We start from the raw sequence: 66,982 nt of genomic DNA, 5'->3' as shown, positions 1-66,982 counted from the left end.
CTATGCAGCGACGCGTATTTTCCAATTGATCAACTTTTCTCAGTTTATGTCACCTTCTGAATTGGTGCATCGTGGATTGTGTGTGAGATGCAACGTGTGTCTCCATCTGCTGGCGACATACGTTGCTTTGCTGAATAATAAATAATAGTAATAATAATCGAAATAGGTGTAGCAGTCAAGATTTTTGAGCTGCATACTTTTAAAGTTAATAAAGCTGAATAAAAATTTGATCATTCAACATATTCAAAGTCCATTGTTTCAAATGAAAAACAGAAATCAAGAGTCTACAGGAGCTGAGCTAACACTTGATGCTACAGTTAGCTGGTATGCTAATGATTAGCTGCTTAATACTTGGCGGGTAGTTTGACATCGTCAGCATTGTGTTATCACCACATCAGACCGAAGCACCATCAACACACCGTTAAAAAACATTTACATCACTTTGCTTTAATCCATAATCCATAACCCTTCGTTTAGGGCGCCGACATTAAAAACGAAACATTAAGTACAGGTGATTTTGACGAGGATGGTTAACTTCATCCAGAGGGGGAACATACACATACATTACTTTATAGACATAATCTTTCTTTTCCCGACGGAAGCAACATTTTTTACCTGAAAAATAGTGACCAACACACGAAAACCTGCGCACGTTTAAAAAGAGTTATTATTTCGTCTTTTAAACCAAATTCCCCAAATATGCTTATTTTATAGTTTTTGTTTTGATGACTGCTATGTGAGAGCCATTGGTCACGTGTGTGTGTGTGTGTGGATCGATTATAACACGTCAATGATGTCACACACGCCGCCATTACACGACCACCCGGATGATTTCCACGGCCTGCGGGTGCTTGCTTCGCCGCGGGCGGGTCCGGCCTGCCGCGCCCCCCCCTCTCCGCCGCGCCCGTCTTCTCGCAGCCCTCCGGCCGCCCGCCGCTCTGCTGGTGGCCGAACTGGAAGCCGATGCTGAGCTCCCCCATGCGGCAGCGAGGCAGAGCGTCCGGGATCCACTCGATCACGAAGGGGCCGGCCTCCGCCTGCTCCGCCGTCGGCCCTGCGGCGGGGGGGGGGGGGGGGGGCGGGGGAGACAACGGCGAGTAAGGGCCCTGTCCCCTCCTTTCGCTTTGGACACTTTCTAGGTGCGCGGGGCCGGGACACTCACCGACTTTGAGGAAGGTGCGGAGCTCCATCGGCCGTATGGCCTGCGGCCGCTCCGTCCTCGGCCCCTCCGCCGCCGGCGGCTCCGGCTCGGGCGGCGGCGGGGGCGGGGGCGGCTCCGGGCAGCGGAAGCGGGAGTAAGAGCCGTCGGCGTTCCTCACGAAACTCTGGGTGAGCTCCAGAGGCACCTGAGGGTCCAAAGACACATGCACACATCGGCTCTGCTTTGGGAACGCAGCCTCTAGACACGGGCTGAAAGGCAGGAGACGCGTTTACCTCTGAGGTGTCAAAGACGCGCTTGACCTGCGTGAGGCTGGTGATGTGCCAGGTGTACTTGGAGAACGAGCCGAGGGTGAGGTCGTCGTTCCTCACAATCGCTGTCGACCGCACAAACAAACAGACAGAATTTCACCCCTTGCTTCTGGGTCCTGGTCTGCTTAGCGAACCCTCGAGGTACAAGTGAGGTGAGTATGAATGAACGCGGTTGCACCTGAGGTGAGGTTCGGCAGCCTCTTCTTCTTGGAGGCCAGCGACAGGCGGTGCAGCAGAGCGCTGAAGAACTCCTGCGGGATGTGGTACACCAGAGGTTGTGGTTTCCCTGGCAAACCAAAATAAAAAGTTTTACCGAATGCGACACGGCGGCTGAAGCCGGTCGGCCTGCAAAGATCAGCTGGCCTGAGGTCACCTGACAGTGCTTCTTATCAACGTTTGATACGGTTTATTTCACTCCCTCATTCGCCCTTATGTCTGTATGGTACCTTTTCAGGCAACAAACCCTGGTTAGCGTAGCTTAGCATAAAGACCGGTCCGAATGCAACAGCTCTACGGAAGTATTTCTCCAGATTTAAAATATTATTGATGATAAAACTTTGATGAGTGGCAGTTACAAGTGTTTTAAAAATAAATAATAAAAAGGACCTTCCACCCAGAATATCTTACTATTGATGGGTTACTACTGATTTAAAAACGTCAAGCAGGAAGTCTCTCTGCAAGAAGAATGTGGAGAATTCCCCCCAAAATATTGACCCAATTCTTCAACCATGAACCAGAAGGCCGTTCGGTCGTCGTCTTTACCGTCGAACTGGTAGTGCATCGTCTGGTGGATCCTCTCCGTGACGCCGGCCAGCCACTGGTGGAAGCCCAACGTCACCGCCCGCTCATCCACGACCGGCGCACTCCCTGACACACACACACACGCGCACACACACACACACACACACACACACGCACTATAAACACCACAACCAACACTCCATCTTCTTTAAGCTTCCTGATGGACCACCAGTCGGATGTTTTACTCTTTCAAGTCTGTCAAGTTGTTGCAAATGCTTTCAAATTAAATGTTAAAAAATATGCCCACAGTAGTGCGACCCTGTTCTATGGGATTAGCGCTGCGGGATTAGATGAGGGGGGAGTGGGGGGGGGGGGTTATGATAAAGATAGAGACAGATGTCTAAGACGATGTGAGGCTCTTTGACGCACAGATTTAGGCGCCGGAGAGATGGATGAGAAAGAGAAAAGGGCAGCGAAAGGAGGGCGGACGGGCGGAACCTGGAGCCTCCAGCCCACCGGCACCGGAGGGGCGGGGCCTCTCTTAACGGGACCACAGGGGGGCACCGAGGGCCGCTACGCTACACGCGTAGTGAATACAGCCGGACAAAAACGGGGGACGAGAAGGAAGGACGGAGGAAGGTTGGGACGTGGTCACGGGTAGTTACGGTGAAACCACCAGAGAGAGATTCGTCCAGGCGCAGCTTCTTGGTCTTCAGGAGGGGGCTGGTCGGGTCGGCGTGATGCCGAGGCTGCTCACTGGGACCAGCTGCTCCGCCCGCAGCGTCGTGCGGCACACCTGAGAAAAGACAAACGTAGGAAGACACGCTTTTAACAAGAGCTCCCGTTAAAAGAAATGACACTCACTCACTCACTCAGAAGGAATAGTGTGACACTTTGGGAAGTATGAACATTTGAAGGGAGCTGAGCCAACAAGACAATTAGCTTAGCTTAGCTTAGCTGTGGTCAGCAATGCCAGCTGCAAAGCTCTGAACTCCATAAATCAAAACTTCACATGTAATGACCCTCATTTTTCCTTTTCATATTCATTTATAAGGGTGTTATTGATGCCTTACATTCCATTTCCATTTTATTACGTATAACTTCCTTGCTCCATGAAGGTTTAAGAGGTGCTGATAGTTGTTGTTGCATTGTGTTAAACGGTTTGTTTTCCTCATGTGATTTATATCAATGAGAGCAGCTTTGAATGAAGGCAGCACCTCTCTGAACTCAACTTTATGACCTTGATGATGCTTGGATTGATTGCAGGACCGTATAGATTCAGGGGTTTCAATGCAAATAGAAAAAACAAAAGTGTAAAGAGAACAAGTGGTTCTGGGTAAACTGCTGAGAGGAAACTCTCATCTGACTCGAGTCTAAACGAACATCCGGCCCACTTTACCATTCGGCGTGTACTTGATGAAGGCGGCGAACTCTGACGCCAGTTTCTCGTCGCTTGCGAAGGCGCACACGCAGGCGTAGAAGTGCAGGCAGGGCTGCGACGGGCCCGGCCCGCCAGGCGGCGGATGCGAGTCGGGCGCCGCGTCGGCCCCGGCTTTGCTCTTCCTGGCGCCGGCCTGGCAGGCGCAGTGGAAGACGCCGCGCTGCGGCTCTCTGCCCTTCCTCTCGCTCTTCGCACCCTCGAGCAGCCCCCCCGCCCCGACGGTGAGATGCAGCAGCCCCAGAGGATGCTGGGAATCCACGTGGCACTTCACCACCAGCGTGCCCTTGGCCACGCGCTGCACCAGGGGGCCCGGAGACTCCGTGGCGAGCATCCACAGCTCCTTCCTGGCTTGGATGGAGGCCTGCAGGCCGTCCAGGACGGAGCTCTTCAGGGTCAACGGCGTGGAGAAGGCGCGGCACTCTATCGCCTGCTTGATGTGCGCGCACAGGCTGTCCGGCGGCTGTTTCGAAGCGGGCGCCGCGGACGACTCCGCCTCGCCCCGATGCGACCTTTGACCCTGCCGGCACGAGGGCAAAAAGCAGCGCCCCAGGTTGACCCGGGTCAACAGGGTGGCGCCGTCACCCGTCGCTATGGCGGTGTCCGTGGGGACGAGCTCCACGAAGCCCAACTGCGTCGGCGTGGCTCCTCTTCCTCTGTGACGCACCGAGAACACCTGCACTCCTCCGCTCGGGCCTCCTCCGCCATCTCCTCCTCCTCCTCCTCCTCTCCCCCTTCTTACACCTTCACACTCCTTCCCCATCCTTTCCTCGCTGTCTATTATCACTCTCACCGCGTCCACGGCGCATTTCCTGCCGCTCCTGCCCGCCGCCGAGGAGGCGTTTCTGAGGGAAATCCCGCACGCCTTGTTCTTGCAGCTGAGCCCCCGGGTGCCGTTGTAGACGCCACACTGCGGACACTTGCGGATCCCGCGCAGCGTGGCCCTGCCCAGGTTGGAGAGGAAGGCGGGGGCGGCGGATGAGGTCTTTCTGCCGTCCCTCTGCTTCGCCGCCAGGTGGGCCGGCGCGGGGGAAGTCTGGGGAGCGGAGGGCGAGAGGACGCCGGGTGGCGAGGACGCCGTCCCTTCCGCGTCCATTTTGGGGGCGTCTTTGCTGTCACTAACAGCTGAGGTGGAGGAGACAGGATTCACACCTGGATGGAGAAGGGAGAGAAGGTGTTTCTGTGGGAGCATTGACTTACTCTTTTTTGGGGGCCAAAGGTTTTTAAATTTAAATTAGTTTTTTTTTTAATAGCCATCAATGGAGGATGAGGGTATTCCAGACTTTTGAACGATGTTGTATGGGTGAAAGCAATAAATCACATAATTTTATGTTTTGTATATATTTTCTGTGTATACACACATATTGTGCTACATTGTCTGCGGATTGGAACTAAATAATATAGTAAATCGTAATTTCATTACCAATAGTTTGCACTGGTTGGTAGAATATGTGCAGTAAGAATCTACTTTTTATACAAAAAGTCAACTTTATTTAAGATGACTTGTATTTTCTAAAGTTTTGCAGACGATTTGACACCAATAAATGCGTTGAGATGCTCCATAGTGTATCGCGTGAATGTTGAAATGCGGCTCCAGCTCGCTGTAAACACAGAAGTCGCGTCACGCACGATCTCACTCAGCCACCAATGTTTAAAAATACCTGAGTTCGGCTTCTTGGTCAAAATTCATCTCAACCGTAGCCTCCAAAACCGTCTCGACCGTCGCCATTCCTCCTTACATCCCGACAACCGCATTGCGCCTGTAACGACACCGCTCATTGGTCGGAGGTCATCACGTGGGGGGAGAGACGGGGGCGGCCTCTCCGGCAGCGTGGCCTCATGGGAAGTGTAGTTCATGTAGACTGACGGGCGGGTGGGTGAGTTTGGACTCGTTTTTATGAGTTTCTGGTCGATTTAAAAACATGAAAACATACGTAAAATATAGATAACTTACTGATGGTATCCGAGTTATTACCAATGTGTGTTTAGACACATCTAAACATTACAGGGTTAGCTTTAGCAAGTTAGCTCGATCACTGTCAGCAAAAACCACCAAAGTCAGCTGGACACCTGTATCTACTCTGTTAGGTGAACATTTCCGTAAGCTAAATGTCAAATAGATAGCTCATGAATATTTTAAATATACGTACGATGACCTTATGTCAAATGGATTGACCAATTGCCTGGGAAATTGTTCACTACTCTTGAAGTCTTTAGATGCATTTGTTCCCCCAAAATTCAAAAAATCAAATATAATTTGCCATAATATACAATAGATGAATTTAAAACTAAATCATTGGAGCTTTTTTTAAACGAAGGTACAGTACATGACTAGATTGTGTTGTGCAACCTTACATATACTGTAGATGTGCATTGTTTTATATTTAGGCTGAGCTGACGAATCAGCAAATGTAATTATTAAGTGTCAGTGATTGATTTTTAAAGCATAATATAAGTTATCTACCGTTCAACTCATGAAGGTTTTGGACTAGTACAATATAAACTCCCTTGAGACTTATTACATTAAATCGACAATACCATTAGTTAGAAAATTAATTACCGTGTTAATCGCACATGAAAATAATCTAATTATGTTACCAGCTCGTCTACCACACATGCGAGACAAAATAAATAAAGCTCGGTCAAACCCTGGTTTTAAAGATAAGATGCAAACAGTGTGACTGTTTGAAGCGTCAGCGTTTTAATGGGGACAAAGCAAAAACTCAAACCATGTCACTGAAGCGTCGCCTGAACTTCCCTCACCAAAACATTCTTAGGCACCGCCTACTCCTGGAGGATTTTTGGTTAAACTAAAAAAAAGAAACTCAAGGATAAGGCAACACAATGAATCCCCCCCCCCCTTATTAAAAATGATGGTGGCCACAGTGATCAAACTTGGATCGGTGGTTTCTTGTTCTATACAAACAATGACTTGGTTTTAAGACAGAATAAGTTAAATGGCGTGTTGCGGATCAATTGGAGAGGCTCTTGCGACGCTGGCTTTGTTTTTGTCAAAAGACGTCTCTGCCGCACACGGAGCGGCGCGGGGTCAGCCGGGCCAACAGGAAGCAAGCGCGCTTCCTTAATTAACATGTCGTCTTTATACAGATTCAATACAATTCAACAGACTGTTTGGTTATATACATAAAAACAGACAAAAGAATGTGGAATGCAAAAACATTAAAAAAAAAGAAAAAAACCTAGGATTTCAAATTTTGTGAAATGATCACCTAAGTATTTGTGCAATATTTACCTGCCAATAAGTAAGATAAGAGTGGCAGTAATCCCTGCAATTATTTCATTTGAGATATTGAAAATCTAATTAAAAAATAAAGTTGACAGTTGACAGCCACCCAGTGTTTTTATAAATAAACATGAAACGGTTTCGCGTGTCGGATGATTTCGACAGTGTCCCTGCAACATTTTTTTTTAGACAGTCCCGAAATGAAACACAAAAAAAAAAAAGGCAAAAGCTTTTTATACAATGTCGTCATTTTAAAGTTGCTCAAAACAAAAACAAAGAACAGAAATATCAGTTGCAAAAAAAAAAAAGAAGAAAAAAATGGCGTAGTCCTTTCTGTTTCAGGGGGAAGATGAACTGGACATTGTTCTTGTGTGTAAAAGCATCAGATCATGCACACACACACACGCACACGCACACGCACACGCACACCTTATCCAGACAGGATTCTCTTCAGTCTGTTCAGTTCGTGCCGGGAGATTAAAGCGAAGAGGCGCTGAATTTTATCAATTGTTTTGTGTTTTTTTTTCTCTCCACTTGGACCGGCCTTCTCCGCCTGCTCAGCGATCTTCTATCTTCACAGAAGGACTTGGACGACACCCTGAGAACGGCCTCGGACTCGTTGTTCACGTCGGTGACAGGTGGACAGACCAGAAGTGAGAGGTTCCAATTGAGGAAAAAGAAAACAATTAAAACCCGACTGACTACAGATGAACGAGCGCCGCCTCCTCCCCGAATGATTGTTAAACATCGGTAGAAAATGCTGCCCTTGCTCTTTGGCTCTGAGAAAAGAAAAGAAAAAAAAAAACCTGGTGTTTTACTATAATTAGTTGGTGTTTCTCTTAACTTAAAATGTGGCTGTGCTAGAAATACCTACACACTGTCTGATTTACATTTGGCCGGTTATCTGCAGGCTTTACAAAAACGATGGGCCCAGGAAGCTGTTTTCACTGTGTTTACGTGTTCTCAGGTGGAGCTTTTCTTTACACTTGCAGATTTGGGCAGTGGGTGAAGTTATGGGCTGGTAAAGTTTGATTATTAAAATAACAAAAAAAAAAAAAAAGAAGAATCCTAAAAAAACAAAATGGTACCAGCTCCTAACAGAATAACTGTGCGGTGACAGAGAGCGCATCTAATGCTGCACCCCCCCCCCCCCCCCCCCCATCCCCCCCCCCCCCCCGGCAGAGCATCACCCTCCTGGCCCTTGCAGGCTTCAGAGCGGCCTCCTGGGACCTCTGATCAGTGGGTGTGGTAGCCGGCGGCGCTCATGCCGGCCGTGTTGGTGAGCACGGCCCCGTTGACCCCCTGGCCCGGCTCCACCATGGCCCCGTTGCTCACGGCGCCCACGCCTGTCCATCCGGCCCCGGCGTGTAAATGACTGGAAGGGAAGACGGAGACATTCAGGGCAAACGGAAACGAGCCGCCGGTGAACTCGTGTCTCTGAGGTTTCATTGCTGCTTTGGTCCGGTTTGTGATCGCGACAACCGAGAAATGAGCATCACCAGAAATCACTTCAGCCCACAAAGGGACATTTGTGGAAGTACTCCAGAACATTCTGAGATACTTCTATCATATTATAACTAACAAGTGTCTACATGCAGTGTATAAAAAAGGGCCAGTAGAGCTGCTGCCGCTCGGCATCGCCTTTTAGTGTTGCCGTGGCAACAGCAGCCCGACGGCAAAAAGCGCCCGAGACGGACAACCCCCCCCCTCCCCCTCCATCGACGGCATTCAAAGTACTCACTTGTAGCCCTGCTGATCCCAGGTCTGCCCGTAGACGCCGTAGCTCGGCACCTGCCACCCGTTGGGCACGTACTGCCCGATCTGCTGGGCGGCCGTGTTGCTGTACCACTGACCCCACTGACTGTAGGGCTGCGCCGCCGCGAAGCTCACCGCGCTCTGCTGGGGATTCAGGGTGGCGTTTTAAAGAGGGGGGGGGGGGGGGGGCGCGGGGGGGGGCAATTTCATTTGATGCAACACGCGCGGGGTTGGTACACACCTGTGGCATCTGTACCTGCTGGATGGGGCTGACCATGTCGGTGGTTTCTTTGCCCCAGTAACACTTGACCACGTAGCCCTCGATGGACGTGCCGTTGACCGACACGATGGCGTGAGCTGCCGCTTCGTGGGAGTTGAACCTGCATGCGCACGAGAGCAGGACTTTAACCTTTTAACTGGTGCACACTGCAATTTTGTTTAATGCAAACATCCACTATCGAGGACAACAAAGTCAATGAATAAATGGGATTTGCTGAGTCAGTCTGGAGAGAGAATCGGCCAATCGGTGCGCCTGTAGTTCCCATGTGACCGGGTCAATCGGAAGGTCGCCTCACCTCACAAACGAGTAGCCTTTGTCCGGGAAAACACGGATTTCCATTATTTGGCCAAAAGGTGAGAAGGTCTGCCTCATGATTTGCTCTAAAAAACAAAAAGAAAAAGAAAACGTTAAAATAACCCGTGTTAAAAGAAGCGCTTTGAAGCCCGGCGGCCTGAACCCCGCTGACCCACTCACCCGTGAGGCCGGTGGTGACCCCCCCGCAGTAGACGGTGCAGTTGCTGGGGCTGGACTGGTTGACCACCTCGTCGAAGGATAGCTGCTTAGTGTTGGGTGCTTAACGGAGAGATAAGACCACGGTTTCTATTCAATACAACTGTGTGCCTCTGATGGGTTAAAAATGAAACGCAATTCTTTTGGTTTTAACATAAAAAACGATCATGTTGTGTGTGACTATTATTCCTCCGCTTTAATTCACAGGGAACTTACTCTCGTTCGTAGTCTTAGGCGCCGGCTTCCTCGTGGCCCAGTTGGTTCTGATCTGCCTCCCGCCCAACCACTGCCCTCCCATCTGCTGTATGGCGTTCTCAGCATCCTGATAGTGTGTGTGTGTGTGTGTGTGTATGGGGGGGGGGAGACAAAGAAAAACAACTCCTCAGTCGGCGAACGCCTGCACGTGGTCACCCCCGAGCTTCGGCTACGCCGACAATGGGAACCCGCTAATGTTTGCTCAGTCCTCTAACACATGGGCGTCAGCGGCTCACTTACCCATTTGTTGAAGAAGGAGACAAAGCCATAGCCTTTAGATTTACCTGTGGCCATGTCTTTCACCACTCGACAATCCCTACGGGGAAAACACACACACTCGGTCACCAAAATTCAGCTTGTGGTGCTAAATGGATGCACGACATCGTCAACAGAGCGCCAGACAAAGACGGATTCATTCACTCATTCATTCATCGTCGACTGAGGGGCATTTAAAGCTGCAGCCGTGTTCTATGTTTCTCTTTTTGTTAACGAATCTCATGAAAAGACCACAAGCAACAACGTATCTAGTAACAAGTAAAGCGTGATGCGCTGAGCCACACGGCGCCATTAAAAACACATCAATGAGGCTCACTGTTGCCGTGGGAGACAAGTTCCTCCATTATGACACACAATTAAATATCGATAGAGAAAGTTCTATGACGGGATTGAAAGTATGCTGATGATGCAGCCTAAATTGAAAATGTAGAATATAATACATTACAGAAATGATCTTCAGAACAGACTTACGATATTTTCCCAAACGGAGCAAATGCTGCTTTTATGTCATCTGTGGTGATTTCAGGACTTAAATCTCCAACAAAGACGTGGAAGTGACCTAAAAAAAAACAAAGATACACAACACGGATACACAAAATCAGTGTGTTAACATTGATGTGTGAGCTGACACCGGAGAAGCACCCATGTGACCCGGCTGGAGGACTTACTACTTGTGTCTTTCTTTTGGCTGGTTGGCGTCGTGGCCCAGTTGACCTTGACCTCCTGCAGGACAGACAGTGGAGAGCGGGAGGAAGAGGTGAGAAGTGACGTGGGCTCGTCGACGGGAGGAAGGTGCTTTCTCTTTGATTTGAGGTTTTGGTCACACACCAGTTTTACTTTTATATCTTGCGATTGAGAATTGCTTTTCATAAGGTGGTCTCTGCAGGCCATACGTGGGTTCTTACACCACCACTACAAATGTATTCATCCATTGCTATCATCTCATTTTACATACCTCTGCATTAGTTATTAAAGTTCAAACAGTGGAGAATAAAAAAAAAAGGGATATCAAGATTTCACCTTCATAATCAGGAACATTTCAGTCTCAGTCAAGTCAAAATTTGGAGCAAAACTGTAGGAAGTAAGGTCCAAATAACAAGGGACTTACAAACAAGTGATTTTTACGAACTTGTTATACTCCTCAAATGGTCCTTCAATACCTGTTGAGAATAAAATATTTTCAACTGAATGTATTTCTCTTGAAGTTGCTCTTACGTGGATTCTACGTGGAAATAACTTTGCAAAAAGAACACATAGCAGTGAAGACGTGAGGGGACAGAAGAGCATCAATTCAAGTAGATCAAAGACATGTAGCACGGTTACGCAGCAGGGCCACGATCAATCAATCAATCAATCAACACCATGGAAAACTCACGCTGACTAAAACAGACACAGCGATGCATTATGGGACAGGAAGGATTTCAAACAGCACGTTGCTTGCAGCTGTGTTAACGCACAATGTTCGTCACCCGTTTAATGGGTATTATTGTCATGTTACATAATGCTATAATCTGCTAAAGATCCTGCCTTTGAGATTTAGTAAAGGATTTCGTGGGGAAATTGGTCAAAAGTTTATTTAAAAGATGAATGTGTAAAAAGCATCACTTGAGACATGCTGCTCAGAAATGAAGAAAGTCGCAGTTAAACGTCAGTCTGAATTTTGTAAAGAGTCGTGTAGCTGGTTTCTATGAGGGAGATGACGGAAAAGGGGAAAATGAATAATACTCCGGTAGTTTTATTTAAAACTCACAGGCTTATGAATATTGAATCCAATTACTTTATGGAGGTATCTACAGATTTGTGTTAATACCACAAGGACGAGCAACCGGGAAACCATTAAAACATAAAAATCTCCCATCGTCGAGTCTGAGGACGTTACGTTTGTCAGGGGTAAAAGCAGAGAAACTCGGTCGGCTGTTCCCACAGCAGCCGTCTCAGATTGTGCTCAGAGGAAATAATGGCGAAATTAAAACAAACAAAGTGAGGAGGAGCAGAAACAAGAAAGTGAGATTAAAATCTAAAAAAGATACATCATTTTTTTTTTCTCTCCAGTTGCTTCATTTCAACCTCGCCCACCCAGCCGCGCCTCAGTCGACTCACCCAGGAGATATGATAGCTTACCTTACCCAGTATTTTCCGACCGTTCATGGCCGCGATTGTGGCCGTGGCGTGTCTATACTCATAGAACTCCACAAAGCAGTACGGATCATGACCCGCCGTCTGGAGAGGGCAAACAAACGCAAAGATCAAACTCTAAAGGTTCAGTAAATTCCTCCCTTAATACACGCGCGCGTGTTCGTATGCGGCAGATTACGTTGGATTGGACGGCCTCTGTGGCTTTCATGCAAGTGTTAGTGAATACGACGACATCATCGTTTAGGATTAGTGAGAGGTCAGAACAAGTCTGAACAATGAGCGTTGGGTCCTTGCACTGGGGGGGGGGGGCACGGCGGGATTTAATCTAACAACTGAAATGCAGGATTAATATAATTTAAGATCAAACAATTCACTTTGGCCTTTGTTAGTTAATAAATGCTTATGAATAAAATTATGTTTCAAGTGGTAAGAGGCGAGGCAATGTTGAACCGTGCAGGATAAAGGTTAGGGAAGACTCTGGAAGGGGGGGGGGGGGGGAGAGAGAGAGAGAGAGACAACTCACATCTACTATCATTTTACAGCTCTTGCAGGGTCCAATCTGGCCAAACAACTCCAGGATGAGGGCCTCTGTCACGTCCCGGGACAGATTCCCCACGTACCTGCATTGGACAGAAGATGGATGTGTAGATGTAACACAGGTATCCTACACGTGATGTGAACCCTAAACCGGGCAGAGCTGTTACTCTTCAAATAAATAGCTTCCCCAATAACAATGCTGTTGAACTTTTCTAACTTTTTCAAGGTCAAGACATTTTTAACCCAGATGTATGTCTTAATAAACCAAAACCAAAGGCTCACAAACAATTAAAAACCTGGCAGTTATCAGATTTTCAATCCAGCTTTAGCATTCAAGACAATGAAGCATCTCCAGACAATCCAACATCAGGACTGTTTATGAAAAATGATTCAACTTAGTCTGTATTTGATACTAACAACAATAAAAACAGTGCAACTAGGGATCGCTAACCCCGTTAACACATACAGCACTGCTGTCTTTGAATACAAGATCCTCTTCCCCGGGTGAAAAATGAAATAACCATTTGAGAACATCATCATCATCATCATCATCATCATGAACGCGCTGGTACCAACAGCACCGGTCCACATGGTTCGATCGCAGGCCTGCGCGTGGACGGTTCCACGACGTAATGGAGGTGACGGCGCACGAAAAACAAGACACTTCAGTGTTCTCCTGCTCATCGTCAGAAGGACCAGCAGCCCACGGCCGTCCTTCACACGTGGCTAATCCGTGCGAGTCGGCCTTCGTTTCGGCACACGTGAATCGCATCGTGCCGCAATTATTATTTCAATTTAAATTAAGATTTTCCCTCGGCCGACGCCTTAATTTGAGCTATTTTTGGAATTAACGTTAGTCAACGTCGGCTAGCGTTGCCGAGTGAGGCGAATCCAGCAGACGTTTAGACCATTACGATGCGTCCGGGTACCGTCGACACGATCAGGTTAAAATACCCAATAACAATCGTTGTTTATAATTCGGTTAAATGTCCACAGATCGGCGGATAATAGGCTGCATCTCTGAGCGCTAGCTTAGCTACGTAACGGCTAGGAGCGGTTAGCTAGCGGTTACGCAGACGCACACACACACTTACAGGGTTTTGGGCTGGTCATCGTCCATTCTGTTTAACTTGCTGACCGAGAACAAGTCGCAACCCTGAGAGAAAGACGACTGTCGCGGGCAGCTGGCCTGTAACGCCGTCAAGTTATTTTATTGCGCAGTATGAGCCGCCTAACCGCCGCTGAGTGAACAATGGGGCAGCCGAGAAAGATGGCGGAGCGGCGGCAGCCGAGGCGAAACGCGCATGCGCGTGATTTCAGCCAAAGGCAACATCAAGGCATGTCACAAAATGCTGCCGTTTCTCCCCATGTATTTACCCCCAAAAAGGTATTTTTCTGTTTACCATAAAGTGTCTTCGTATTATTATTGTTATTTTATTTAACTCCGGGCCATGTGTCATAATACCATTTCATCTTAAAAATATAAGAGATAGATAAATATACATGGTACTGTCGTTACTTCCCTTCACCCCTGAAATGCTTTTAAACAGATGCCAAATACCATGCATTTCTACAGCTGTATATATGTAGCTCATACAAAAGTATTAGATTTATCAGAATTTGTGGATAAACAGTAAAGATGTTGCTCACTTTGAGGACTTCTTCCAAAAAAAACCTTTAATTTGTCTTTACGTGAGGTAACTTGGGGACATCTATACTTTTATCCACAATCACACAAGTGGAAAATTGTCCCTAAGCGCATTGGGCAAACCCCATGAATCAACATATAAAACACACTTTACCCGCCTGGTTTACAATTAATACGTTCAAGTTGTTACATTTATTTTTGCAGCATTCCCAAAAGGCAAAATTTGAGACCGAGACCTTGAATAAATAGATTTGAACATGTCTACTTAAGTGTATAATTATACTATACACGACTATTTCCAGCCAGATTTACTCTAATTCTTGTATAATATTGATGTAAAATATCTTAAAAACATCACAAATGATGATTTATTGGAAATAGACTGTAGGATACAAATCTCAATTCTCCCTTTCTCTCCTGCTGTAATGTTTTTGTGTGCTAGTTTATTGAATCATTTTTTATTTTCTTACACATCTGAATGATGTGACGCGTTGGAGATGTGTAAAGTCAATCCAACCAGAACCACCACAGCGTTGATAAAACCCAATGAAGATTGTTTTTGTTTGTAAAACAACAGAAACTCATTTATTGTCACACCATGACATTAAAAACAACTTAAATACGTCCTTAAATCATTTACTTAATGAAGGACAAATACATAAATTAAATTTACCAGCAATTATCTAAAAAACAATCCCCCCCCCCCCCAAAAAAAAGGTTCCAGTGGTTTTCGGAGTGCCCTGATGATACAGTCCTGCTCAGATGACCCCCCCCCCTCGCTGCCTCATCTCGGGCAGACGTTGTGGTCGGTGACCAGCTTCTCCATCCTCTTGATCTTGCGCTTGTTCTTGGGCATGGGCTTGTCGTACATGCCGTTCTTCAGCAGGTGCTCCTTGCTGTGGTGGACCTGGGCGCCGTGCTGCAGCTGGAAGGAGCACAGGGCTTTCAGGGGCCTCAGCAGGACCTGGACACGCAGAGGGGAACAAACACATTCATTGTTTACGCATCGACCTTTGTCTGAGACAGTGAAATCAGGAAAAATAATACATATTTGGCTTTTCAACTTTTACGTTACTGTTTAGGTTCAATCTGCTTACATCAGACGTCCAGACAGTGGCAGACGCTTTCAAAGTTTTCAATTAGCTGAACACAGTAGCGCATTTAGCTGCTTTAAAGCTAGATACTATTCTGAGGAGTTGATGGAGACCAAAACAGAGTGAAAATGAGTGAATATTGGATTTACATTCATCAGGTGGACACATCAAATGAATGCTTACGTTGCTCCTAACAACCTGGTGATGCAAATACGTCAGGGTTGTGTTAACAGTTTTTAAAAATTATTATTTAAGTATTCCCCACGTCACCTCCTGGATGTTGTCGTTGTGCTCCAGGATGGATAAAGCCACGGCGGCGCACTCCAGCGTGGACAGGCAGATGTTGGAGGGCTGTGTGCGGATCACGTACTGACTGGAAAGATTCCGGTTTAGCTGCACCTGAGGAACAGAAGCACAGGTGATTAGCAGGGCACGCGTGGCCTTCTCTCTTTGCTGACATATTATAGGCATTTTAAAGATTAAAAGTAATAATACTGTGGTTTTGATACCGGAGGTTCGGTAACCGCATCCTCTTTAAAGTGACATCACGGTTACACACACCTGTTTGGGCAGGTGGAACAGGCTGTTTTTGAGGAACATGTTTTTGGCCTGACTCCAGGTGCCGTCTATGATGATCACATTGTTCTTGGCCGTTCCCACTTCCTGGTACTGCACCAACTCCTCCAGGTTCTGGGACAAGGGACCCGGGTACAGGATCAGCGTCCTGCTGTCCCGACACACCGCTGCCAGCTCCGGGTGCCTGCGGGACAAAAAAAAACAAACATATCAGAGAGATCTGTGACAGTGGTGGTGTGAAATCAGAGGGAGAAACACAGCTTACTTTTCCTCATTGAATCTCCTGCCCACGATGACGTTGCATTTTCCGGGTGGCAGACAAGCAGCGAGCAGCGGCACCGTGCGGAGAACCCGGCTCTCCTGAAAGCACAGCGGAGGGTTAGAATGGCGGCAATCATGAGGTTCTGGTGAAGATGTTTGCCTTTTACTTTGGGCTGGTGTGGTCTTCAAAATCAAACACAAAATAAACCTTCTTGTGAATGCAGTTATTATTAAATATTCAAATGTTTATATATCGCGGCCGCATATTGCCTCCCATACATCTAACGATGGAATAATAATAATGTGGATTCTTCATTCTGCTTATTATAAATATTTGATCTTGTTTCTTTTATTATGCCTCTTATTTTATATTATATAGGGGAAGGGTGCGAGCATAATCTGAGTTATTAAAGGTATGGGATCTCTGTGCCAACAGGAACAATAATTCCAGATGACCTGCTTTTTGACTTAAATCTGACCGGGCCAAAGCCATCCTAAAAACACTCTGTGTCATGTGTCACCTGTGACATGTGACAACTCACCTCTGCGGGATGCTGCACCACGTACAGACACGTGGAGACGTCCAGGGGTTGTGTTGGTAGAAAAGGACAGAGACACACCTTCTGAGGGCGACTACATGGGAGGAAAGTTGAAGACGTGAAGGTGTGATTTGCCCCGTTACCTCTCAGCCTGCAGATGATCTCGGGCTTTCGCGTAGCGACATTAAATCTATTCCCTCATTAAAGCATGCCAGTTACTCGAGGAGGAGGAGAAGGAGGAGAGGAAAGCGGTAGAAGGGTTTCTTCCCTGCCATTCCTGGTCCAATCACACTGACTTGTTAGCTAGCTAGCATTAGCTTTACTTGAATTCCGCTCACCGGCACCGTAAACAAGTCGGTCTTCTCTCGCCGACCTCGACCGGGAGGGCAGCCAGGTCGCCGAACGCGTCCACGAGTTCGTCGTCCGCCGACGAGTTGTCCCCGTTGGCTTCTCCGTTTTCTTCGGAAGAGATCGACGGGCAAAAGCCGGAGACATGGTCCATTGCGGAGTTAGCAAAATGCTAACAGGTCCAACTCAAAACACGGCGCCGAGGAAGGACGTGTAGCATAGAAATACACCAACTAGAAACACTGCTAGTTATATAAATAAAAATACATTTTCCCAACAAGGCTTGAGGGGCTTCGTGTGACTCGTTTGTCTAACTTGTATCCGCTGTAGGGTTCCTCTAGTCACCACCAACGTAACGTAAATTAGCAACGCTAAAGTAGCAGCTAATGCTACATTCATTCAGATACGTTGACGTTGTGTTGGCTGTGCTAGCTTGCTAGCCATAAATGTCAGTTGGCTTTCAAATCGGGCACGCAATAAAAAAAACAAAAATCTGGAAGTTGTCAAATGTACCTTTAAACTATTCAATTGCTGACACCTGTATTAAACAAAAAACATTTCATTTTGTTGTGGAAATATAATATGTTTATAACAGTCTCCATGTGAATAAGCATTTCCTTTCTATCTACTGTAACTCTATGCCACTAATGGTAAACTATCAACTCACAGCTGCCGCCTGTCGACGTGGAGGTTAAAAAAAAGGTGACTTTAAAATAAAATAATATGTAACACTGGATTTCACCAGAGCGTATTTAAACTGATGATAAAATCTCCTCAAAGCCTTTTATTACGGCCGTCGATCTTACGAAACATAGATAATAATCTTGTACCGCACATTTGCTTCAGTTTATATCTAATTTATTGCACATTACTTTATTGATATCTGGGAGTTTCCTATTCAAGGTCAGCAAGCATTTCATGGACCACTGCTGAGCTCCTATGGGTTCCATAGTTGTAGTTTAGAAATATGCACATGTTTGCACGTATCGCACGTGTTTTGTTGGTATTTCGTAACTGTTTACAAGAGAGTTAATAGACTCCTGGTTGAGACGAGGTGTCAGGTTAACAGACAGGGAGACTTATTAATAGCTGAAGATACGCACGAATGACACACCAACACACACACACTTTTTTATTCACACTCCCAAACTTTTCCCTTCAAACACGCTTGGATTCATGCGCCAGTCCTTCAAACCGCAAAGACTGGATTAACAACCCCAAAAAAGAAATTATCCACCTCTTCTCGATATTTGATCACTGAGATGGTGAGAACAGCCAGGTGCAAAGTGGTAAACTAAAAATGACCCATTTGGCCCTCTTCAGATCGTGTTAAAGTGTAAAGAATTTTCCCTCACTGAATTGTAGGAAACTGGGATATTAAATAACTCGAATGATGACCTGATCAGAAAGGCCACTGAGATTAAACCGGTCTAAATCTCACCTAAAGTATTACGCACTGTCCTTTGTCTTTAGCTGGCTCCGCTGAACCTCCGCCTCGTTTCTCCGGATGAACCAATTCCGTCGACTTAACATCTACTCTTTCCGGTTCAGTTTGTCTCGGAGCCTCTTCCCTCTCATTCACCCCCATTCCCTCTAAAGTTCCAGAGTCCCTCTCCTGATCTGCGGCCGGGTTCGGGTCCCGGACGCCTTCGCTTTGCGGGGTCTCCATCGCGTCCAGTGCGCTTTGAAGCAGAGCGACGTTGGCGATGTCCCGCATCGCTTCCTCTTCGTCCCCCTCGTTGGCGGCCTCTGCCGGCGACGCCGTCTCTTTCTCCTCCACCCTGTGCTCCTTTCCACCAGCCTCTTCCGGCGGGATGACGTCGACGGGGGTCAAAGGTGTGAGGTCCAGACACGCCTTGGGAGAGGGCGTGACCTTTCTCCTCGCAGGCGCGACTGGCTTCGGCGTTTCCAAATCTGGCTCCTGCACTTCCCGAACTGTGCCGACCGCTTTTTCGTACGTAGCCGCATGGTGTTCATCTGCGCCCCCCCAGTCGGGTTCCTCCCGGAGAAACTCAAAGCTTGAGACGCCGAGCTGATCCACCGGGATTTTAGCCACGTTTTCCAACGCGACGGAGGCGCCTTTTTTCAAGTTTGCAGTTTTTTCGGGTTCGTCCTCTTCGAGAGATCGAGGGAAAGGCTCGACGTCCAACGGAGACGCGTTGGCACTGGACCTGAAGAAGTCTGTGATTTCCTCCTCGGAATCTGGCATCTCACCCTCTTCAGGCGCGGAGAGCAAATCGCCAAAGTCGTACAAATCTTGGGCCAGTACCCGAGGACCTTCCTCCGGAGATTCGTCCTGGTCAGACGGCTCCGCTACCGGCACAGGAGTGTCGTCCATGAGGACGTATTTCTCTAAATATCCCCGGGCTTCCCGGTCTGAATGCCGGCTGTGGAAGGACTTCTCCGACGTCATGCTTTCCGTGTCCTCTTCTTTCTTGCGACTGCCGACCGCCTCCTCGTACAGGTCGGTGTAGAGGAAAGGCATGGCTTTGGGCTCCTCCAGCAAAATCTGATCGATGATCTTGGGAGGTCCGTCCGGCAGGAATATCGGAGTCAGTACGTCCTCTTGGCTTCCGAACAAAGTGGAGCCGCTGGGTTTCGAGGGGAACCTTGAAGGCGCGCCGCGTCCGTCGTCTTTGTCCACAGGTTTCATGGAGAAGCTGCCCGTACCGCCGTAGAAGACCTCGTCCAGAAGCTCGCTGGTGATTTCCGCCAGACTCACTGTGTCCGACATGTCGTCATCCACAGTTGCTGTTGTTGCTGTTGGGGCGGCGTTGTCTCCTTCGGGTCGTGAAGGACTCAAGGCGTCCCGGGTCTCGGGGGCGACCCCCGCTCCCAGCGCCGCCCGCGCGCCGGCCACAGCGGGACTCCCTGGAGCCTCTGCGTCAATCAGGGCAAACGCCTCGAAGTAGTCCACGTTGCCGGCGGCGCCCCTGGGCCTGGTCACCGGAGCGCCCGGTGGGTCCGTCACGTTCGTGCCCGCGGAGGAAGAGGAGGCCGCGGCCGGATCCCCTCTCGCCGCACCGGACCCCGCGAACCCCGGATCGCTGTCGCCACCCTCCTCGACGCCTTTGCGAACGACGCTCTCCTCCAGATAAGAAAGGTTGTCCACCATTTCTTTGCTCTCCTCTTCGTCCACGGTTGCCAGTTTGGGGGGAACGACGATGTTGAGGATTTCAGAGCCCTCGGAGACCAGGCTGAAGAGCCGCTGCTCTTTGTCCACCAGGGGATCGGGGGCCTCCTCCTCGTCTCCGTCCTCAGGCTTCACATTCGGCCGCGAGACCTCGACTAACTCCGGCCTTCCCGAGACGTTCTCGGAGCTTTCCCCGAGGACCTCTATCCGTCCCGCTGCTTTGCTCTTCCGGTCGGCTCTCTCTTTGCTTTTCTTCCGTCTCGAAAGTAGCTCCTCGTCCATGATGAAGATGATCTTCCCCGCCGGCGCCGACCCCGGTGCGGCGCAGCCGGGGTCCGCGCCGTGGGTTCCGGGCTCGGACCCCCACGGCGTGGCGCAGCGGCTGGGGGTCGTCTCCCACGCGATCCCGCTGTCCTCGCCTTGCATTGTGACCATGGAGAAGGAGGAGTCCATCATCAGGCATTGCATCTTGGGTCGGACGTTGTCGTCGTGGACGGCCTCGCGTAAGCTGAAGGCAGGAAACAACGTGAGATAAGACACTTTTTCAGTCAAATAGATTAGAAAGTAGCTTTAATTATTCTTTATTTTAATAACCTTGCAGTATGTCAAGTCATAAAGCCCCCTGAAGCATATTTGTGATATTGACTGTGTGAATTCAACTGAATTGAGGATGCTCTTATTATTATTATGGTAGTTGGGATCCCAAACTAAAGCTGATGCAATAAATCCTCCACTTTTCTGATTCTATTTTGGATGTTGACTTGTGACCATTTTGGAGATTCTGTTGTACTGCATTTGATTTTGCTGACTGATTCAACAAAACCTCCAAAAGTAACATAAAGTTGCCTCTAAAATAGAAACCACTTCCAATCCACGAAGGGGGTGCTGGTCTCTACCTGTTTCTGAGGGTCTCCACTTCGTCGCCGGCCTCGAGGTCTTTTACAGCGATTTCTTCTGGCGTCATCGCCCTCATCTCGGCGTCCACATCCACCCGCGACACATCTTCTGCCGGGGTGTCCATCGTTATGCTGCCTCGATGAACCCGCTTTCAGTCCTTCTCGCCACGACGCAGCGCCGCTCTGTCGATCCCATTTGGAGCCCGGCGTCTTCCAGCTGAGTCTTCGTGCTCAGCGTAATCTTGAAATAGAAACCCGCTCCTCCAGTGTTTCATCTGAAGCATTTGCAGCATGCAAGGGAGGCTAATTTGTCATCTGTTGGCTCTGGCTGAGCTCTTTCCTTTGACATGTACAATAAACAGGTTAATCGGGGTCAATTAGTTGTTGCTTGGGGTCAATCAGAACTGTACAAAAATGCATCAGCATGTACTTCTTTTTTTTTTTTTTTTAGCCAAGTCTAAATATGTTCTGCTGGTGGTCTGTATCAAATATCAGTGTGTCTCTTAAGTCTGTCATACGCAGATCGGTGTCTTGTTGTTTTGTGGTTTTAAGGGATCAAATCAATTAAATTTAAGGGAGAGTGAGGAAAAGGGAGTAGACAAATATACATATACATTTAGAACACAGTTGACCTAATAATACACATGTATGGGCTAATGTGCAGTTTTTAACCTTCAGCCATTTGTACTTAAAAATCCGCTTTCTGTGACACCACACAACGGAAATGTCAATCTGGCACCTGTTTGCGTCCGTCTTCCAGCGAGACGAGAAAAGGAAAGACTGGAGGAGTCGGGGAGGGTTTTACTTAAAGTCAACAGGTCGTATCCGGGTAAAAGTTGTCCTCGTATTAAAGGTTCTGGCACACTTTCAAAAAGGTTAAAATATGTACTGGTATGAAACGTGAACTTCTTCGAACAGTGTTTGAGCACATTCAGCTCAGGTAATATTACATTCAAGAAGCATCATTCAGTTATCACAGCACCTATTGTCACCTGCTGACTGTCACTCTGACAGCTTCAATCGCCAGAGCAACGTTAAGGACGTGTATCACCAACGAGTGGTTTGATTACCCAATCAATCAATAAATCGGTGCCGTAAAATGTCTTCAAATCCCATTCAAATTGGAGAACGTAATGGCTCTGTGGTCTTCTATGCAGCTCCTTGCAACAGCTCTCCACAAGATGTCAAACAACAGATCAGGTGTGTTTGTGTGCAGTCTCACTTTGTTGTAAATATAAATGTATTGTTTTGTGTATTGTTATTTATCGTGTTCATCTCTGGGATGTTGGGATGGGTGGTTTTTCTCACTGATATCTCATTTTTTTTAATGCATGGCAGGACGTGATGTGTTTAACTTTATACAACTTTACTTTTGGCTCAAAGGGACACTTTGAGGCGGTTGTTTGATGACTGCGCCAAATGAGGTGCAGCTTTTTGAATCACACGCCGGATGTTTTATTTCCCGGCGATGACGTAATAACGTCGTTGCTTTTTAATGCTCCCCCCCCCCCCCCCCCCCCCTGCGGAGCAGCGGCGGAGGACGTTTTGAATGAAGGAGATCATGCGGGCCGACGGAGAGCAGACGGGGCGGATGGCGAGAGGATGAACCGGCCGACGGAGCGTCGGGGATCACACATTAAATCCTAGTTTAACGCTCGGCTCGAATAATAAGACGGTACATTAAAACACACACGTTCTTCCCTGAAGGATTCTACGTCTCCGCTGACGATTCTACGCCGGCGCAGCGGAGCTGGTTCCCGGGAGGGGATGGGGATGGGGATGCCGGACCCCGGAGCGAGCGCCGCCGAGTGGCCTCCGTCTTCTCCGCGGAGCCAGCGGAGATGAAGACGCCGTCTCTCCCGGAGGAAGAAGACGTCCGCCCGTCGCCGAGACGCGAACTCTCCGGTGCCAAACTCGGTTCGAGGGAATTTAATCTTTAATGGCACAGCGGACCGCGAGGACGAGCCAGCGGCTGAAGGCGGGATTATCGAACAGTCGGGGTACGGTGTAATTTTTTTTTTTTCGGCCGAGGATAATCACCTTTTACACGTACCGGTTTGTACCGATTTCTCGGTTTTAACGTTACGAACCAGAGTAACGTTCCTTATTTTAAGCTCCACGGCGGCTGGGCACAAACTAACGTCAACGGTCGGCTTTTTTCCTTTCTTTCTTTCTCCCTCCTCCATGGACGTTTTTTTTGTGTGTTAAGCGGCTCTCTGGCGGCCATAAATCACAGCACCCTCTTCCCGCCAACGTCTCCGCCGCGCCGTTAATCCTCGTTTGTGGGGAGTTTTGCTCAAGCTAACGGCTGAAGCTAGCGGTTAGCTTCTCCTCATCCTCCTCCTCCTCCTCCCCCTCCTCCTCCCCCTTCACCGTGCATGCACAGACACGTCTGCTCGGGTGAAGCCGCCAAACCGAAAGAATGCTCCCGAGGGCATAACGTCAACGGCAACCGACGACGACGACAAACACGAAGACAGCCGCCGAGCCGAGGACCCGATGTCCGCACTGAGAACGACGCCGTGGCTCCGCCGGCCGTGAAGCCACAACCACCGGAGCGGCTGTAGCGGGACCCCCGGGGGGGGAGAGAGAGAGAGAGAGGGGGAGAGAGAAAGAGGGAGAGAGAGAGCGGGGGGAGACCAGGAGCCCGAAGCTAGCCCCTCCAGCCCCGCTCACCCCCCCCTCCGAGAGGATCAGCTTCCACTCCTCTGAAGCCACCAAAACATCCCGCTGAAATGGGGTACGTCTCACGCGCCCTTTGCTTTGTGTGACTTAAGTTTTAATTTTCAGATTTCAGAAGGAGGGGGGGGGGGCTGCTAGCTTTAGCCACCGTGGCTAACTGTGTGAAGAGCTGCTGTCACCTCCATGTCAGGTGCAAAAGTAAAAGAATTTGCTACTTCCCTGTTGGAGACACACACACACACACACACTATGTACTCACAGCCTCCACACACTGACATTTTAGATTAGTGAAGCTAAAAGATTAGGCTGCAATGAAGAAGGCCACTGTTGCACAAAGCATCCGATCCAGTTGCATGTTTTGTTGCATGGTGTAAAGAATGCAAGCAAATGGGAGTCAGTTCCGTGAGAAAATACAGCTCAGAGAGAGTATAATACTTTGATTTTTTTTGCAGCCAAAAGGAAAACCAAAGCTATTTAAATTGTCCTACTAGACAGCGGTGATGTCTCTCTCTCCCCCCCCCCCCCCTGTCCTCTTGCACTTGGATGTATGGAGAGAGCGACCTAGTTCTTGGGTGAAAGCAGATGATGTAGCCCGTGATTGGTTTGGTGTCATATTGTGGGGGTGGGGGAGAACATCCTCTGTAATTCTCAAGGCCAATGGTCCTAATCCACCCCCAACAATCAATTCCTCACACACACACACACACACAGAGCACGAGTACAGTTACCCCCGTCATGCAATCAATACTAATAAGCAACCCTGCTGGCTCCAACATGGAGCTTCTGTTCCTGTACAGCGATGTAAACACGCCGTCCTCCTCGAACTTGGCTCGTCTAAAAATAAACCGTGAACGGGGAATATTTTGTACTTAACCAGTGAGGCCAGTAATTCAACTTGCCCCCCCCCCCCCTCCCAGCATTACACGGGTGAACACTGAGGAGCACGTCGCTTTCCTTTCGGTTGCCACGACGACGGCTGCGTTAGCGTTAGCGTTATTTCCCCTTCGAGGTCAGACAGCTAAACGTGTTTGGTGAGTGATGAGTGCTTCCTGGTTTATGACGTGAATTATTACGATCAGAATTTCAAGAGCGGGAGGTGCACTTTAAAAAGAAGATTAAAACTATTTTTCTATTGAATTTGGACTGAAAACCAGTCTGATGGACAGTTATTAACTAAAGACATTTATGTCGTCATTAGCACTGAATCATTGTCTCAAATGTGAGTTTTATGACATTGACTAAATATCTTTTGGGTTTTGGAAGACATTTTCTAAATCAGTCCTTTCATAAAGTCCTATTCTAAACGATGACACTGATCCGAGTCTTGATTAATAAGGATTCATAGGAAAATGCGTAATAAATTGGGATAATGTGGCTAATCCCTCCAATCAAACTTGCTCTGAGGACAAATGAGGCAGTAACACGTCTCCATGTCCGCGGTCCTGGTAAAGAACACGCTGTAGAGAGAGATCACCTCAACACATTCACCTTTTTGTCGACACACTCCAGGTTTTGTTCCCCCAGTATGCAAACACACCGTGTGCGTCTTCTGTTGTCAGAAGAAATGCTGATCCCAGAGCATCTGGGGGCGGATTCCTCTGTCATTGAGACTCGAAGGCCTCAGAACGGCTCATTGTAGAAAGGGATTATGGGCTAACAATCGTCTCTCTCACACACACACACACACACACACACACACCCGAAAGGAGCTAACGTTAGCTGTTGAAATAATAGATACTACTTCTTACTTTTCACATTACGGTCATGTAGCTGACGCTTTCATCCAAAGAGACTTTCAATAAGTGCATTTCAACCATAAGGTCACAAAGCCAGAAGAACGAGTGCAATTTCATCCATTTTTCAACCTCATCTCTCGTTTGAATGTACCTTCTGTTCTGTTTGAGGTGGCGTTCACGCCCTCCACCTGTCACCATCTCTCCGATTCACCGCGCCCGTCTGTTAAATAACACGTGGCGACTTAATTAACACGCCAGAGAACAGTGGCTTCGTCCCTAGAGGAGGCCCGAGGCGAATCCACTTAATGTGAGTGAGTCTATCCACCGATACTCAGGTGCTGGAGTGGGTATCATAAACACTGATGTAGAGGAGAAAGTTACTGTGAGGCCCAACATAAATACACACAGTTACCAAAATCAAGAGAGGGAACGGCAAGAACATAATAAGAAACCTCGATGGGAACGTGTCGGTGATTCTGCGTCTAAATGTCACAACATTCTTTTATCACGGGGCTTTGTTTTGGAGCATTAATCATTTTTAATGACCCTCCGGCTGCAGAGCGATCTGTGTTTGAGAACAATCCACACCATGAAGCACATTTTAACATTTACATTTTCATTCTTTAGCGTCCAACATTTATTTCTACTTAACACAGACACAGCGTGTGTGTATTATCCCCCCCCCCCCCCCCCGTCCACTTACTGGCGGTGCATCAGCGCGGCAGCAGGCTGCTGAATTATGGATGTGATGGGATCTGTGAAGCTGTTTCTCTCACCTTCCTCCTCCGGATTCATCACGTCGGTCCGAGCCGACGGGGTCCTTCAGGAACCGCACCTCCGCCCCAAATGCTGTCGGATGGGTTGTATTGAAAAGTGTGGTCCGTGCATCCCGTGTTCTCCTCAGGATGAACGCGACTGGCTTTTCAGTCGGTGGTTCAGTTCAAGGGAACTCGCCTTTTTAAAAGCACCAAAGTTGCCATGAAATAATGAGTCACTTCTTGGTCGTCGAATCCTTTCTCGGCCGAGATGTCGATGTGGCAGCAGTTACGCATATTTAAAGCTTACCCCCCCCCCCCCCCCCCCCCCTTCTGTTCCACAGGGAGCAGCCCATCTTCAGCACCCGGGCCCACGTCTTCCAGATCGACCCGAACACCAAGAAGAACTGGGTCCCCACCAGCAAACACGCCGTCACCGTCTCCTACTTCTACGACAACACCAGGAATGTGTATCGCATCATCAGCCTCGACGGAACCAAGGTGTGTGTGTGTGTGTGTGTGTGTGTGTGTGTGTGTGTGTGTGTGTGTGTGTGTGATGCTTGAACAAACCGCGTCTCTTTGTGGCCTCCAGGCCATCATCAACAGCACCATCACCCCCAACATGACCTTCACCAAGACGTCGCAGAAGTTCGGCCAGTGGGCCGACAGCCGGGCCAACACCGTCTACGGCCTCGGCTTCTCCTCCGAGAGCAACCTGGCCAAGGTGAGGCGCTTTTGGGCTTCTGATGATGATGATGATGATGAAGAACGCGTGCACGCCGTGGTCGAGGTCGTTGTGGTACATTCTCCTGCTCTTCTCAGTTTGCAGAAAAGTTTGCAGAGTTCAAGGAGGCCGCACGGTCAGCGAAGGAGAAGTCTCAGGAGAAGATGGAGCTCACCAGCTCTCCGTCTCAGGTGAGAGTCGCCCGCCCGTCTTTCTGCTTCTTCATCATCACTCTGATAGACGGCTCACCTGTGGAGTGGAATCGAAGCTCAGATGCTAACGGCTAATTCTGAGCTAACGAGGCAGTTTCCCTCCTTGAGAGTCGGTGTGTCATGAAGTGACCTGATGCCAAACCAGGAGGATGGGAATTCCGGGCCAATGAATGTTTTCTTGTTTGACCTCTGCTCTCCCGAACGAATCCTCAGGGTGGCGCTGTAAAAAGGAATGTGTTGTCAGTCAACAAACCTGGTAAAAAGGTAAACAAATAAATAAATGGAAAGCATTATTTACATGATTCCAATAACTGCCCCCCCCCCCCCCCCCACCCCCTCTTCCCGCTCCTCACAAACGCCCGACTGCGGCGTCCCACCACAAAGACGTTAGTGAGCCCAGTGTTCCTCACCGTGACCTCGTCTTTGTTAACTTCTCCCCCCAAACCCCACAGTTCTCCTTCCGTGCTCTCAGAACATGACGGTCAGCGATATGACTGAATAATAAATATGACTAAAAGGAATATGACTGATATGAATGTGACTCAAATGAATGTGTGAGTATTTCTGAGGTCCCGGGCTGCGTTCCTGTTGGTTTGTGAGAGCACGGAAACATTCGCTCTATCGATTCGTTGTGTCTGCGTTTAAAAGGAAGAGTTCAGGAAATAAGATCTTTCCGCTTAGCTTAGCATAAAGCGCTTAGCTTAGCATAAAGCGCTTAGCTTAGCATAAACCGCTAGCGTGGCTCTTTAAAGGTGAATCGGTGGTTTAATTGGTTTGTTCCCTTTGGACAGAGCCGGGCTAGTCGTCTCTATGCTAAGCTAAGCTAACCACACCAGCACTCGAAGCCTCATAGTTATAATGCTGACGCGTAACTCTCGGCATAAAAAGCAAATCATTTGTTGTTTTCCCCCCAAACAACATAAACTTCAGTTATTTAATTAACGTGTATTTCCTTCCGTTTGCCGCTGCGTGGAAGCAGGAGTCGGCTCCAGGTGATCTGCTGTCACCTTTGACCCCGGAGAGCGTCAACGGCACAGAGGATGAGAGGGTCCGACCGGGCACACCTCAGCACGCAGAGCCCAGAGCCGAGCCTTCCCAGAATGCACTGCTCTTCTCACACAGGTGAGAGCCGCGTGGGCCACTGGTCCGTCAGCGACTCTCTGGATGCGGATTCAGAAAGTGTCCATTTGTCGGGCCCCTGAACAGCAGAACATCAAACACCACGTGGGCTTTCTATGAATTATGAAGGAGTTTTGTTCGCTTCGGGGGATTTTAATGCAGCAGAGAAGCTTGAACCAGCTTAGACATACCAACGTAGACATGACGGGTTCTAAATGCTGCTCATTGTGCCGTCAAATTGGATTTAATATTTCCTTTTTTTGTCGTTAAGTGACCGACGTGTGTCACTGTCAGTGTGACCGGCTCCTTCCACCAAAATGGATGTGCTGGTCCTGTTTGTTATCGTAACATTGTACGAACCTTGAGAGAAACACTGGCCGTGGCCCTTCTAACTGTAACCCTCTGCGTCCCCAGTTCCTCCAACATTAACAAGCACTGGGAGGCGGAGCTTGAGGCCCTGAAGGGGAACAACGCCAAGCTGACGGCGGCGCTGCTCGAGTCCACGGCCAACGTCAAGCAGTGGAAGCAGCAGCTGGCGGCCTATCAGGAGGAGGCGGAGAGGCTTCACAAACGGGTACGGCTGCACGCCGCCCGGGTCGGACCCGCCCGGGTCGGCCCGTCGCCATTCGACTGCGCGGTGACGGAGGCTCGTCTTTTGTGTCCCAGGTGACGGAGCTGGAGTGCGTCAGCGGCCAAACCACAGTGATCAAGTCCCAGAAGACGGAGCTCAACCAGACCATCGAGGAGCTGGAGTCGGCCCTCAGGGCCAAAGAGGAGGTACGGGGGGCGCATGGAGGACCCCCCCCCCCACACCTTACGCCGTCCTCAATAACTCCCTTCTCTTTTCATCTACAGGAGCTGGAGGGACTTAAGGCGGAGGTGGAGAGCACCAACGACTTCCGCTCTCAGAAGGACTTCCTGACTCAGAAGCTACAGGTGAGCGAATCAGGCGCACCTGCAGCTCATTAGCATACCGTTGCCCTTTTGTTTGATCCAAAAGGAGGGATGAGGGTGAACCGTTCTTTTTGGGGGTTTTTTTTAGCACACGGAGTCGATGAACCAGGCGCTGGAGGCCCGGCTGAGCGACCTGGAGCGCCGGCTGCAGAGCAACCAGCAGCAGCGGGAGGCGTTCCGCCGCAGCCTCCGTCAGCTGCTGGAGCTGCTGGACGGGAAGCTGTTCGAGCTGACGGAGCTGCGCGACGCGCTGGGGAGGATCATCGAGAGCAGCTAGAGGCCGCCGCCAACACGCCACTTGAATTTTTTTTTTTTTTTTTTTTTTTACACATTTATACGTGTAAAAGTTTACACACGACTTTATGCTTTAAAAAAAAAAAAAAACGGAAACGCTACGACACGTTTACAAATAAAACCGAGTAAAGGAGGCTTTGCTTGGTCCATGCCTTCCCTCCACGCCACTCTGGAATATTCTTAACTCAGCTCTTTTTTTTTTTCTTTTCTTTCTTTAATATCGGGCCGTTTGAGGGGACGTTTTTGGGCCCCCCACCATCAGCCAAACGAACGCCGGAAGCACTCGGATTCACTTTGAGTGTCAGGAAGAGACAAAAGGAACCCGAGGGACTGCCAAAACAAACCTAAAAATATGAACTAAGAAAGTAGCGCTGGGGACTTTAGTCTTATATTCTTATACAATATATGAGCAATACTTAAAAAGGGAGCCTCAGAGGGTAAATAAACACTTTCCACTCTCTTTCAGGTACTTTTACTCCTCTCTCGGACATGTTTAGACCACAAGCGAGATTTCACTTATTTTGGCACTTTTAAAAAAATATATATAAACAAGTTCCTAGTGCTCTTGTAAAAATGGAGTTTGTGTGAGTGAGTGAATCTTTCTCCTCTCGTTTCTGTTGCGACTTGAAGTGCAAAGATTGAACCCTTTTTTTGTCGTTAATTTATTTCTGTTACGGAGTTGTACACAAGCAAAGATCTTTGTTTGCATCTTGTTTTCACTTCATCTTTTTTTTTTTTAAATGTCTGGTACGTGGGTTGTTGAGGTAGTTTTGTTTCGGATAAACTGGCAATATTTTTGAACTATGAGAATATAATGAAGGCAATCGCTGGTTGGAGAGAATTTTTGTCCTTTTGCCAAATAAATAAGGCTTTGAGAGGCTCACGTTGCAGCGATGCATCGACGGCAGCTGACAAGCAGCTACTTTATTTTTTGTGGGATTTACTGTTGCCAAAAAGTCAGCGACGTTCATAGGAATAGTTCACACACACCTGAAGAACACTATTTAAGGGCTTGGTGCTGGTTCGGCCACATTTGGGAGACTTGAAATGAATTTAGCGGTGACTTTATCATGTCAAAAATGACGAATATATATATACGGCTTGAAAGGAAAAAAAAACATTTGAATAAAGACTTAAATGTTGATTATACCACATGCTTAAAAAACACAAATTGTAATTTTAAGTTTATAGTAAAAAAAAAAATGCAACATGTGCTGTCCTGTCGTTCTTTCTCAATCTGTCATCACTGCACTTTGGTATTAATGTGATATACACGAGTAACCGTAGCAACGCTTCAAAATACTGTGAGCTGTTGAGAAAACACATTTGATAAAAGCATCTAGTAAATGTTTAAAGTAAGTAAGACAACGTGTTGGTGCTTAATTTTATTTTGAAAGGGAAAAAATATATAAGGATATAGAAAGCAAAGAGGAATGTCATGATAGGAACCAAAAAGAGCAACAAAAACAAAACTTTATAATAAAGTACATTTACATTTGTATGCTTTTTAAAAATCATTTAAAATATGAAGTTTCAATAAATACTTCAATACATTTAGGCATGCGGATATAATTTGACATTACAGTATTCAATTCATAAAAATGACTTCTCTTCTTATTGCACTTAAGTTGTGATGGGTTCGTCTCTAAACCAGTCACATGCATAAGGTCGTGAAAAGGTTAAACTGGTGTCAGGGTGCAGATCTCAGCAGATGGAGGAGAAACGGAATCTCACTGCATGCAAAACGATAAAAAGCTCACGATGGCTTTTGACACTTGGCCGCTGTGACTCTGCTGTGTTTACGGAGGACGGTTTGACAGTTAATACGCTTTGCTCTACTCTCTCGTTCAGAGGTGGGGGAGAAAATTGAAATAACTTTCAGGAGTTCTGTGCGGCCCATTTAAAGACAATTAGCTTAGCTTAGCATAAAGAGCAGAAACGAGGCTGGACAGATGGCGTTAGCTTAGCTCGTTCTAAAGCTAACACACAATCTACCATATTAGCAGGTTACATCACATTTATTTCAGCAAAGGATTTAAAAACTACAGATTCAGGGCCACAGTAGCGTCTCATTTTAATTTAAATTCAATATTCAACGCTTATCTCAATACCCCCCCCCCCAGCAACGGAATGTTAGGCTAGCAGTGCCCCCTTGTTTCCAGTCTTTATGCTAAGCTAACCATCGGCTGTATCGTAGCTCCAGATTTACCACTCAAACCGTTTTATTTAATCTTCTCCACAAACTCTCGGCCGGAAATAAGATGATTGAATTCTACCCTCCAAAAGTCAAACGTTTACTTTAAAAAAAATGTAACCCTGGATCTCAGTGCATTATGTGTTAAATACAGGTGAGTAAAGGTTAACGTTTGACACCGTGTAATAATGGAGACAGGTATAAAAATCATAGACACACACACACACACACACACACACACACACACACACACACACACACACACACACACACACACACACACACACACAACAAATCCAGTAAGTAAATAAACTTGGAAAGCGACTGTTTGAAGGCAGTTGTAAGAGAGAGGACTCTATAGCATTAATAAAATGACAGTACAAATAAATAAAACGATCACATGATCTGTGAATGTTGACCCGGGTCTCACCCAGCAGGGGGCGCTGGAGCCTCAGACTCCACTAATCCCTGCAGACGGGCTTCAACATGCTGCCAGGGAAACCTATGTAAGTACACTATGAAAAAAGGAGGGGGGGGGGCATCTTTGACATTTGTGAATGAATGGTTAGTGGATTTCATTCATTCTTTTTTCCAGGAATCGATTCATCGCCCGAATCTACAAAATAGTGAAAAATGGCGATTTTTTTTCCAAATGGCTTGTTTTTGTGCAAAGAAACGGTTTCACAGACAAAGTGAAGAAAACAAAGCAGCAAGTCCATCACTTTTTAAAAGCTACAACCAGAGAAGTATAGTCTAGACAACGTTTAGACATTTTCTCATTGAGTTCAATGGGAAAATGTGTCCAAACCTTTGACTGGTACTGTATGTGTGTTTATATATATATATATATATAGTTATAAATAGACCCGGTCCAAATAGCATCCTTGGAGAAAAATCAGGGGATGCAAAAGTCAACAGATAGAATTTCTTTATAAATATCTAATAAAACTTCAGGTGCTTCTAAAAGTTTGATTCTCTGTAAAACCGGTTTATTTGTATCATCCCACCAACACGGTGAATATCGATGGGTCTCTTGTTTGCTCTTATTCTTATTCTGTGAGATTCTGGAAAGTTTGCAGAATTAAGCGTCAGCTTTTCATGTTGATGTCAGAACAGACGATGGCGTTACAGTGGACTCTGATATCCTTCCCCTAAAATATTTAGGCTCATATTCACCTTCATATGCATAAATTATATATATTATATAATTATTTTGTGAAAGTGAAAAATGCTAAAAGCTGAATACACAAATTTATATTAATATTTTTAAAATTCTTCTCACCCAGATGATATAAATGACCTAAATTAGCAACAAGTTTGACATGTTTAGAGAAATACAGATATTCTCTCTTTTTGCTGTGAGCTTGTTTACTAAAACATGAAGCTCCCAAAATGTCAAACTATTCCTTTGAGGGGGGGGGGGGAGGACTCAACGAGTGGTTGAATGTCAAAGTGTACAGCAAACATATTTGAGGGAAGAATCCGCACGCAAAAAACAAAACGCTCACTTCCTAAAAACAAACCCATCACAGCAAGCTACAGTACGACTCGAGAGGTCAGAGGTCAGAGGTCAGATCCTCGCTCAAGAACGACATGAAAGACTAAAAGATCAGTGGTCCATCGTCACAAACGACACACAGAAGTAGGAATAACAAAAGCAAAACGTACTTCTGAGCGGTTTGCCGAAATATATAAAAAGAGAATAAAATAAAAAAAAGAATCAAGTTTTTTGTTGTTGTTTTTGTTCAAATTGCACCTGCGGGCGACGGGACGCTGCTGGTTGTCTCTTCATTTTGCCTCCACGCCCCCTTCCCCCCCCCCCCTAAAAAAAGAAAACCTTCCATCCGGCCGAGCTAGTTCTCCCAGTCGGTGCAGGGGAGGCCCTCGTCCTCCGACTCGGACTCGGGCGACGCCTCCTTGATCCTCCGCAGGGCCTCGTGGATGCTGCGGGTCAGCGCGTCGGCCGAGTGCGTGAAGCTCCTGGCGCTGCGCTGCTGCTCCGGCCGGGTCCGAACCTTTTTCAGCCGCACGCCCTGCCGGATCTGGGCCAGGATGTTGTCGGCGTCGTCGTCCGGGTCGGGGGCCAGGACCCGTAGCTCCGCCTTCCTCAGGTGGAAGCAGCCGCGCTTCAGCGACGCCAGCACCTCGTCCATCGGGGAGCTCGCTGCAACGACGCCAAAACACGCCGTTAACACGGGGGAGTTACGGGTGTTGTGTTGAGATTGAGTGATGGTTATAACAACAATGAACAACCCACAACAAACCCTCTTTAACAGGGTCAAACACATCTCATCCCCCCCCCCCCCCCACCCCCTCACCTCTCCTCCACTGCGACGAGTCCAGCGACGCCGTCTTCTTCAGCTTCTTCCTCGCCGTCTGCAGCTGGCTGCTGTCGAAGAACCGAGGGGAGAACGCAGCCAGGGGCAGCGGGTCGGACTCGCATTGGGGGCGCCGCACCGGACGGGGACTGTTCTCCCCGCCCCCCCCCTGCTGCTGGTCCTCTGAGGGAGGAGGTGGAGGAGGAGGAGGCGGGGGGGGAAGTGGCGGCGGTGGATGAGGAGCAGCGGCATTCAGCGAGAGCGCAGGCAGCGAGAGGAAAGGGGGCGAAGAGTCGAGGTCGTCCAGCTGAATTGTGGGTAAAGAGACGCCGTCGCAGCTGCAGGCGCCGGCCGGCGGGGGGGCGGAGAGCTCCGGCAGGTCGGTCTGAACGCCGGCCGAGTGGGTGGCGTGCTGCTGACCGGCCCTCCTGCGGCCGGGCGGCTGACTCAGACGCAGCCGGCTGGACTTCAGGGTCACCTGACCGGGGTAGCGCTGAAAGCAAAAGGTCAAAGGTCAAAAAAGGTGCTCTCCAGGAGGAGCGGAGCATCCGAGGACGACGCAGCTTCTCACCAGCTTGAGGCTGCGGAGTCGGTCCAGAGTCCTCTGCCTCTCCTGACTCACCCTGGCGCTGCTCTGGGCTTCGTCGTTGTCCTCCTCGGCTCCGCCTCCCTTTGAAAAGGAAACTCGGTGAGGTGACCTTTCACAATAAAAGCCCTGCATATATTCAACAACTGTTTACCACATGGAACTCATAATCATCAAAGTGCATAATGAGGCTCACATTCATCTGAAAAAGACTCAGTTCATGTACCAGACGTGTGTTTTAACAAAAGAGCTCTCGGTGTGAGCTGCCTTCTGCATTCTTTGAACTCGACTACAACTACTTTAAAACCTTTGGCCAAAACGCTTACGCTTACGCTAACGCTTACGCTTGCTCTCACCTGCTGGGGGGTCTGGAGGGACACGAGGCTCCCTCGGCGCTGCTGGATCTTTTGGTTGTGATTGACGATACAGATTTCCTGTTGAAGAAAAGCAACAAAAAGGACGTGAGCGACGCTCTCAAAGCGCCGCGCGGCGCCGCTGGGGGGGGGGGGCGGGGCGTCCGCTCACCTTCTTGTTCTTGAGGTAGACTTTCTTGGCGGTGATGCGGCCCCTGCGGGCCTCCAGCTGCCGCGTCCTCTGCTGCAGGACGCCGAGGTCTTCTTCTCTGAGGGGGGGGGGCGGGGTGGCGGGACCTTCTCCCCCCTTCATGGCGTCGGGGCTCTCGAAGGCGTCGTAGTACACGACCTCATCCTGGCGCTCTGGACAGAAGGGATTGGACAGAACGCCGTTGAGAGACGCTGCTGGAGACACGAAGGAGGCGGGCGGTGCTCGGTCCTCACCCGTCATCTGCCTGCGGAGACTCTGCAGCTGGGCGCTGAGCAGCAGCTCCTCGCAGCGCAGCACCTCCGCCTGGACGTCGTACAGCTGCAGCTGCAGCTCGTAGTAGCGCTCCTCCAGCTGGTCCACGCGCAGCATGGCGTCCTCGCCGGCCTGCAGGCTCTGCATCTGCAGGCAGACGCATGGGCTTCAATGCATTACCACAGGATGCTATTGGTTCCACGTCCCTCCGTCTTCATGCTGTCGAGTCCTCCACGTTGGAGGGACTTGTGCTTAATATTAACCACTTTTCAGTAATAGTATAGTGACTTCTAGAAGAAGCCACACCTCCTTGTGAAGGGATCTTTACCTCCTCCTTCAGGCCGTGCTTCCTCTGCTCCAGGCAGATCTCCTTGGCCCTCATCAGCTGCAGCGTTTCCTTGGAAACGGCGTACTGCAGCCGCTCCATGCGCTCCACCGCTGCCGCCCACGCCGACTTCCCGAACCGCTTCTGGTCGGCGCGCATCCGCTCGTGCAAAGCTGCAACGCGCAGGACGCCATCGTGAGAAAAACCGACGCGAGCTGATTTCATTTAGTCCAGAGGGACTATGGAGACTAATGGAGACTATTCTTCTGCTTCTGGGTGAGCGTTTACAGAGGCCACCTTTAAACAGTTTGCCATTTTTAAACTGAATTCATCAAACTGAAAGTGAACACACAACAAAGCAGGTCAAAGGTCACAGCGGAGACAAAAGCCTGGTTGTGATCTCACCTTTCTGCGCCCGCGTCGTGGTTTCAAAGAACTTGACGGTCAGGTCTTGAATGGAGAGGACGGCGGCGTGCGCCTTCCTCTGCCACTCCTCGTCCTCCTTCCTCAGGCCCTCCACGCGACGGGGACCCAGGCGCTCCGTCTCCAGGGAGATCTGAGAGGGGGGGGGAGCGGGGGGGCGTTAAAACAATCACACAGTACATTTACACCCATGTATGCACGTTGTTTGGTCTGGTTTGCAATGGACTACTTTGATAATAAATACGACTTGTGTTTATTCTCATTCATCCTCTGCAGCTTTAACGGGCATCTTCTTTCCTTCGGACTTTTCAGCAGAATTGTGGACGTTAATTTGTGAGGCAGCTTTAGAAACCCTCCTGAGCGCCATGTCTGCAAAGCTCCATTACGACTCTGTGGAGGACTATGAGGACACGAAAAGCAGGAATCTGGGCTTTGCCCCCCCCCCCCCAGTTTAAACCACTGGTTCAGCACAGACCACTGACCACAGAGCTCAGTGTAATACCAGCACACTACAGCAGGTGGCGATGACCTCGTCTCTGTTGAGAGGGACACTGACCCAGTGGCCTAATGGAACAATAAATAAAGACAAACACGTCTATCTCTGATAAGCAAAACAGAAAATCACACGTCAACCAGAGCGCTCGCGTCACCAGGTCAGACCACGTGGACAAAGAGGGAGAAACCGGGTGAAAAGTAGTGCCACATGGACACCCCCCTCCCCCCTCCAAGAGAACACCACATGGTACAAAATGTACACAAGCAGATCAACTTTAAAGTCACATGCTAATGTCTCAATGTAACCCAGATGTGCTTAAAAATAAACACCAACAAACCTCAAAAAGCTGTGATTTAGTGTGTGAGTGTGTGTGTGTGTGTGTCCATGTAATGCTCAACAACAGGGAGCGGTTTTTGGAGTGAAACCGCGAGTGAGAGTGAGAGTGAGAGGGGGGAGGAGAAATTACATCACAGAGCAGACGGGAGAAAGTTTGGGAACGAGTGAGAAACGGAGTTTGTGAGCTCATTGTTCCCTTCAGCCAACATGCAAACACATGTGAGGAGGACATCTGGCACCAAAAGGTCTTTGTCCTCTGCAGGTCACACCCGCGAGGACACTTCAAGCATCTGTTGTTTAAGCAGACTTCACACAAAGCATTTACAAGCATTTACAATGAAGCTTTTAGGAGCTTTTTCAACAGAACATGTTTGATAGAAGGAAATTATTTTAATGACTTGAATGAATTACACGAAGCTGCACCCGTCAATCTACTCACTCCCGTCTCACTCCACTCCAAGGACACCATTCTATGCCAAATCGATTTATCGCACCAGGAGACACTGAGGGGCTCGATCTTCTGCGGTTCGTCTCCCCATCGTTAATGTGACGATGTTTGTGGACACAAGACTTCCTTTGACACCTCGAGGTGAGAAAACACACACGCGCCAAAAATAGCAGCGATCCCAGAGGCGAGTTGGGGCGGAGCCTCGTCTGCTCTGGTTGGAATGGTGGGAGATACTCAAGCATCCAGGGGGGGGGGGGGGGGACTCAGCAAAAAGTGAATATTCTCTCATTGAAAGTAGGGTTGTGTGTGTTTCCATCATCCCAAAATGACGGAAACGCGTCGACGAGCCTCCCTCTGAGCGCCCCGCTGCTGGAAATACCAACAAGAGCTCTGGAGGCCAGATTCATCCGCCGCTGAAAGTAGTCCCCCACAAATGCACCGTTTTGTCCTGTTTAAGGGACCTTTCATTTTATACCGTAGAAAAACTGTATCCTACTTTAAAGACGTAAGACCTCTGGATAAAGTTCAAAACATCTGGATCCGTTTTACCTCCTCCTCGCTCAATGAACCTTTGTATTTATTATAAAAACATCTGGATCCAGTCTGCTTTATCTGCTGTAATTATTGTAGTACACACATTTATTTTAGCTATTTGATTTGAGCCAAAACGATCATCGTATTTCATCATAACGTTTACTGTACTCCATTACAGTACAAGACATTTATAAATGAGATTCAAGTTTTGACAGCTGGGAGCAAACGCAACAGGTGCCGCGGCAACCGTTGCCATGCAACAACTCGGCCGCAACAGTAACTGGATCCCAATGCGGTACAAAATTATCCCAGACACGTTACGGATGAGCCACATTTTTAATTCATGGCCGACCTCCAACGCTGCAGGCAACAGGACACCCGACACTGCACCACCCGAACCAGCAAGGCATCCACCCGACAAGGCCCCACTCAGCAGAACACTCCACAGCCTCTTTGTGGATCCATCCCTCCTTCACCTGCTCGTTTACGCTTCAGTGAAACTTAGAAAGGTGACAATGATGGAAGAGTTAAAAGAAAAAAAAGGGGTCAAGTTTCACTGCAGAAAAACTACCTGCAAACTCCTTTTTAGGATTTCAGCTCCCACCCATAACAATCTTTTCAGCACTTCTCTTATGAAGACATTGTTATTGCCCTCCTGACATTTCAGCACACACAATGTAAACCTACAGCAACAGCAGGTGCGATATATTGGTGTGTGGCTTGAAGCTGATTCACCTCCTCCACACTACAGAGAGACGTCCTCACACGTGCAAACGGACTCAACGGGATGCAAACTGTATGCAAATCACAGGGACAAAAAGCAGAAGCTCTCCAGAAGCTCCTGACTCCGCCGGCTCATTTGCATGCAGCTTTGTTTTCAGCCGTTGGATCGCCCCGAGGGGAGCAGCCGGTGGAGCCGGAAAGCTTTGCACCCCCCCACCGCCAACACCCCCCCCCCGTGCAGAGTTCAGCAGATTCTCCAGAGAGGGTTGCACGCCGCAGGGCCGTTTAGCAAGGCAGCTCTTTAGGAGTGAGGGAACCCAAAAGACAACTAAAATCCTGCACAGTTCCCACAATGCAACTCCAGAGCACTATTTGTTAGATGCTGTGCGCCCCTTACACATCATTCATGCTCTTTTGGACTACGTCTGTGCCCTGTAACCCGAAACTCATTCAGTCCAAGTGGAAAAGCTCTACAAACTATTAGTTTAATCAAATATAAGAGGGTAAATGATCTACATGACAGCCGGTTCTGTAGGAATGTCGTTGTTCTCCCAACGCAGCAGGAGAGAGGTGGACTCGGGAGCGTCTTCACAGAGAGACACAGGCGTGTCCAACAGAACCCGATACTGTAGACATCAAAGATGTTGTTTCCCACGGAGATGAGATGGTTTTTGTTGCCTTTCTACCGCTAACTTCCTGTTGTGTGTTTTTTTTCTGAGCGACTTGATCGGACTCCACCTTGGATGAACACACCTGAACACAGGCCCGGCTCAGAGAGGGAGGGAGGTAACGACAGTGAAAGGGGACAGGTGCATGTTGGTGATCTGACAACAACAGGAAGTGGTTTGGTCCTGAGTGACATTCATTTCAAAAATAGATCATTAACAATTAAAACTCAGATTCCTACTGAGTCAGAGTCTGAGCACACTGACATGTCACAGTTTGTGTGTGTGTGTGTGTCTGTGTGTGTGGGACATTAAGCTGTGAATTGCAAATAAACATCCATAAATCTGCTTGCTATACTGAAACATTCTACTTTGAGTTGGGAGTAAAGCGGTGTCTGGTGTCATACGTTAAACGCTGGTGTCTGATGTCATACGTTAAACGCTGGTGTCTGATGTCATACGTTAAACGCTGGTGTCTGATGTCATACGTTAAACGCTGGTGTCTGATGTCATACGTTAAACGCTGGTGTCTGATGTCATACGTTAAACGCTGGTGTCTGATGTCATACGTTAAACGCTGGTGTCTGATGTCATACGTTAAACGCTGGTGTCTGATGTCATACGTTAAACGCTGGTGTCTGATGTCATACGTTAAACGCTGGTGTCTGATGTCATACGTTAAACGCTGGTGTCTGATGTCATACGTTAAACGCTGGTGTCTGATGTCATACGTTAAACGCTGGTGTCTGATGTCATACGTTAAACGTTGCATTAAATGCTTTCCATACAAAAGTATTTGTGCATGAATCATTTAAATGTGGGCACCTTATTCACAAAGGGCTGAAGAAGTACAAGTGAGTTGTGACTACGTGTTGAAGGAGACGGTAGAGATTAACCTGCAGTGGACCCCCCCCCCCCCCCAACCTCTGATGAAGCGAAAAACAACTAAAAGATGCGACTGTGCTGAGGCAGCAGGATCGCAGAGTGGAGTTTAGTGGCTGCTGTAAGAATACTTATGCTGGTTGTTAAGCCGCTCTGGGTGGGGGTGGGAGGGCAAGCCTCTCTGGCTGATCCTCTGCCCTCCACACAGCCCCCACACGCAAAGCTACAGAGCGGCTACCACACCAACATCACCACATGTATCCTGGGAAATCTGATGTCATTGCATGGGGCTTAGGGGGGCTTACGGGACGCCCCTGTGCAGGACGCCCCCGTGCAGCGGTCTGGGGCTCGTTACCCAGCGCCAGCATCGTGGCTGCTGGAGTACAATGTAGTCAGAGCGCTCAAGGACTGACTAGCTCGCCATCTACAGCTTAAATCAAGCCCCCAAAACAGATGGTATTTGTATCTGTGTGTGTGTGTGTGTGTGTGTGTGTGCTCGTGTGCACTACCTTAATCTGCTGTCGCCGCAGCATTGCCAGCTCCCTCATGTCCCTGAAAGGCTGCAGCAGGTAGTGGTAGAGCTGAGTGGTCGCCTCCAGCAGCTCCCCGTACGCCTCGTCCTCCTCGGGGTACACCTGCAGCAGCTCCACCATGCTGTCCGTGGCTTTGTGTTTGTCCAACACCTGGAGACAAAAAGGAGACGGGAGGAGGTGAAGAGATGGAGCGGGGAAATAGGAGCGTATTCCACTTAAATGATCGTGTTATCCTTTTGTTAATGTGGACGAAACTTTGTTGACGATAAGAAAAAAACAAACACTATCAGCACAAAAAACTGACGTCCTACACAGGAGTCAATTTAATAGTTAGTAACTCCTAACCTATAAAAGGTGAGAAGTCAGTGGGTCACGTGCGTGGTCAGTAGTGACAGCACACGGATCTTGGCTGAGTGGCGCTGAGGGCACTGTACGCCCTGCTCTCCACAGACCCCTCATTGTCCGGGAGATAAACGCTGTTGTGCACAAACACAAGTGCTGCACCAGTAGCTCCGACCCAACCCGGACACAAAGCGCCTCCTTCACGTCTGCCTCACATAATATTGAAATGTGCCCCCTACCCCGTATTCTCGTGCAACGCGGCGGATCTTCTCCCCGCGAGATATGAATGGCGGCGCTTATATTTCCTCCACGCTGGGCAAAGACACTGCACGATTCAGCTCCAAACACTGCTCCCTCTGTTTACCTTGGGAACGCGTCGCCCTGGCAACCACGGGCCGACTCCCTGCCCCTGCAGTCGCCGCTCGCCAGGAAGGCGACCCCCCCCCCCCCAACGGGCTAAATGAGCCGGCTCCCACCCGGGCACGAGCTGCCCAGAGCGACCAACTTCTGAACCCTTTGTACGGCTTTTCCTTCACTGCTTCCTTGGTGGCTTTTATAAAAGCAACCGTTCCTTCTGCGATCTTCTTTGTGGAGTCACATGTATTGGTTCATGAAAGGAGAGGCACAGATATATAGAGAAAGGTGAGTATTTAGATTTGGATTAGAAGCAAATATCTAAATACTCACTTTTCTCTATATTTGTGCCTCAATGCAACATAAGGAACACGCTAAGGTCTCACTTCACCTCATTTGAAATACTTCATTAAAATATACATGGTGGAGTACAGAGAGGCCTCCAAAGCCCAATGAGTAAATCATTCTGATCTACAGGGGGGACACTTAAGCGATGTCATCACCGTCAGGACTAACTGGACCGTCTGGAGAACTTCAAGCGTCTCACAGGAGGAAGTCGCCCTGACTGGGATCAGAGCGGAATGAACCAAATGCCCTTTCCACGAATAACGGTTATCATAAGGTTCTCCTCGACGGACTCTGACCTACAGCTAGAAATCGTTCAAATCTCCACGTGTTGGCTATCTACACGAAATAAAAGAAGACCGACATGCCCCAGCGCGTAAACAGAGTCCTTTAAATGTCACCAACAAAGCTCATCGTGACTGAACACACTTCACGGATCCTAATCAGGGGCCGGTTAGCTCTGTTTGTCACAGTAGGACGCATCAGAGAGAGGAATTAAGCTTGAGAAACACAACATAATTCTTCTAGTTGCAGCTTTTAATTCTTAAAGGTCTCTAAATTAGGTCTGTTTCACGTAACAAGACAAAATAAAAAAAGGAGTGGAAACTACTCAGCGGATTTATTGATAAGAAAAATACCAGCTGCAGTCTTAATGTGCATCAGCAGATTTAAATTTAAATGCCCGGGGCTCAGACTAGTAAAAGCACCCACTCATGAGGGGGGGGAGGAGATTAAAACCCACCTAAAAATAGTGTGTTTTATCTCGATAATGATTAACTAGAGAATAAATCATCTTGGCAGTTGTTACATTATCGTCACACGACAACTTCTACCACAAAGCAGAGCCTCCCCAGTGGAGCCGCAGAGGAGATAAGGAAACGCCACAGGTCTCTGGTCAATGATTGACTGAGTACATGCCAGACACCAGGAACCACTTTCCCCAGAAACCGCTATCACAGAAGGAACCGACTTCACATTCTAACTCAGCTCAGTGAGGTAGTGAACTTCTAAACCTCGTAGAAACGGTTTCTTCAACCCTCACGTCGCAGAAGCTGCATCAAGGAAAGTCAAAGCAGATGCCCATGGTCCTTACAATAGTAATAACGCAGCAACTCACGGGGTCTTTTCCTTCTTTAAACGACGTGTCGTTAAATGCAGACTACAAGCTTTTTAGTGGCGATCAGCACTCTGTTAATTGAATCGCCTACAGTGAACATTTAGAAGGAAGGAGAATGCAAACACGTGCAATCCAATAAAACTGTGCAGGCTAGTTTTCTCACATCTCTAATCCTCTGTACTGTAGAACAAAATAAAAACAACAACATGTGAAGGTCACAAGATACGAGGACATCTTCCGTGTTGGCGTCTGCAACTGATTATTATTTCTCAGTATTGATTACAAGCTGCAGGGAAAAACACTCCCCACATTCAGTACAAAAACAACAAGAGCCACCACTTTTTAGTGCTACCACGATGAGTCAAAACAAGAAATGGCGTTCCATGTGTTGTACACGATACTAACCTTTTAGTTAGATTTTGGGCTCACTGCTGCCGCTCTAAGTTTTAGACACTAAATCCAACCGTATCTCCGCCACAATTAAACAAGAATGACATTAAGCGTCATTAAAAAATACTCCCTCCTGGTTGGGCCATGTCCTTACTCGGCTAAACAAAACAGAGGAGGAAAGACTCTCCCCGAGGCGTTGTCCCCTCTAAAAATAGTAACTGTGATCATGACTTTACTTTATCGAGACTTGAGTGGTTGCTGCAGTAATCGGGTTGGACTGCATCATGTTTATTACAACAGGCAGATGATATTCAGTGATGGAATTTAGGTAATAATGCATTTATTCCAGCACTGGCTAAAAGTAAAAGTAAGTAAACTACTGGCTGCTTTAGTCCAGGTGTGTTGATGTTGAATGTTTAACTGGAAAAATGTATGACCACAAAGTGGTTTGTTCTTTCAAGAAATACATGGCTGGACACCAACGCTACAAACGTGATGACCGTGAGTCTGATGTAGTGATGTAGATAAACTAAACTACAGGATATAAACCGTACACATGAATGCACTGGTAATATCAATCCAGAGTCATCAGATGTAATAACAAAACAGAACCACCGGATATATTTGGCCCAGTCCCTGCAGACACGAATGAGAAAGTTCTTCACACATGTTGAGCTTTCTGGACCAACACTGCAGCAGCAGCAGCAGCTGTGACCTGTGACGCATCGTTTCTGTGGCTCCTCCCACAGAGGCGTCATTTATGTAGCTCCTCCCACAGAGGCGCTGTTGTTTTTATTCTGCGAGACTCCCCTGTTCAGCCAACTAGATTGAGATGTCTGGTCAGACCTGCTCATATTACAAGGCCTGTGAACGTGCAGCAACAGATGGTAGATCACAGCAGGGGGGGGGGGACAAACCGACCAGGAGGGACAATTAAGCTGAGAAAAACGATGTCCTTTGGGGACTGCAGGTGCCCTTCAAAAACACCCCGTGGTGTCACCTACAGCAGGTTTGTAAGATATAGAAACGTGCATTTAATTAACGACATTAATTAAACGGCTCTCACACCCTCAGTGGCACTTAAATCATACGTGAATTCACCTCTTGCATGCCTCGCTTGGCCCTCCCCAGGGCATCCTCGTAGCCCTTCTGCCTCAGCTCGCTCAGGCTCTCGTAGTACTCCTCCGTGTCCTCGCTCTCGGAGAAGAGCACCTCCGAGAGGATCTTCCACCCGCAGGTGTCCAGGGCGTGACCCAGGTACACCTGCAGCTGGTAGCACAGGGCGTCCGTCTCCCGCTGGGACACCTCGGGGGCGCCGAAGAGCACCGACCACACGCCGGACTGCTCCTCGGGGAAGGGGGGCAGACACGGCTCCAGGTCCGAGTTGACGGCGCACAGCTGGAGGTGGGCCGCCCTCAGGTCCTGGAAGGAGAACAGCCCGGCCCAGCTGAAGTCCTCGCGGCCGCTGCTGTCCCCGTCCTCCGGGGAGGGCAGGACGTCCACGGGGTCCAGGATCTCGATGTCGATCGCTTTCGGCGTCACGACGTCCCAGGACGCCAGCGTGGGGCTGACGCGTTCGGATGCCTCCGAACCACAGGGCTTCAGGGCATTTCTGTCCCGGACAGCGGTCTTTCCTTTGAGGGGAGAGTGTGGTCCAACTTTACCCGCTGCGCAGACTTCTTCTTTCGGACCTGCCGCGTGTCTTTCCGCCGCGGAGGGGCCCGGCGGAGGGAGCGAAGCGGCGGCGGCGCCGTCGTCGTCGACGAGCGGGTCCAGGAGCAAAGTAGTCCGCCTCTGGACGGTTCTGTTGTGGCAGGTTATGGCGAACTTTCCCTCGACGACGTTCCAGGCCACGATGAAGACAAATTTGTGCCGTTCCTTTTCGTCGAAGACTCTCGGTCGGACGGAGACCCACTCGGACTCCAAGTTGTCCTCCATCGTGAATGACATCTCATCCAGCCAGTTAAAAAAAAAAAAAAAAAAAAAGATAATCGCTCGCTTGCTAAAAAAAACAAAACAGAATCTGACGTAAGTTGGAGGCTAACGGCTCGCGCTAGCTAGCTAACGCTAGCTGTAAAGTACGCTTCAACGCGCCCGGAGCGAATGGACCGACCGACGTAAGACGCGAGACAAAAGGCGGCTTTTGTTTACCCGCCGCCAGCTGCGCCTGAGCCGGAGAAAAACGCAGCGGACGTCGGTTATCCCCCCTGCCGGCCGTCGGGTTCGGGGATCCGGGCATGAAGGAAGGTTCAGGCGGCCGCACGCGCTCGGACACGGCGGCGAGCAGCGGGCTTCGTAACGTCGGCCGTTGTCATAGCGACACCTGCCCGGTTCACCTGCGGTCCTCTCGCCCCGAAGAACGCGTTCGTCCCTTTGTCCGCGTGTGAGCTTCTGTTTACAAGAGGCAAGCGCGTGCGTGCGCGCGTGCGTGTTGTCGAATCCGGGGAGGGATTTAACTGGTGCAAGACCGCCCCCCCCCCCAACCACAGTGCTGTTCAGGGTTCAAGACGAGAATAGGAAATATCATAAATACTTTGACTTTAAATGCCGTGAAAAGTATTATCACAAAATACAACTATATATTTTTGTATTTTTCATTATGTAATTTTGCGTTATTGTGTATAAGTAATGTATTCCGCCGATGATGATAACTATTTATGAAAGTAGCATGTTGCATAAAGGCACACATTTGTTTTGATATGCCACCAGGTACCTAGTAACTTCTACATTTGTTGAACATAAACCACATTTACCCCCCTGTAATATATATATATACAGTATATATATATATGACCAAGTTTTCTGTAAATGTCATATAATATATCTACTGTAAATGACACCCAGCGGATATACCTGGGTAAAGAATTGATTTCAATGGGTGTTTATTATTTCATCAAAAAGAAGAAAACATTAATACTGATGGATTTCATGTTAAAATGTAGTTGTTGATGCACTGATATTTTGTATGTTTTAGGCATGACGTGGAAGCACATTTTCCCCAGGTAACCTGAACGCAGCACACTAGTCCCTTTAACAAGAGAGTTTACCAAACAAAGCGAAATGCAAACGCTTCAAATAAATCTGCATTTATTAGTTTTCTTCTTTTATTTGATTGAATGTTTTATGTACGTTTTTCTTAATCCTCTCCGCCTTTTAAAAATCAATGTCTGGGTTTGTCTTGTCTTACCGCAGACGTGCACGAGGAGCATAAACATCTGCACGTGGGCAAATCCATGACGCAACCTCGATAGCTGACGTCACGTCTATTGGACGATGTACGGCGAGTCAAGTCGTTCAAAAGAAAATCTATTATCAACAAACCAACAAAATGTCGGTTATAAAACACCCAATTGCCCTTTTTTTCATCGTCCTTTCAGGATTTCACATCCCCAACAGGATATTTTGTAACATTAACTTACATTTTTGTATATTTCAGCACATCATCAGGCTGGATTTCTTTTTGGAAGATTCATGGATTGGCTAAGATTGAGTCAGAGAGGTTTAAAATGTGGTTCACTGGGTAGAAATCACGCAATAAATAGATTAACAAAGTAATTAAAACCACATCCTATTATTTCCCCATCGTTGTGCAGACAAATACAGGAAAACACAACACACTTGTTCAGTTTCTCCTAATATCGTTTGTGTTTTAGTCCACTAGATGGCAGCAGTAGATTGGTGTTGTTCTTATTATCAAGAGATTTTAACATTGCTATTATTTAACAAGGTGGTCCTGAAGATGTTACGATGGATCACTGCAGCCATTTGAAAGGGTGATTCTTGATTGCGTTGGACCTTTTAGAGAAGAATACAGCCGGGAACCTGTTCCAGATCCTTGTGAAAAAGGGATTCAAACAGGTCAGGTCACCAGTTTCCAATCAGAAGCCTTTGCTACGAGGCGCTTAGAGCATTGGGCATTAACCCTGTAACGTGCAGGGGGCTCTGGAAAGACTTCACACGCTGCGTGCCAGGCCGGGGCAAGTCGCCTGTGTGTGTGCTTCCTCCCTTCCTTCCTGCCTTTCTTTCTTTCTCCCCACTTGTTTTCTCTCCAGGTGCCAACAAGGTGCTTGGTTTGCTGCCAATGCCCATAGTTTCATTCCGTTTAAACGAGATTATTGGCTGGGATACGAAGCTTTTTAGTTTGTGCTGATTTCTATTTGTTCGGACCCGACCGCATTAGGCTCATCGTCTCCCACGCTGTCTGAGGACCTTCTCCACTCTTTGGTTGTCGTCTTACCGTCTCACCTTTCAACCCCTCGACCGAGAAATCGGATGCAACAATGATTAAATGTCATTATGCAACACAGGATTTCACAACCGAATGCTGTTGCTTCCTGTGAAACTCTCGTTTGGAGGAATTGCAACAGCAGCAAAAATATGTTTAAAAAACTCTGCAAGTGGCTTTCAACTGTGACGTTCATCGAAGTAGACCAAGTCCACTTCCTCTTGGCCCACTAAAGTGCAGCTTGAGCTGGCACGTCACAATAGAGCCAGGTCTCCATAAGTTGCGTGCATGTAGAGTTAAAAGTACAATAAAGCACTGTCTCAAAATAGCTCAGTTCTTACTTTCCACAAATGAAGCTATAAAACAAGAACTTTGATGTCACAAAAAATACATTAAATTGCATTACTGTTTTACAGCTATCCAGTTAAAGAATAAAAGTAATAACTCACTAAAAGTTTAGTCTGCATCCTTGTTAATATTTTACAGGTTCCTTTTTGCAGAATTTGCAGAATAAGTGGAGTAAAAACAAAAAATAAAAGGACGTAGCTCATACAATTGGAAGTTTATTGCCACACATTTGGAGCGGTAAGGCATTGCTTTACGTGCATGAAGGCTCCTATTGTTGCTTGAGGCTGCAAAGCTTTAGCACATGATGCTAATCTGCCGCATACAGTAAAAATGGTCCTGTTATTTGTCCATTGTCTCATTGTCTTACTGTCCAATGTTATGCAACAACCGCCGTGTCAAATTCCTTGTACGTCTAACATGTTTTGGCAATTAATGTTCCTGATTCTTGACTCCAGCGACTCGTCTTCACTGGTTTTTGTTGGCCTTGTCAAAGAGAGCCTTCAGCTGGTCCTGAGAGGTGGCCTCCTTCTGCTGCATCAGGTCGGCGTGACCTTTGGTGACCCCCCAGCCGTCGGGCGTGGCCATGGAAGGGCAGAGGGGGCGGCCGGACGCGGGCTTCAGATTCTCCCAGTAGTCGCGGCGGGCCCTACAGACAGGAAAAGATTACACTCTGACCGAACCTATGAGAGAAAGCGCGAGGCGGGAGGAGGACGTCTCGGCCCGTACCTGGCTCTGACCCAAGGCTTCGTGTGCATCTCCAGGCCGGCGCCCCACGCGCCGTGCTTGTCGGAGGCGGCGGGCAGGCCGCCCCTCTGCGGGGCCAGCTCCTCGGCCAGGGCGCGGATGTGGTAGGGCTCGAACCCACAGCAGCCCCCGATGTAGCGGACGCCAGCTTGGTAGGCCTCGCGGGCGTACTTCTGCATGTCCCACCTGGTCAGGACCCGCGGCTCCAGACCTGTTCGGGGACACAGTCTTCATTAACGCTTGTTTCCACGGAGACGTGGCGAAGCAGCTCTTTTTGAGGGTCTACGCGTGCCGAAAGGGAACTCCGGCAGGTCGATGAAACCCTGGCAGTTGCAGTCGGGAGTGTGGTACGCCAGCGGCTGGCTCATGTAGTGAGCCTTCAGCTCGGCTCTCTCCACCGCCTCCTTCATCATCTTCACTGTCTTCACGCAGGTCTCCGGGTCAAAGTGGCAGTTGACGCCCACGATGTGAGCTCCTACGGGGGTAGGGGGGAGGGGGGGGGGGGGGGACATGCAAACGTTGGAGAAATCTGCCCATCTGCTGACCAGAGCTTGTGCGCTCCTGTCCGCCACAGTGTTCTCCTTCCACTAGGTGGCCTCAAAGTCTAAGCACCAGCTTTGACGAGTCGGACCGCACAGTCCCCGGGGCTGACTCCGTTCAGGTCCCCCTCGGGTCCGATGCACAGGGATGCGGCCACGGGCTTCCCGGTGCTCTTCAAAACCTGCACGGCCCACTCCGCCTCCTCCACCTCGCTCAAAGTACTGCGAGTACGAAACACACCGGCATGAAGGAAATGGCAATTCTGCAGTGTTTAAGTTGAAAAAAGCTAAGAATAAAATATCTCTTCTTAGTTTTCTGATTTCATTTTCCAGACATTTGCCATACCTCAGCAATCAAGAAGTCCACGTTCTTCTGGACGAAGACGTCGATCTGTTTCTTGAAGATGGCCTTCACGTCGCCCTCGCTCTTGCAGCTGAGGTAGGCCGGGGTCTGAGAGACTCCCCCCGCCACCAGAGCACCACCTTCGTCGGCCACCTCCCTGGCCAGGTCACAAGCTGCCTCGTTGATCTGCTGCCCCTGAAGATCGGAGAGAAAACCCCCAAAAACACTTGGACGCATCTCCTCGAGGTGAGGCCTCGGAGCAGCTGCGGCCCCACGGACCCCGACCACCACTCACAGTGAAGCGCTGAGTGTGGCCCCTGTTCTCCAGTTTGTCGTCGCTGGCGTAGAAAGTGAACGTCTGCATGACGTCGGAGCCCGCCCTCAGGAACTCTCGGTGCAGCTGCCGCACTGAAACGCCAACGGGGAGGGGGGGAGGGTGGGGGGGGCTCCGTTCAGCGCGGCTCGGCGCACACCAAGTGGAAAATGGGGCGATACGCGAAAGCAGTACCTGCTTCTGGGTGCTCGGCCGCGGCCTCCGGGGTCCACGGCCCCGCCTTCACGTAACCCCTCTTCTCCAGGGCGAAGACGAAGCCTCCGTCGCCGATGACGACCTCCCCCGCGTCCAGGCACGCCAAAATACCCTGCGAGGAAACAAGGCAGGGCAGGTGGCACAGAACTTTCCTTTTGCACCAAAGAGTCCAGTTGACAAAGTGTCAAGTTAAAATATAGACGTGATGCACATCTTTGTGCTCACCTTCTTTGCGCCTGGCGCCATGGTGATTTGCAGCAGTGCACCGGTCCCTCTCTTCTCAGCTGAAAGCCCCTCTGAGTCACGGATCGGGCTGCGAGCAAACATCACGCTGCATTTATAATCCGAGAAGGGCGCGGGGTCGGATGTCACTCGGTAGGAACCGCCTCTCTCTCGCACAGACCATATGTTTTTTTTTCCACTTTTGGCAAGTTTGTTGTAGTTGTTTAGGAGACTCGTCCTCTGCTGATATTTTGTGGAATCAATAAAAAAATGAAGATGTAATGATTTGGTACTTGGAACAAGGGGATTTTGCAAACATTCAGATAATTTGACTCATGGAAACCAAAGTATAGTTTGACAAAGGTGTTAAAGCACCAAGTAAGAGTAAGACGACCTGTTTGGTTTGTATGGTTTCTATCTAGTCCCCCTTGGCCTTAAAGTGTTTGCTACATGTGGTTACCTCACTCTGATTTTGAGCTTCTCTGTGCAGAACCATGTTTGTGCAGAGTTTGACACCAGAGGGCCGTTTTCCACGAGCTTCTCTTGTTTATTTGCAGCTCAGATGAGCGAGGTTCTGACTTCACAAACAGCTCGCAGATGTTCCTGTTGCAAAAGAGAAATAATAAACCGGGAGCCGACTCTGAAAATAGACTTTACACTGACTAGGTGTTGTGTTCAACTTGGGTATTGCCTTTGATGCATAGATTATGCATTATTCTTTCATGGGGGAAAAGGCTCAGGATGCTGCTGTCCCACCAGAGATAGCGACAGTATACACGCACTACAAGCTGTTGGGTAACTTGACGTCTGGTGCACTTTGCTTGCTAAACAATCGCCGGTCCTTTAACTACAAGTTTGCTTGTAAATCCACCCCGTGGTCACAATCACACGATTTCAGGTGGATTGGTAGATACATTTGCTTGTGCACAACAGTGTTTACTTAGCTGTGAAGATAAACTTCACCCGTTGCAGCTGTTCCACGGGGGATGGAGGAGTGTTGCAACAAACGGCTCAAGGACCACTCAAAGATCAATGTGTCCGTATGGATCCGTCCGATTCAATCCAATGGAGCAGACGCTTGTTTATATTTTCCTCAAGTTACATAACGCAAGCACACTGTAAAAAAAGATCCTATTTTTACGGAAAATAACTTTTAGAATTTTTACAGTAATTCTTCTGTAAATTTAAGAATTATGGCAATAATGACAAATTAAATGTTTTTCTCATTTTTTACAGAAGTAAAAATACTGTAATTATTATAGAGCATTTTACTGTTTTCTTAAATTACATTCAAATCATGTAAAATAACGGTCAAATGACTAAAACCGTAAAATTAAAGAAAAAAAAATGAATTAGAATAAAGTGCGAGAACCATAATTTTACAGGAATTTTCCATAACAATTTTACAGAGAAACACATTGTTTGGGAGCCGTTTTCCACAGAAATAAAATAGAAATATTCTTTGCCTAAAATAAAATAAAAAACATAACACCTGACTAAAAAAATGAGAAAGGAATACATTAAAACGTTCACATATTTTTGCATGTGTGTAACTTCTGTTTGTTTTCGGCACTGAGCGTTAACGCGCTGGAGGTGGAGGGCGGAGGTGAAGGGTGGATCTGGGTGAAGCTCCGTCCACACTCGTGGCCTCTGACCTGTGGGCGTGCCAGCACGGCTGTCAGTGCCAAAGAGGGCAGCGAGAGAGAGACAGAGGAGGGGGCGCTGGCTGTGCTCTAAGTTGCATGTGTAGTTTAAACAGGAAAATATTACCTCAGATATGTCGCGGGCCCTAAACCTGATCAAGAGCCGCGTGCGCAGAGATTTAGCCGCGTGTGGAGGAAGAGCTCGGGTTCCTTTGAGGGCCATCTGCTGCTCCTCGAGGAAACCCACACAGGAGAGGTGAGATCCTGCGGGCGCGTTCATGAATGCTCTGCATATATATTTTTAGCAGGAATGGACCTGCCGTGCGTAAAATGCGCGTAAAGCTGCATGAACGCATGTGTCCGCTCTGGTTGCAGGTGGGGTAAAGCAGGTGCGTGTTGTAAAGCTGCAATGGTTCACCTGTCACGTCTCTCTCGTTCGCAGCGATGCGTCCTCAGCTCTGCGAAAGAGGTGGAAGGACACCGCGGACACTGTCATCATAGGTGGGGGGTGTGTGGGGGTCAGCGTGGCCTATCACCTGGCCAAAGGTGGCGTAAAGGATGTGGTGCTCCTGGAGAAGTCGGATCTGACGGCTGGGTCCACCTGGCACGCTGTACGTGTATCCAAAAGGGACTGTTGACAAATTGTCACGCAACATATTTTGATGTATTTTCATTTTGGTTTTAAACCATTGTTGTCATTATTTTTCCTCAATTTATAATTTTTCCTTTGACAGAAAATCATCCAAAATCACCATCACAATTCCCTTACATTTAAAAGGGACTCTATCCTGTTTCTATTCATATAAAAACTGCCAACTCATTTGAAAATAATCTGTTTTTGGGATTAATAGTTTTGCCCATATAGATGAGCCCAAAATGACATCCTTTAAATGTTTAATTTCATAAATCAACTGACCATTGCAAAATCCTCCCAATTTAAACTACAACTATGGAAAGTTGGGTATAATCGTTACCCAAGTACGGAAAGCTCTCGACTCTTTCGGGGGAGACTTTTACAGACATTTCAAGGGGCAGCTGTTTAAAGTTTTCAAGGCGTCTGAGGCCTCGACCCACTTCCCTCCGCTCATTCACTTCACTGTGATGCTAATAATACACGGTTGACATATCAGACAGGGGAACATTCTCTTACTATGTTACTCTCTTCCCATCCCAGCTTGCATCTGTATGTTGGCAGGAAACTCCTTCAATGAACCTTGTAGCATCTTTAGGCTCACTGTTCAGGTTCACTCCCACAGCTCTCGTTAGCGTTGATAGCTCCTGGCGCTAGTTATGGCAAACAGGCTGTGAAAATAGTGAAGCATTTAGCTTCTAAAGAACCATGTATTTGTCTCAGGAGGTGGTGGAGACCAAAACCGAGGTAAAAGTAGAAGAATGTTGGACCGTGAATAATGATGTTGTTTTTTGTGCTGCTAAAATAGATGCTTCAATAAGCGCCTATTTCCAGCGGTGACTGCATGTATTTTCTTATCTTGTTTTTTTGTGTTTTTCAGGCTGGTTTGACAACATATTACCATCCCGGCATCAACCTCAAAAAAGTCCACTATGACAGCATTAAATTATACGAGAGGCTGGAGGCTGAAACGGGACAGGTGAGTTACCTCGCTCACTTTTCTATCTCCGATTCCTTGGGGTTCTTTATCGGAGTGCTCACCTCGTCTTTCCACCTGCAGGCGGTGGGCTTCCACCAGCCCGGCAGCGTCCGTATCGCCGCGACGCAGGCCCGAGTGGATGAGATGAAGTACCAGATGACCCGCACACACTGGAACGTGACCGAGCAGTACATCATCGGACCGGAGAAGGTCCACGAACTGTTCCCTCTCCTCAATATAGACAAGGTCCGTAGGACGATATGTTCGTCTATTTAACTGTATAGGGAAAGTTTATGGTCCCTTTCTTTTTTGGACCTTCCAGTTTTTCTCTTCCATCATCCTCAAGGGTCGAAAATGTCAACTTTGCACACACACAAACATCTTCGAATCAACAAATACTTGGCAGGTTGACATTAATTCTGCTACAAATTCTGATACCCAGAAAAGTCGCCACGTTCCTTTGTCTGGCCCCACCGTAAGAACACAACTTTGCGCATACAAATTGTCCGAACTGAATCTGAAAATTGGGATTAAATGTACCAGCACATTAGAGGCACGGATGCCCTTTCCATTTTGGAGCTTTGCATCATCTTCAGAAGGCCAACTTGTTACCTTCTCACAGACAAAAATATCTTTTAAACAATAATATAGGTTGATAGGAATTTTGCTACAAATATTCATGATCTCCAGATTTGTCTTGAACCACAGCAAGGACGAATGGACAAATGGAAAATAACTATTTTATTTATTTTTTAATTCATGCTGAAATTCAGCTCCACGATCAGTAGCTATTCACTATTGGGATTAACATTTGTAGTTTTCTGAAAGTTTCTCTTCTTCTTTGCAGGTGTTGGCAGGTCTGTACACCCCAGGAGACGGCCACATCGACCCCTACTCTCTGACTATGGCCCTGGCTGCCGGAGCTCGCATGTACGGCGCCCAAATCTACAACCCGGCCCCCGTCAGCGGCCTCCACCCGACCGCCGACGGAAAGTGGGACGTCCAGACTCCTCACGGGACCATCCGCGCCAACCGCATCGTCAACGCAACGGGTACGTACCCTTTGCCCTCCGGTCATAGAGGACTATGGGGGCGAGCGGTTCTGCTTTGGTCTTTGGTGCAAAATCAGGCCTCAAAAGTATTTTGTAGCATCAAAGTTTGCTTTAGTTATAACATATAATTGTCTATATTCACTGCACCCGAGCCCAGTGCTCTTGGGATTAAGACCCAGTCGCTGCTGTGTGTTATCTGTGCACACTGTACAGCGGGGAGACCTTTGCCCACACGGACCACTCAGCTCAGAGCAATTTAAACGTTGGCTTGAACTGGGTCGCACCAGTTCTGGGGGGATTTTGTTGGCGAGAACTCCTTTCATCCCTGGTACTGTTGTTTGTTTACCCGGCAACTTTCAGGAATTTGCTTAAGTGTGTCGTCCTCAATAGAAGAGATTGTGTAACATGTATAAATAAATGTATGTTGTAGAGGCCCTTTGCCTCGCACATTGAGTTCCTCTTGGTTGGGGTTTCGTGTGGATTGTTTTTGACGCGTGACAAAGTTCATGAGTCAACCATAGTCTTTTTGCTGTCCTTTATTTTGTTCTTCTTTGTATATACATACCATTCCCAATCGTTCACGTTTACCTTTACGTTTCACGCTTCACGTTTACCTTTACGCTTGACGCTTCACGTTTCACGTTTCACGGTCGAAAAACTATTTCCCTTCCAACACCCAACACCTGTGCCCAGTAACCCTTCTGATTATATAGCCATTGCGGCCTAACTGAAACGCCTCCTCTCACCTCCCTAGGGGGTGGGGCTAACAGACAAACAATAACAAAAATGGCTCTTACATATGTGTATATATACGTCATGCATATTTGCATGGTGTCCTCTTCTCTAAGGTAGCAGCCATCTTAGAAATCTTTGAAAAGCCAATCTTTGAAATAGTATCTGCAGTTTATCTCTTGATACTGTTAAAGTGAATCACGGATCAGAATGTGGATATGCATTTGTGGTAAAAAATATTTTAAAAAGCTTAATGTTCTAGAATAGTCCCCGATAAAAGAACCTCATACAAAACCCCAAAACCACTCACACAAAGGCTGGTTGTGTTGCACTGCGACCGACAGCCAATCCAAGCGGGCACGCGGGTCACATTTCATCCAATCAGGAAGCAGCAGCACTTGCACACCTCCCGCGAGAATGTTTGTTTACCTCTTTTTTAAAACTTTTTCTTTGTTTATTTGCATGCAGGGGGTGAAATGTAAGACTAGGATCACACGTGGGCATTTATTACTTTTAGCAGTGTATACCAATTGTCGTTATTGAGAGAACGTTTGGTTTTTAAAGGCATTGTGATCGTGGTATCGTTTAAAACCCACTTCCCACAAAATGCTGTTTTGCTGAGCTTGCATTACAGCAAAGTTTCCCTCTGCTCTTTCTTACATACTTTTTCTCATATTCTTCACTGCCTCCCTCACAAATCCTTGTGCAGCACCACTTTTTATGTCCAGCCTGCATTTTATTTTTCCCAAATTCTGTTCACTGGGGAGCCAGTGAATAGGCCTTGTGTGCCGGCGTCTGGTAAACACGCTCCTCTGCAGCCCGGGCTCTTGCGTAACCTTTCTGGGGACCTTATCTGGCCGTTGTGTGCATGCACCACCCAACCCCGTCCCATGTGAAAGACTCCACAGGTGGTGCACGGCAGAATTTAGAGACATCATTTTGCAGATTTCCGGTTTAGGCGATGCTGGTTATGTCAGAAAGCACTTTGGCACATCTTACTTTCTTAGCCAGTGAATATATATATCATCAAAGTATGTTGCGCAGTTTTTCTAAAAAGTAGCGGGGCGTAGGAGTAACACGAGGAATATGAAAGTCGAACCAGCAGCTACTCCGTGTAGCTTTGAATAAAGACTGTTTGAGCAAACAGCCAGTTTGTCCGTTAACCTGCAGCCTACAAAGCAGAGCTGACTTAACCATCACTATTTTTCTTTTTTCAAGGTTTCTGGGCCCGGGAGGTTGGCAAGATGATCGGATTCGACCACGCCACCATCCCGGTGCACCACCAGTACGTAGTGACGGCGACGGTACCGCAGGTGAAGGCTCTGAAGAAGGAGCTGCCCGTCATCCGGGACCTGGAAGGCTCCTACTACCTGCGCCAGGAACGAGACGGCCTGCTGTTCGGCCCGTATGAAAAGATGGAGAAGATGGTGCTGCAGGACTCCTGGGTCAGAGACGGAGTGCCCCCAGGTGCGTCCGCCATTCACACAGATTCCTCTTTTGTTTTATTAATTTATTTCAGCTGACTCCCTGTGTGGCCGCTGCAGGTTTCGGTAAGGAGCTGTTTGAGTCGGACCTCGACAGGATAATGGAGCACGTCGAGATGGCCATGGAGATGGTCCCTGTGCTGAAGGAGGCCGATATCATCAACATTGTGTCGGGACCCATCACGTACACCCCTGACCTGCTGCCCATGGTCGGACCGCACCAAGGAGTACGCAACTACTGGACTGCCATTGGCTTTGGGTGAGTGTTGGGGATGGGGACCGGCGAGCAGATGAAGGCTGACTAACTAATGCTCAAAGATCCGGACCGTTATTCTAAGGTACGGAGTCATCCACGCTGGCGGGATCGGTAAGTTCCTGAGCGACTGGATCAGGAACGGGGAGCCTCCGTACGACCTGATCGAGTGCGATCCCAACCGCTACGGAAAATGGTCGGACGTGTCTTTCCTGTGCGCCAAAGCCAGAGAATCGTACGGCTTCAACAATGTGGGTAAGAAGGAGACGGCTCGCACATCCGTCGTACGAAACCGCCCCTTTTCCCTGTGAGCCCTCATTCTGACCGTCTCGCCAGTCGGATACCCAAAGGAGGAGCGGTTCGCCGGTCGGCCGACCCGCCGACAGAGCGGCGTCTACGAGCTGCTGAAGGGCAAGGCTTCCATGGGCTTTCACGCCGGCTGGGAACAACCGCACTGGTTCTACAAACCAGGAGATGACATCGGATACAAGTAAGGCATCCGGATCGGTAGACGTTCAAACACACAGTTGTTCCCATGCATAGATCCCTCCCAATTCTTTCGGGGTCTAGTGAACACATGATTGCTGTTTATTGGCTGAACAGTGGAATACTAAAAGGCGGAATTAAGATGGTGAACATTATACCTGCTAAACATATGTTCCTTCATAATACGTCCACAGAGACATAAAGAGATGTTTTTATGCTCAGGCCCAGTTTCCGACGCACCAACTGGTTCGGACCGGTTGGCCGGGAGTGCAAGCTGGTGATGGAGAAGGTGGGCGTGATCGACCTGACGCCTTTCGCCAAGTTCATCGTGAAGGGGAAGGACTCGCTAAGGCTGCTGGACCGCCTGTTCGCCAACAACATGCCGAAGGTGGAGCAGCGCTTCACCAACACCCGCCTGAACGGTGTGAAGGGCCCGTCGCCTCTCTCTGACTCATTAACCTTTGTGTCGTCAGGTGGGACTCACCAATGTCAGTCACATGCTGACACCCACCGGGAAAGTCTTTGCGGAGGTCACCATCACCCAGCTGGCACCAGGAGAGTTCCTGCTCATCACGGGCTCGGGGTCAGAGGGACATGACCTCAGGTGAAACTGTCCCCCATCTCGCTTCCAACCGCAGCTAACTTGGTCTAAAAGATTTGCTTCCTTTAAATTGCCTAAATAATGAGCAACCTCACGCTCTGAGAAGCAAAGCTGCTGCACAAGTGAATCACACTGCATTCTCTCTACTGACCAGCGGAGGGGGGGGCGACTCTTCTGGTCACAAAAAGAAGTCTGAGGAAAAGGCAACTTCTCCGTTGATTTATTTAATATTAGAGTCAATGTTCTCAAACTATAGTTGCAAGCCTTCTTCAATAAAGCATGATGTTCCTTTAATAAATACCTATGAGCATCGGCCACCGTTGCCATGGAGAAAACAGTCAGAGTCGTGGGAAATTCAAAACGCCCTCGTTGTGACAGTTGTCATGTACACAAGTTTGTGTTATGTTTTACAAGACCCAGATACTTTCTTGCTGAAGGTGCTCAAACTCTTCTGCTGTTTGTACAATAAAAGAAGCATGTACTTCTGCTACCAGGTACAGGGCAGTGCATTTTCACTCAAGGAAAAACAGTCATTTATATAGTTCAGTAATACCTTCTTGGTGTTTTACACGGCAGAAACCTAAAACCCGCTGGCAGCTGTCAACACAACTCCCCTCCATTTCCTCCAATCAGAAGGCACTGCATTGAAATTCTCTCTCTGACCAAGCACACAGTTCATGTTGAGTGGCGACCTCTTCTGGGGAAGACCACAGATGAAGAGTCGGTATGAGGTCACATCTCCTCACATGTGGCTGAGATGTGACAATATGTGGCAGGCCAGGATGGTCAAACCTCTCTTCTTAACTGTGGTCAGAAAACTCATGGGGGACATTGTTGTTTGGGTCTCCATGGCCAACGGGATACGTCTGTTGCTCTTGAGGAACTGCAGCCTTTGTTTTTGCACACGCTGCAGCTTCCACTGTGCATTCAGTAGTCAAAATCGGTCGACGGCGCCGGCTGGAAGGTCTAAAACACCGGCGTTTATGACACAGGGGTAGGGATGCAAAGTGGTCCCGCTGAAAGTTGTCTCCGTGCCGCTTCAGGTGGATCGAGGCGGAGGCTGCAGACGGAGGGTACGACGTGGACATCAGCAACGTGACGGAAGACGTGGGCGTGTTGGGCATCGCGGGGCCAAACTCCCGCAAAGTTCTTCAGAAGCTGACAAACGAGGATTTGAGCGACGCCGGGTTCAAGTTCCTCCACTGCAAGTCCATCCAGTTGGCCGGCGTCCCCGTCCGGGCCATCAGGATCTCCTACACCGGTACGGCGCACTTTGTGAAGTCACTTCCTGTTTGCCTTAGAAGGAATTGTACATGTTTTTTATAAGATTAGTGTGCAATTGTCTTTAAAAAGTTAACACTGAATGAAATATATTACACTAGACTAAAATGGGTTAACTATCCCTATCTATGTAGATAATATATATATATAATTATAGATATGTGTGTGTGTGTATATGTATGGCAACCTAATACAGCCACCTTAAGCTCCAAAAGTGATGTAAAAATTAAATTATTTTAAAACCATACAGAATAAGGAAATCAAGAAGAAAATAAAAATGCTTTAATAGTTTAATAATTGATTTTTCCAGAGCTGCTTTTGTATTTTGGACTCGTCATTATTCTTAATTGTGTGTGTGTGTGTGTGTGTGTGTGTGTAGGTGAGCTGGGCTGGGAGCTGTACATCGAGCAGAAGAACATGGCGACAGTGTACAAGGCGATGATGGAAGCAGGAGAAGACGAGGGTATCGACAATTTTGGGACGTACGCCATGTCCTCCCTCAGACTGGAAAAGGGCTTCAGAGGCTGGGGTGCAGAGGTACACACACACACACACACACACACACAGACACACACACAAACAGGATATAAAGTAAGAGAATGTCACAACTCTTCTAATTGGACAAACCAAATGTTACATGTTTATCGGTGAACTTAAGAGGTGCACACTGGTTAACTTTAAAAGGGCTATGCTAGCTGTTTCTGCCCGTTTCAAGTCTTGATGCTAAGCTAGGCCTTGCTATTCCTTTTAAGTAGCAAAGATTATGACTTTTCACTTGCACCGATCTTTACAGATGAACTGCGACACGAACCCTCTGGAGGCTGGATTGGATTATTTCATCAAATTGAACAAGGTGACCATCCATCTCATTTGTAAATGTGTATTTCTTAACATAAATGCCCTGTTTTTGGATCCCGGTCTGCACGATGTTATCTCCCGTTGAACCAGGAGTACATTTTTAACGACACCGTTTTCCCGTCCTCCAGCCTGCCAACTTCATCGGCAAAGCCGCCCTTCAGGAGATCAAAGCCAAGGGCCTGAAGAGGAAGCTCTGCTACATCACGCTGGACACGGACGACATCGACCCCGAAGGCAACGAGACCGTCTGGCACGACGGCAAGGTCAGCGGCGGCGAAGCTCCACCGGGTTTAGGCGCTCGTGGGTAATCTTTGTATTCATTTCTCAACCTCCGTGGCCCCTCCTTCCCGCCAGGTGGTCGGCAACACGACGTCCGGAGCCTACAGCTACAGCAGCCAGCAGAGCCTGGCGTTCGCCTACCTGCCTCCGGAGCTGTGCTCGGTGGGCCAGAAGGTGGAGGTGGAGCTGCTGGGCAGGAAGTACCGCGCCATGGTGATCCAGGAGCCCCTGGTCCTCACGGAACCCACGCGGACCCGGCTGCAGAAGAAAGCAAAGGGGAAAGCGTGAGCTGTCCTCGGTGGGTCTCTCAGCAGCCGATGAAGATCAACGAGAGTCTTATATCCGTGTTCTGGACTGTTTGTGTCGAGAAAAAAAAAAAAGCTCTTCCTGTTTTGTTTCTCCACGAGAGGGAGGTTGGAAGCTGATGGAGATGGTGTGCTTCATCAATGTGTTTTTTAGCATTAGGGAAACAAAAATGTCTTAAGTGCTGGATGAATAATTTGTTAAATTGATGTAAATGTTTACACTTTGTGAATGATGCTAGATTCAGTATTTGAAGAAAAAAGATCCAGCTGTGTTTTTAGTAGAAGGTTATAAATGTGACAAAGTAAACAAGAAAACCAAAAGAAACAGGCGGCTCACCAACTTGTACAAAGATCGTTTTATAAATCTGTTCTTTTTTATTTTACCAATATGTAATTGAATGGGTGTTTATTAATACCTTGATAATTAAATCAAATCCATCACGGTATTTGTGTGTTTTAAATTCCCTTTTTCTGACTTCTTCATTTATTTTTTTAGGGTTTGAGTTTTGTAAACAACTCAATATCTTTATTTTAGAGAGATTACTTACCAATATACACTTATATTAATACATTATCAACATTTAGTTAACGTTACATTAATCAACAGACCGCCACTCCACGCGATGCGAAGCCTGTTTATCTTTACCCGCGCGGGCTTCCGTACATCCACGTGATTGGTTGTTTTCTTTTCCAATGATCTCATTGGCTCCCTTGGCCGAGGTACATTTTCTAAGCGACATCCTGTCACAACAGTTTCCTTCTGTTATAACGACGAAGGGACCACTTCTCTAACAAAAAGCCTCCCCGCGTTCACCTCGCTCGTCGTTTTGTTTCACGGACGAAACTGACGTCGAGGAGGCAGCGATGGACCTTTCTCTTCTTTTCGCGGCTCTGCTGCTCGTGAGTTTCCGCTCAGCTTCGGCGGCCGCGCGCCCGCACGTCGTCTTCATCTTGGCGGACGACTTCGGCTGGAACGACGTCGGGTACCACGGCTCGGAGATCCGCACCCCGAACCTGGACCGGCTCTCCGCGGCGGGAGTCCGCCTGGAGAACTACTACGTCCAGCCGCTGTGCACGCCCTCCAGGAGCCAGCTGATGACCGGCAGGTACCAGGTGAGCCAATGACGGGCAGGTACCAGGTGAGCCAATGACGGGCAGGTACCAGGTGAGCCAATGACAGGCAGGTACCAGGTGAGCCAATGACGGGCAGGTACCAGGTGAGCCAATGACGGGCAGGTACCAGGTGAGCCAATGACGGGCAGGTACCAGGTGAGCCAATGACGGGCAGGTACCAGGTGAGGGGTATAGTACTTTCTAAATCTGTAGAGAAGTCAAAACTTCAATATTTCCCTCTATATAGAGAAGTATGAAGTTGTGTAAAATACTAAAGTACAAGTACCCTAATTTGTTTTAATTTGGCAACTAGAGTAAATGTATTTATGTACAGTATTTGATTTACTAGATCCTATTTAAGGAGCCTCTTCTGCATCACCATCACATTAAGAAGAACTCTCCAGAATCTAATCTAATATCAGCTTTGGTGGAAAAGAGAACAAAAAGACAAAAGTCATTATTTTGAAACTTCCTGCTGAAGCGGCTGCTTCCCTTTTTTACCCGAGGCCTATATTCCTCTTCCTCAGATCCACATGGGCATGCAGCATCAGATCATCTGGCCCTGTCAGCCCCACTGCGTGCCTCTGGACGAGAAGCTGCTGCCTCAGCTGATGAAGGAGGCCGGGTACGCCACGCACATGGTGGGCAAGTGGCACCTGGGGATGTACAAGGAGGCCTGCCTGCCGACGCGCCGCGGCTTCGACACGTACTTCGGTACGTTCCCGGCCTTCGATGCCACGTTTAATTGCTGATCGCACTTTTAACATTTGGGGGCGAACGCGTGCCGCAGGCTACCTGCTGGGCAGCGAGGACTACTTCAGCCACGTCCGCTGCAGCCGCATCGACGCCCGGAACCTCACCCGCTGCGCGTTGGACCTGCGGGACGGAGAGGAGGTCGCCGCCGGATACGGAGGAGTTTACTCCACCGAGGCGTTCGGCCGGAGGGCCACCGACATCATCGAGAAACACAACCCCGACGAGGTGACGCACACCAGCACACGCACACGTATGGGCTTCTAATAAAGATGACCACCTGGAAAGAGGACCCAGAGCACTTCTTTCAGTTTTACTTTCCATAATTGCACATCTCACTGATAAGACACCTGTTCTTTTAGGTAAGCGGTACGACCTCCAATGGAGTGTTTGTGATGCATTTAACCGCAGTAACAGCCGCTAAGGTGGTCCTCACACATGCGCGTTCCCTCCGTGTCGCAGCCGCTCTTCCTCTACGTGGCGCTGCAAGCCGTCCACGAGCCGCTGCAGGTGCCCGATCGCTACCTGGCCCCCTACAGCTTCATCGAGGACCTCCATCGCCGGCGGTACGCCGGCATGGCGTCGGCCATGGACGAGGCGGTGGGGAACATCACTCTGGCTCTGCGGCGGCGAGGGCTTTGGGACGACACCGTCCTGGTGTTCTCGACGGGTACATTTTTTATACTTATGTTCACTTCAACCATGAAGGAACAAGTTTTATTTACACATAAATCATCGCCCGTTTTATATCTGTGATTGCAAAGAGCAATGACACCTCTGCGCTTTAAAGCCACTCCCCCGAGTTGAGAGGAGTTCAGGGGACGGGTGTATTGAGATAAAGCATCAGAGGGATTGATTATGCATTTTATTAGACAAGAGGGAGGCCCGTGAAAGCATGCGAGATGTTTGCAGCATTCCTCAGGCTGGGATCTCAGAGGGACACGCTGGTAATGCACCAGGTGTCCTCCAGGGGGCAGTGGTGCGTCGCGGTTGCCCTGTTCGGGATCTCTTGTCAGGCCAGATGTGGAGATTCACAGACAGAAGTGTCCCTGACGGGGCGCTTTGATTGGCTTCATACACACATTTGTCGTTACAACGACCTTCTTCATAGAGAAGAAGCATTTATTTTTTATTTTTAATGGTAATTAGAAGACGGGAACAATGCCGTGAATTACTTTATTTTCATAAAACTTTCTACCCCAAAATACAAAATGTTTGTTTTCACTTTTGCATTCACTGATTTCCCAATCCCCCCCCCCCCCCCCAGATAACGGCGGTCAGACGCTGGGGGGCGGCAGCAACTGGCCCCTGCGCGGGAGGAAGTGGTCGCTGTGGGAGGGAGGGATCCGGGGGGTCGGGTTCGTCGCCGGCCCGCTGCTGAAGCGACCCGGGACCGTCTGCCGGGAGCTGGTCCACGTCTCCGACTGGCTGCCGACCCTCGTGGGCCTGGCGGGGGGGGGCACCAACGGCACCAAGCCGCTGGACGGATTCGACGTGTGGCGCGCGATCAGGTGAGCGGCGCGGACCGTCCTTCCGATGGAGACGCCATCCGTCATCCTCACACACACACACACACACACATCTGCAAACCTTCCCCTCCGACTGGATGAGGGGTCGGTGGTTTCCGTGGCAACAGAACTGTTATGCCGATACGTTCAATTATCTCTCGGATAGCACTTTTCCACGCGCGGCTCGTCACGCAATGTATTTGTAAACTAAATGGAGGTGAAATTGAGGGCTGCAGGCTCGGCCCGGACCGCTAACTACCACTCGCGGCCTCCGCGCGACGCCATTGGCCGACGCGCGTCAGCTGACCCGCCGGCCGCGGCTGCCCCGCCGTGCGAGCCGTGCGAGCCGGGAGCCAGTTTGTTTGTCTCCGTAGTTTCATTCAGTTGTTCTTCTTTTTTATTGGCTCGCCTGTTAAAAGGGAAAAAAACAAACATTGGAGTCTACAAAAAAAGTAGCAAAAGAAGCATCAGAAAGAAGAGTTGTTGTAGTTGTGTTGTAGTTGTGTTATCAGACACTGCGGTCGGGGAGAGCTGTGTATCCTCTGCGGTGCAGTGCGGTCGAAGCACATGAACAACGGCCAGCTGGTTTACATTCACAGATCCCTGAGGATTTCACAGTGCACGAGTCAGTGTGTGTGTGTGTGTGCGCGAGTTGTGTACCCATATGTTGTGTCTTCTCATCCTACAGCGAAGGCTTCGCCTCACCCAGACTGGAGCTGCTGCACAACATCGACCCGCTGTACGTGGACGTGGCTCAATGTAAGTCCCCCCCGTGAATCAGAACACACGAAACACATGCCGGAAGCCCTTGAGCCTCACTGGGAGAGCGAGCACTGGTCACCAGTCCCTCACCAGTCCCTCACCAGTAGGTCACCAGTAGGTCACGGGCTCGACAAATATAGACAAGCGTTCGCTCCCTAAGGCAATTTGCTTAATTGTTGGTTTCCAAACTGGTCTCTGGATTTGTTGAACCATTTCTCATGTGCGAGTGACAGGAATATGACACACGGCGTGTTGAGGAGGAGGAAACCTGCTCCTCCTCCTCTTCCTCCTCCTCCTCTTCCTCTCTCTGCTCACGACGTCTACCACTGCGCGCCCCTTCGTCCCTTTTAAGTTGGTGGATCCGATTAAGCGGAGCCACCTCGTGATTGTTGTGAGGGTTTGAAATGTGTTTGAGAGGATTCAGAGTTTAGGGGGGGGGGGGGGGGAGTCTTTCTCTTTTTAGCATTATTACCTGTCTCTAATTCAAATGAAACCTCCTCCTCCTCCTCCTCCTCCTCCTGTGTACACGTGTCAATGGGCTTTCTTCTCCTCACATTTCATTCACGTCATCAGCGATTACTCAACCTGATAACATTTTATTTGTTGTTCTGTTTCCATCCGGGGAGCCGGAACAAAAAGGTGGAAAGTGTCAACAGAGTGGAAATCTGTGTGTGTGTGTGTGTGTGTGTGTGTGTGTGTGTGTGTGCGCTTACAGTTCAAACTGTGATTGTAGGGAGGTTTCCAGGAAGTGGCTCATGTGACGGCCTTTGGTGGGTGTTGGGGGGGGGGGGGGGCAGCAGACGGGTCTCCTTCTTGTCTAAACCACTCTATAGTAGGTGGCCACTGTTTGTGACTCTTTGGTTACACGTTCTGAAGCAGCAGCAGAGGAGGAGGAGGACGTTTCTCTGAAATGGTTCACAGATGTGCCGTAATGGCTCTTCATGAGGACAGACGCTCACCGTCGCCTTCGTCTGGGGAAAGTGCTTTTCTTCGAGCAATGCAGGTGTGGTTAGAAGTCTCATTACGGATGATCCGTACCGTATGTGGCACTGCTGGGTCACCCCGTCCAGACCTGGATCCGCGGATGAAGTCCACAGATCTGGTTTCTGTTTCAGCTTCAAACGGCGTTCTAATGTAGCTTAAGCGCAAGTTCAGTCAGGAAGACAACCAGTCTGACTCTGTTCGCCTCCTTTGCAATTACTCTATCAGCTGATTGGAGGCGGGCACATTTTAGTAACCAATCAGATTCTACACACGGTTTCCTTAAGCCAATCACGTTGTCGTTGTCAATCTTTAAAAGTGTTCTCCTCTCTGTTGGCTGTCAGCTGTCATTTCAGCGTGTAGCTGAAGCGAGGCGAAGCGAAGCAAAGCAAAGCAAAGCAAAGCGTTCAATTAGCGGTCCGGCAACACAGTATTGCGGTAAACTCCAAACTCCGATTGGACGATGATCGATTGTGGAGAAACTAAATCAATAATCTGAGCCGTCGTGCAGCCCGCCGAGGTACCGGCGTAGTAGCACTCGCCTACGAGGCGCAGCAGGAAGCAGTCATGCTAAACGTAAGAGCGCGGTACCAAGCCTCCTCTGCCCAGGTGTGAGTGGGTAAGGCTCACAGCTGGCAGACGGGCGGAGTGAATCGGAAACAGACCATTATGTTTTTATGTAACGTCATTCACCATAAGATATAATCCAAGGCACAATAAATGCATTCAGCAGAGGGTACAGAACAAGAAGCAAGAGAGTACAAATAAGTAAGAAGCCAAACTACAAGTGTTTTATTAAAAGCCAGGGCATAAACAGTCTGGTTGTTGTTAAGGGGTTACGTTAGATCTCTCTGAGGGAGCGACAAGCACCCGCTACGCGGGCTAACCGGG

At 48.6% G+C, this 66,982-nt stretch overlaps 9 protein-coding genes across 11 annotated transcripts in view; 3 read left to right on the top strand and 6 right to left on the bottom strand.

Moving 5' to 3' along the window:
• Positions 1-665: 665 nt before the first annotated feature.
• Positions 666-5,406, bottom strand: c18h2orf42 (chromosome 18 C2orf42 homolog). Its single transcript, XM_037485574.2, is given in 9 exon segments — positions 666-869; positions 871-1,054; positions 1,163-1,346; positions 1,435-1,535; positions 1,649-1,756; positions 2,233-2,337; positions 2,888-3,007; positions 3,611-4,801; positions 5,311-5,406. Coding segments are annotated over 8 exon segments (1,995 nt in total). The 5' UTR covers positions 4,746-4,801; positions 5,311-5,406; the 3' UTR covers positions 666-811.
• A 2,658-nt stretch (positions 5,407-8,064) lies between these two features.
• LOC119226758 (cytotoxic granule associated RNA binding protein TIA1-like) lies at positions 8,065-13,938 on the bottom strand. 2 transcript variants are annotated; one of them, XM_037485025.2, is made up of 12 exons: positions 13,737-13,938; positions 12,629-12,725; positions 12,091-12,189; positions 10,638-10,692; positions 10,441-10,528; positions 9,934-10,009; positions 9,655-9,760; positions 9,403-9,501; positions 9,224-9,308; positions 8,890-9,028; positions 8,635-8,789; positions 8,065-8,268 (listed from the first exon to the last, which is right to left on the bottom strand). In XM_037485025.2, exons 1-12 carry the CDS (start codon positions 13,760-13,762, stop codon positions 8,130-8,132), a joined length of 1,164 nt encoding a protein of 387 aa, XP_037340922.1. In that variant the 5' UTR covers positions 13,763-13,938; the 3' UTR covers positions 8,065-8,129. The 2 variants fall into 2 exon arrangements, with proteins under 2 accessions (XP_037340922.1, XP_037340921.1); XM_037485024.2 differs by having other exon boundaries at positions 8,635-8,792; positions 13,737-13,937.
• Positions 13,939-15,003: 1,065 nt separating this feature from the next.
• dtwd2 (DTW domain containing 2) lies at positions 15,004-17,720 on the bottom strand. Its single transcript, XM_037484930.2, has 6 exons — positions 17,099-17,720; positions 16,764-16,854; positions 16,226-16,320; positions 15,946-16,144; positions 15,655-15,783; positions 15,004-15,254 (listed from the first exon to the last, which is right to left on the bottom strand). The coding sequence occupies exons 1-6, from the start codon at positions 17,260-17,262 to the stop codon at positions 15,075-15,077; spliced, it is 858 nt and encodes a 285-aa protein (XP_037340827.1). The 5' UTR covers positions 17,263-17,720; the 3' UTR covers positions 15,004-15,074.
• A 505-nt stretch (positions 17,721-18,225) lies between these two features.
• si:ch1073-398f15.1 (cardiomyopathy-associated protein 5) lies at positions 18,226-22,629 on the bottom strand. The gene is made up of 2 exons (XM_037484931.2): positions 21,138-22,629; positions 18,226-20,749 (listed from the first exon to the last, which is right to left on the bottom strand). Exons 1-2 carry the CDS (start codon positions 21,260-21,262, stop codon positions 18,550-18,552), a joined length of 2,325 nt encoding a protein of 774 aa, XP_037340828.2. The 5' UTR covers positions 21,263-22,629; the 3' UTR covers positions 18,226-18,549.
• A 45-nt stretch (positions 22,630-22,674) lies between these two features.
• On the top strand, positions 22,675-30,325 carry LOC119226710 (homer protein homolog 1). Of its 2 annotated transcripts, XM_037484932.2 has the most exons (10): positions 22,675-23,137; positions 23,524-23,877; positions 26,655-26,811; positions 26,903-27,034; positions 27,133-27,225; positions 28,226-28,368; positions 28,780-28,939; positions 29,032-29,142; positions 29,221-29,301; positions 29,408-30,325. In XM_037484932.2, exons 2-10 carry the CDS (start codon positions 23,873-23,875, stop codon positions 29,594-29,596), a joined length of 1,071 nt encoding a protein of 356 aa, XP_037340829.1. In that variant the 5' UTR covers positions 22,675-23,137; positions 23,524-23,872; the 3' UTR covers positions 29,597-30,325. The 2 variants fall into 2 exon arrangements, with proteins under 2 accessions (XP_037340829.1, XP_062414860.1); XM_062558876.1 differs by having other exon boundaries at positions 22,675-23,877.
• Positions 30,326-30,983: 658 nt separating this feature from the next.
• Positions 30,984-45,864, bottom strand: jmy (junction mediating and regulatory protein, p53 cofactor). Its single transcript, XM_037485065.2, has 10 exons — positions 44,542-45,864; positions 40,869-41,042; positions 36,258-36,408; positions 35,856-36,025; positions 35,509-35,674; positions 35,237-35,427; positions 35,068-35,145; positions 34,697-34,795; positions 34,126-34,618; positions 30,984-33,971 (listed from the first exon to the last, which is right to left on the bottom strand). The coding sequence occupies exons 1-10, from the start codon at positions 45,388-45,390 to the stop codon at positions 33,661-33,663; spliced, it is 2,682 nt and encodes an 893-aa protein (XP_037340962.2). The 5' UTR covers positions 45,391-45,864; the 3' UTR covers positions 30,984-33,660.
• A 2,344-nt stretch (positions 45,865-48,208) lies between these two features.
• Positions 48,209-50,491, bottom strand: bhmt (betaine-homocysteine methyltransferase). Its single transcript, XM_062558897.1, has 8 exons — positions 50,394-50,491; positions 50,148-50,280; positions 49,935-50,047; positions 49,632-49,834; positions 49,370-49,509; positions 49,050-49,232; positions 48,740-48,968; positions 48,209-48,659 (listed from the first exon to the last, which is right to left on the bottom strand). The coding sequence occupies exons 1-8, from the start codon at positions 50,412-50,414 to the stop codon at positions 48,479-48,481; spliced, it is 1,203 nt and encodes a 400-aa protein (XP_062414881.1). The 5' UTR covers positions 50,415-50,491; the 3' UTR covers positions 48,209-48,478.
• Positions 50,492-51,957: 1,466 nt separating this feature from the next.
• Positions 51,958-61,420, top strand: dmgdh (dimethylglycine dehydrogenase). The gene is made up of 16 exons (XM_037485275.2): positions 51,958-52,289; positions 52,476-52,644; positions 53,545-53,643; positions 53,725-53,889; positions 54,491-54,695; positions 56,646-56,894; positions 56,972-57,170; positions 57,250-57,419; positions 57,501-57,654; positions 57,873-58,038; positions 58,124-58,254; positions 59,295-59,512; positions 59,912-60,069; positions 60,326-60,385; positions 60,519-60,653; positions 60,745-61,420. Exons 1-16 carry the CDS (start codon positions 52,168-52,170, stop codon positions 60,955-60,957), a joined length of 2,613 nt encoding a protein of 870 aa, XP_037341172.2. The 5' UTR covers positions 51,958-52,167; the 3' UTR covers positions 60,958-61,420.
• Positions 61,421-61,617: 197 nt separating this feature from the next.
• arsb (arylsulfatase B) overlaps positions 61,618-66,982 on the top strand; it is a 12,299-nt gene continuing 6,934 nt past the window's right edge. Inside the window, exons 1-6 of the mRNA XM_037485276.2 lie at positions 61,618-62,087; positions 62,615-62,801; positions 62,878-63,068; positions 63,303-63,510; positions 64,108-64,351; positions 65,037-65,107. Coding sequence (XP_037341173.2) covers positions 61,839-62,087; positions 62,615-62,801; positions 62,878-63,068; positions 63,303-63,510; positions 64,108-64,351; positions 65,037-65,107 — 1,150 coding nt within the window. The 5' untranslated portion in view covers positions 61,618-61,838. The remainder of the gene's footprint in view (positions 62,088-62,614; positions 62,802-62,877; positions 63,069-63,302; positions 63,511-64,107; positions 64,352-65,036; positions 65,108-66,982) is intronic.

The sequence above is a fragment of the Pungitius pungitius genome, chromosome 18 (genome assembly GCF_949316345.1).
Source record: "Pungitius pungitius chromosome 18, fPunPun2.1, whole genome shotgun sequence".
Classification (NCBI taxonomy): Eukaryota; Metazoa; Chordata; class Actinopteri; order Perciformes; family Gasterosteidae; genus Pungitius; species Pungitius pungitius.
Note: the sequence above shows the minus strand (reverse complement) of the source record. Positions and strands in the feature narration are given on the sequence as shown.

Bases quoted from the DNA above. Each gene is read 5' to 3' on its own strand.
- LOC119226758 (XM_037485024.2), bottom strand. From the start codon at position 13,762: ATGGACGATGACCAGCCCAAAACCCT. The intron at 9,761-9,933 runs GTAAGTGAGCCG...ACACACTATCAG, and splicing joins TCTCCTTCTTCAACAAATGG to GATGCTGAGAACGCCATACA. The intron at 9,309-9,402 runs GTGAGTGGGTCA...TTTGTTTTTTAG, and splicing joins GGTCACCACCGGCCTCACGG to AGCAAATCATGAGGCAGACC.
- dtwd2 (XM_037484930.2), bottom strand. From the start codon at position 17,262: ATGGACCATGTCTCCGGCTTTTGCCCGTCGATCTCTTCCGAAGAAAAC. The intron at 16,321-16,763 runs GTGAGTTGTCAC...CTGTGCTTTCAG, and splicing joins TGGTGCAGCATCCCGCAGAG to GAGAGCCGGGTTCTCCGCAC. The intron at 16,145-16,225 runs GTAAGCTGTGTT...TTTGTCCCGCAG, and splicing joins AGGAGATTCAATGAGGAAAA to GCACCCGGAGCTGGCAGCGG.
- si:ch1073-398f15.1 (XM_037484931.2), bottom strand. From the start codon at position 21,262: ATGGACACCCCGGCAGAAGATGTGTCGCGGGTGGATGTGGACGCCGAG. The intron at 20,750-21,137 runs GTAGAGACCAGC...TCCTGCCTTCAG, and splicing joins GTGGAGACCCTCAGAAACAG to CTTACGCGAGGCCGTCCACG.
- LOC119226710 (XM_037484932.2), top strand. The intron at 28,369-28,779 runs GTGAGAGCCGCG...CTGCGTCCCCAG, and splicing joins GCACTGCTCTTCTCACACAG to TTCCTCCAACATTAACAAGC. The intron at 29,143-29,220 runs GTACGGGGGGCG...TTTCATCTACAG, and splicing joins CCCTCAGGGCCAAAGAGGAG to GAGCTGGAGGGACTTAAGGC.
- jmy (XM_037485065.2), bottom strand. From the start codon at position 45,390: ATGTCATTCACGATGGAGGACAACTTGGAGTCCGAGTGGGTCTCCGTC. The intron at 41,043-44,541 runs GTGAATTCACGT...TTTTGTCTCCAG, and splicing joins CCAAGCGAGGCATGCAAGAG to GTGTTGGACAAACACAAAGC. The intron at 35,675-35,855 runs GTAAAGATCCCT...GTCTGCCTGCAG, and splicing joins AGCACGGCCTGAAGGAGGAG to ATGCAGAGCCTGCAGGCCGG.
- bhmt (XM_062558897.1), bottom strand. From the start codon at position 50,414: ATGGCGCCAGGCGCAAAGAAG. The intron at 50,281-50,393 runs GTGAGCACAAAG...GTTTCCTCGCAG, and splicing joins TGGCGCCAGGCGCAAAGAAG to GGTATTTTGGCGTGCCTGGA. The intron at 49,835-49,934 runs GTGAGTGGTGGT...TCCGATCTTCAG, and splicing joins GCCACACTCAGCGCTTCACT to GGGCAGCAGATCAACGAGGC.
- dmgdh (XM_037485275.2), top strand. From the start codon at position 52,168: ATGTCGCGGGCCCTAAACCTGATCAAGAGCCGCGTGCGCAGAGATTTA. The intron at 57,655-57,872 runs GTAAGGCATCCG...TTTTATGCTCAG, and splicing joins GGAGATGACATCGGATACAA to GCCCAGTTTCCGACGCACCA. The intron at 59,513-59,911 runs GTACGGCGCACT...GTGTGTGTGTAG, and splicing joins CATCAGGATCTCCTACACCG to GTGAGCTGGGCTGGGAGCTG.